The sequence below is a fragment of the Piliocolobus tephrosceles genome, chromosome 12 (genome assembly GCF_002776525.5).
Source record: "Piliocolobus tephrosceles isolate RC106 chromosome 12, ASM277652v3, whole genome shotgun sequence".
Lineage (NCBI taxonomy): Eukaryota > Metazoa > Chordata > Mammalia > Primates > Cercopithecidae > Piliocolobus > Piliocolobus tephrosceles.
Genome location: NC_045445.1, coordinates 105,400,529 through 105,472,617, shown reverse-complemented (window position 1 = coordinate 105,472,617; position 72,089 = coordinate 105,400,529). Strand labels below are relative to the sequence as shown.

Sequence of the window (72,089 nt, the reverse complement as noted above, 5' to 3'; positions counted from 1 at the left end):
CTTCATTTTTCAAGCAATTTGTGTGAGGAAGAAAACTAACCTGAAGGGGTCTGTGAGGCTCTGGCTGGGGCTACTCCCCAGTGAGTTCTCAAAACCCTCAGGTCTTGGGAATCCACCTCCAACCATCTGCAATGGGTATTTCACTCCCTTTACTCCTCCTCCCTCTTCTCTCTCTCTCTCTCTCTTCCTCTCTCTCTCTCTCTCTCCCTTGTGCAGCTCCAGTCTAAGAGGCCCTTTGCCAATTCCAACCAGGACATCCACCATCAGACACTAATCCAGCCAACTGGTAAGATCTGCCCTCCACTGGCTTTCTCTCAGTACTCAGGAAAGTCAGGTCTGCCATCCTGGTCCTCGGAGAACCAGTGGGACTAAGCTACAAGAAATCTTGGGGACACACTGTTTCTTCTCAGGTTGACCGTCCTCTTTAGAAAGAGGACTCCAGGTCTCCACCTTTTGTCTGGGTATGCCTAGAACAAAAACAGACACCCTCAGTTTCTTCTCACCAGTCCACATGGGTGCCAAACAATCCCACATTCCTACGTCCTCTACACTGGGTTGTCTTCTTCACAACCTTGCCAAACTTGACTTACAGGGAAGCATAAAGCCAAAGCGTTTAGTCCTTTATTGCAACACAGCCTGGCCTCAATACAAATTAGATAATGACAACCAATGGCCTGAAAATGGTACCTTTGACTTTCAAATTCTCAGGGACCTTGACAACTTTATAACCAGGAATGGCAAATGGCAAGAGGTTCTCTATATTCAGGCTTCTACCTTAGATCCTGACCCTCCCTATATCAAGCTTGCATCCCTCATGAAATCCTTCTTCTTAATGAAAACCCTCTCCATGTCTCTCCTTTCTCTGAAACCCCTTCCTCCAAAACCCCTTCCCTCAAAACCCCTTCCTTCAAAACCCCTTTTGACCTGGCAGATGAACCCCCTCTGTATTCTCATCCCCCTGCATCTGCTCCTTGTCTGTCTGAAACTTCTGCCCCCATGACCCCTCCTGCCCCCAAGCCTTTAGCCCCAAACCCTGCTCCTCATTGTTCTCCACCTGTTATCCATTCAATAACTACCAATCAAACCACCTCAGCCACTCTCCCTCTCTGGGAAGTGGCTGGGGCTGAAGGTATTTCTCATGTTTATGCCCCTTTCTCCATGTCTGATTTGTCGCAGATCGAACAGCATCTAGGGTCTTTCTCTGAAAATCCTTCTCACTATCTCAGGGAATTCCTGCATGTAACCCAATCCTTTAATTTAACTTGTCATGATATTTATATAATTCTAACCTCCACCCTCAGTCCTGATGAAAAAGAGCACATCGAGCATTCGGCTGAATCCCACACAGATGAACTCCATAACCAAGCTCCTATACAAAATCCAGTGGCCAATGATGCAATCCCCTGTAGAGATCCAGATTGGATTTACCAACATGGAGGCAATGGCATCAGGCAAAGGGACCACATGATTTCCTGTCTCCTCACGGCCATGGGCAAAAATGCCCATAAGGCAGTTAATTAAGAGAAACTTAGAGAAATTACACAGGAGCCCCAGGAGGATCCTGCCCTTTTCTTATCACTCCTCACTGAAGCTTTGCTAAAATATACCAATCTGGACCCAGAATCTAGAGAAAGGCAAACTTTTCTCCACCTCCAATTTATTTCCCAATCCTCCCTAGATATCTGGAAAAAATTACAAAAGTTAGAGGAGGGTCCCCAAATATCTCAGCAGGACCTCCTAAATGCAGCCTTCCATGTCTTTAATAGCAGAGATGAGGAACAAAAAATTTTAAAAAGACAGACATCTCCATTTAAAATACCAGATGCTTACCTCTGCTGTCCAAAAGTCAGTTACACAAAAGCCTCCCAATACCCCAAAGGGAAACTCCCTCACCTCTCCGGGAGTCTGTTTCTGAAGTGGCAACCCTGGACACTGGGCAAGGCTTGTCCTAACCCCCAGTGCCCCACCAAACTGTACCCAACTTGTGGTCTTTGGGGACACTGGAAAATGGACTGCCTCCAACAGGGACACCCTCCCCATTCAAGTGTGGCTCATAATGAGGCCCCCCAGGCATCACAGGAGGAAAGCTCTTCACTGCTGGCACTGACAACAGAAGACTGAGGGTGCTCAGGATCCTCCACCCCCATGAAAAGTGAGTCCACTGAACCCAGGGTAATTGGGATGGTATCCAGTAAGATTATTTCCTTTCTCCGGGATGCTGGGGCGAGTCTACCAGTATTAACTGAATATCAAGGCCCATTAGAACGTTCATCCATTTCTGTTGTTGGCATGAAGGGCATACAAGAAACCCCATACAAAATGCCACCTCTAAACTGCTCATTTCAGGGAGTCACCCTCACTCACTCTTTCTTGGTCATTCCTCATTGTCCCACTCCTTTACTAGGAAGGGACATCCCATACAAACTAGGGGGAATCATTCATTTATGGGCCCTACACCAAAGCCACAAAGCCACACTTATTATTATGTCAAGAACAAAACCCTTCCTCAGACACTCCACATCAAATAGACGTAAAACCCAAATTTCTCAACCAGGTAAATCCCATAGTATGGAACATTGACTCCCCCATAATAACTACCCACCATTCTCCAATTCAAATTTCACTGAAGGATCCTAAGTGCTATATAGTAGTCTCACAATATCCCCTCAATCCTAATGGATTACAGGGACCCAAGCCCATCATCTCCTGACTTTTGGCTCCCCATATTTTAATCCTCACCCATTTTCCCCAGAATACTCCTATTCTCCCAACCAAAAAACTAGATGGCTCCTATAGACTGGTTCAGGATTTGCAATAAATCAACTCTGTTATTGTTCCTGTTTATCCTGTTGTCCAAAACCCCTACACCCTCCTATTGAGAATTCCTCCCAACACTAGCTATTTCTCAGTATTGGACTTCAAGGATGCCTTTTGTACTATTCCTCTACATTCCTCCTGTCAAAAACTTTTTGCTTTCACTTGGACCGACTCTGACACGGGCTATACCCAACAACTCACCTGGACTGTCCTCCCCCAGAGGTTTAGAGACAGCCCTCACAATTTCAATCAGGCACTTCAATTGGACCGTTCCCAACTACCTCTACAACCTAGCATCCTGCTTCAGTACAAGGATGATGTACTTCTTTGCAGCCCCTCTCTAGACCATTTATTCAACACACCACCAGGCTTTTAAATTTTTTGGCTGAATGCGGGTACCGACTGTCCAAAAGGAAGGCCCAATTAACCTCTCCAAAAGTCTCATACCTAGGATTAATTGTAACTCCAAATACTTGAGAAATTCCACCAGCGTGAAAGCAAGGCATTCAACAAATCCCTTTTCCTGAAACAAAAAGGGACTTACTTTCTTTCCTCGGATTAGTGGGATATTTCCAATTATGGAGAGCAAATTTTGCCATTATTGCTAAACCCCTTTATGAACACACAAAAGGAAATCTTGACCAACCACTCACTCCCACTCCAGACCTTTATCATGCTTTCTCTCACCTAAAATATGCCTTATTACAAACCCCGGCTTTAGACCTTCCAAACCCCCTGAAACCTTTTCATCTATATTTACATAGTTCTCATAATCAGGCCCTTGGACTATTAGCCCAACCCATGGGAGATTCCCTCCAACCAGTGGCATATTTTTCAAGACAACTGGACTCCATTTGCAAAGGCTGACTCCCTTTGCTTAAAAATTTTGGCCACAGCTTCTCTGATTATCCCTGAGGCACAAAAACTCACGTTCTATGAACCCCTTCAGGTATTTTCTTCTCACAGTCTGCAAGATATGCTCAGCCATAAAGCACCCACCTCCATCTCATCCTCTTGCTTGTAAGCCTTACATTCAATTCTCCTCCAACCCTCTATCTCTCTTCATAGATGCTCCCCCCAATCCCGCCACTCTTTTGCCTTCAACACCAATTTTGGACCCCAATCAACACTCACGCTCTGATTTAATTGAAAGTTATCTCACCGTGTTTCACCACCTTACTTCCACTCACATAAAGAGAGCCCCAGATTGGTTTATAGATGGCAGCACATCAAAAAACCATCCCCTCCAAGCAGGATATATCACCACTGAGGGATATCATGATGATACTCACTTTCTCCCACCTACAAGAGTGAGTCGTAGAGGCTGCCCGCTTGCCTTTGGGCACATCCTCCAAACAAGCAGAATTAGTTGCCCTAATAAGAGCACAAACCCTAACAAAAAACACACAAGTTAATATATACACCTATTCTAAATATGCCTGTAACATCATCCATTCCAATACCCAAATTTGGAGTGAGCAGGGCTATCTCACAGCTAAGGGAGCTCCTATCATTAATGGAAAACTGGTCCATCATTTACTAAAGGCAGATTTACTTCCAGGAAAGGTTGCAGTTATCCATTGCAAAGGACATCAATCAGATGAAAGCCACATTTCTTTAAGAAACCGTGAGGCTGACTATTGGGCAAAACAAACCTCAACCAATCATCCAATCTCCCAATATCTATTTCCCCTCATGCAACATATCCCCTCCTTTTATCCAGAACACCAAATACAACAACTAGTAACAGTAAGGGCACAATTCAACCCCCCATAGTGGTTCATAGAAAACAAATTAGTCCTACCTGACCCTGAAAAAAACAACTCTTTTATGGGACATTCACAATCTCTTCTATGCCAGCCATTCCCCTCTACGACATTTCTTAAGTTCCCGTATACACATAACCCCAGATATAAAGGAACAGCTAAAAGCAATTTCCTATCAATGTTCTATTTGCCAAAAAGCTTCACCCCACTCCAATACTCCACCCCCTTCTTACCCATCAAGCCAGGGGACACCTTCCAGGACAGGATTAGCAAATTGATTTTACCCTTATGACCCCAGTTAAAAAGGTTCAATTTCTTATAGCATTGGTTGATACCTTTTTGGGATGCATCGAAGTTTTTCCCACAACCAATAAATGGGCTTCTACTGTAACCTCCAAATTAATAACAGAAATCATCCCCAGGTTCGGGGTGCCTCTTTCTTTTCAATCTGACAAAGGTCCTGCATTCATCTCTCAAATTACTCCAACACTTGCACAAGCTCTACAAATCACCTGGAAGCTACACATCCCCTATCGACCTCAATCTTCAGGAAAGGTTGAAAAATGAATGACATTCAAAAAACACCTCACCAGCTACTCACTCACGCCAAACACATAAAGACTGGGTTACACTTTTACCTTTGGTTACACTTTTACCTTTGGCCCCCCTAAAAATTTGGGCACTCCCATGTAAGCCCTTAATGCTCAGTCCCTTTGAGCTCATGTGTGAGAGACCACTCGCCCCCTTTGTTCCACCTCATGGCCAAGCACCACCTCAAACAACTCCTCCCATTTGCCCTCTTCTACATACTGTCCGCCATTTCATTTGGGAATATGCTGACAAATACCTGCCACAACCTGTAGCCAACTCCTCTAATCCTTTCCTACAGCTGGGAGATTGGGTCCTGGTAAAAGGTCCCAGCCCTACCCCTAATACCCGCCTCACACCTAAATAGAAGGGACCTTACCAGATCATCCTTACCACACCCATGGCAGCAAAACTGCAGGGACTCCCTAACTGAATTCATTATACTTCTCTCAAGAAAACTGACTTCCCTTCACCACATACCCAAACAACCAAATCTAAAACCCCTTCAGCCTTCTCTTGTGTCTCCTCAGGACCCATTTCCCTTCACCTTACCCGAATCCCAGAGGAAAAGGAAAAGAAATTCATGTAAACTGCTTATGTATCTTTCTAACATTTTTCTCCCCCAAACTTTCACCACTTCCTAACCAACCTTGCTACAGACCTTCAGTGGTACCCTTATGAAACTCCCATTATATATCTTGATCAGCTCCGTACTGTTCTATGGGACTTATGGCTTGAAGGAACTTTCCAGGACTTTACTCCTACCCAGGTAACCCTTTTCTCTTTTTGCTTTTTTTTTTTTTCAATATAAATTCCCTAAGTACATCAAACTCACCAATACAACCACTCCTCACTGCTCCCAAGCTCGAATGCTTTATAAACCTTACACAGTCCCTCTTGCTGCAAGCAAACTCTTCCTTTGCTCCAGAATGCTGGATGTGCTTATAGCTGTTTTCCTCAGCTTACTCAGTCCTTCCTGCACCCCTTCATGACCTTTTAACAGGGAGCATAACCCTAATTTATAAACTCCAAAAAGGAGCTTCCTTTTTTGAAAGAGCTGACACCCTGGTTGGCAATTATCCTACCTCCAGGGCCAATCCAGCTAACAAATTATTTCAAACTTATTACAACCCCCTACAACGCCTTAAGCCCCAAGGTCCTCCTGTTAAAGGGCCTATAACTAAACACACCCTCCTTTTACAACAAGCCTCACTTTGCTTTTCAGCCTCTGAGGGAAATCTCCCTCTGTGATCCTTAATGCCTAGCCAATGCAACTGCATTATCATTATTATACACCCCTCTGACCATCAGACTAACCAAGTTGACTACCAAGTATCACCTGAAGCAAACAAAGCATTTCTACATCTGGCTTGTTTTATGGTCTCTCCCTTGACCAATACCTCCAGCCTAACATGTGCTGCCTCTGGGGCCTACCTTTTTCCATGGCTCAATATCAATGGTGCAATGTCCAATCACATTAAATGTGTAAAAAATAACTCTTCCTATATCTCTACTTAGTAGGTGTCTCCCTGGCCTCCTCCTTGTTCATCTGGAGCAATGAACCACAGGAAAGAAAAAAACATACCATCTTTAATTCACTTACTCTCTTTCCATATTGCTGCCTGTATTTACAACAAAGGCCGGTTCTTTTTGTGTGGCACCAACACATATCTTTGTCTCCCCACTAACTGGACCAGAACCTGTACCCTAGTTTATCTATCTCCCTCCATTGGACTAGTTCTTCCTGATCAACCTTTGCCCATCCCATCCGTCCAATATGTTAGGAAAAGAAGGGCTATCCACGTCATTCCTTTAATGGCCACCTTGGGTATAACCTCTGGACTTGGATTGGGAGCGAGCAGATTAGCCACCTCCGTAACATACTTTAAGGCTCTTTCAACAGAACTACAGCACTCATTAGAAGATATAGCCCAAAGCTTTATAAGGGTCCAAGACCAACTAGACTCCTTGGCTGGTGTAGTCCTCCAAAGCAGATGGGTACTAGATCTTATAACAGCTGAAACAGGGAGCCTCTGCCTCTCATTAGGTGAGGAATGTTGTTTCTGTCTCAACCAATTTGGCTTAGTGAGAGACACTGTTGAAAAAACTTAAAGAAAGGGCTAAAAAACTAAGGAAAAACCAAAACAACCAAATAGATTCTTGGTTTAAAAACAAAATCATAGCATGGGTCATCCCATTCCTGGGCCTTCTCCTAATAATAAGCCTAGGACTAATGTTCTTACCCTGCCTAATTAACCTTTTTCAAAGATTTTTAACTGACAGGATCATGGTCATTTCACAGACAACTACCCCAAAACATCTACAAATGGTGTTACTCCTGCAATCAATCTGAGACCTGAAAACGCTCTGTCCCCTCATCAGCAGGGAGTAGCCAGAAAGAACACGCTGCCTCTCATCCTTTTTATAACTGCAGGGTCTGGATTGACAGAGCAAGAGCATCACCATCTTGAACAAGTACCATCATTTTAAGTTTCACCTTGATAAAAAACTGCTGAAATCTAAAGGGCATCAGCCTAATCGCTAAGGTCAGCATGATCATAAACCACAAATAACATCTCTGACCAGTAACATTCCAGACCCCTTCCCGACCAGAGATATGTCAGCCCTGAGATAACCTCCTCTCTGGCTGGAAAGATGTCAGCTCCAAGATAACCTCTCCACCACCCAAAGATATTCCAACCCTGCCATAACCCTCTCCCTGACACAGAAACATTCCAAGCTTGTGATAAGTCCTCTCACCCTAACACCAATATGTACTCTTAGTCTGTAAGAGAGAATGCTCCTGACCGACATCAGCCAGAAGCCCCTCTCAGGTTTATTTTGGAGAAATAAATCTGTCTTTGACTGTCGAGGCACTTTTTGTGTTCCTTTCCTCTTTTTTTAACTCTTACAGAATCTAGGTGGTGGATCACTGCATTCACTGCAAGGTCTAATTTTAGAGCAGTCAAATCTCAGTTCAGACATAAAGCCTGGCCTGAAATTTGAAGAATGTACTACTGTTCCCTGACCAAAACGAGGATGGGGTTGCTTATTCTCACAGTCCAATAATGAGATGCAGGTGAACTGGGAAAGAAGAGAGTTTATTTCTGTAACCAGGTACAGGGAGAAGGCTGAGAAAATATCGCCAGATCAACTCAAAATTACAAAGTTTTCCAGAGCTTATGTACCTTCTAAGTTATATGTCTATGTGTAGGTGTGCATTCATCTAAAGGCAAAAGTGATTAACTCCTTCTAATCTATAACTAAGGTCTGAGTTTTGAAAACCTTCCTCTGGAGCCTCAGTAAATTTACTGAATCTAGAAGGGTCCAGTTGCCAGTGTTATTACCCTTATCTTGTCTCCTGCTAAATCATGGAGGTTTGGGGAGTTCCTTTAGACCCCCCAATAAAACATTTTTGTGGAGGTTTGGGGAGTTTCTTCAGATCCCCAATAAAAATTTATTTAATCCTAAACAGGTCCTGTTAAGAATTCCTTTGTTGGCCGGGCACGGTGGCTCAAGCCTGTAATCCCAGCACTTTGGGAGGCCGAGACGGGTGGATCACAAGGTCAGGAGATCGAGACCCTCCTGGCTAACCCGGTGAAACCCCGTCTCTACTAAAAAATACAAAAAACTAGCCGGGCGAGGTGGCAGGCACCTATAGTCCCAGCTACTCGGGAGGCTGAGGCAGGAGAATGGCGTGAACCCTAAAGGCGGAGCTTGCAGTGAGCTGAGATCCAGCCACTGCACTCCAGTTTGGGTGACTGAGCGAGACTCCGTCTCAAAAAAAAAAAAAAAAAAAAAAGAATTCCTTTGTTATCTTGTCATTCTTCAAGGCCCAGAAAAGGCCTGGGCAAAACTCTTGGTGTGCTTTTGATACATTCCAGCCTTTGAATAAGGGTACTGGCTCTATCAGCTTTTAATAGTTAATGTCACCACTCAGTCAGTGCTGAAACAGTTATTATGGAGGCCTGGGCTAGTGAGACCTGGCCTGCCATACTACCCCCTGTCACGCATCCTGCCTATCTGTGAGAGGTAGAATTTGTCCTTGTTTAATATTAGGTTTAAAAGCAGAAAACGATCTGGCTTTGATAGATGCTACTGCCCCATACAGAGCTCCAAGATAGTGCTAACAAGAAGAATGTTTTTTTTTTTTTTTTTAAGAAGAATGTTAAATATAGTTAATATTGAATGGGTGTTTACCATGTGCCTGGTGTTGTTCTAAGCCCTCTCCATGTGTGACTTCATAAAATCCTCACTCCAACCCTATGAATAGGTAGTTTGGCATCTCACAGATGAGGAAGCTGAGGAGACAGAGACAGTGAGGGGACCATAAGTGCCTTCTCTTCTGTCACTCAGAGAAGATGAGGAATTCAGGGGTGGTGTGCTGTCCCAGGTACATCACTGATCTTTGGTATTCTCTTACATCATCTTACACTCAGGTGCTACCAGGGGAGCAAGGTGTACTCTATGCATCTTGAAAAGATAAAGTATCAGCCAGCAGATGTGTTGGGTGCTGGTCTGAGGCCAGGCTTTCTAAGAAACGTCATACTCTTTTGGAAGGCTTTTCTGAGTTCTAAATACAAGAACAGCCCCCAGACCAACTCGAAAACACACTTCAATCTGTTTTCAATCTAGGTTCCCTGTATATAAAGAGAGAGAGATCTTGTTGCTATATACAAATTTAGTCTCCCCTTGGCTTTATAAGCCCTGGGTGATAATTTCATCTCTGCTGCTAATGAGACAGAAAACCTTGCCTATAATGGGAAGCAGTTGGACTAAAGGGTCTTTAAGCTCTTTTCCAGCTCTAAAAGTTTTATGTTGCTATTAAAGTCAATAGTAATTAATAAAAGGAGTTCAGAAGGAAAAAAAGAATCAGAAACACTCTGCAAATATAAAAGTGTCACGTGCTACTATAAATAACTGAATGTGGTTCTTACCTGTGGTCTGGATTCACGAGACAAAATTAATTCCTTTCTTTTATAAACTTGGCTATGTCCTAGAAGTTTCAATGCATTTTAAAATTAAAATGGAGATTGGCTTTCCATCTAAATCCTGCCTGCTGTCCTCCCATTTCATCTCCTACTTTGCAGACTTAGTGATGATGAAAACACCAAGGACATCCTCAAAGAGAAGGTTATTTGAAGCAGCTGCCACTCAAGCCTTGCCCTTTGGGACTGTCATCTTTTCACTTTGTCTTCACCTGTGCCCCTCACAGCTCATGGAGCTAAAACTTGAGGAACCTCAGGGAACAAGCTGTATTTGAGTAGGTAAATTATAGAGGAATTATAGAACACAATCTGACAGGAGGAAAAACTGCTCAAGTGCAACCTCTCAGTTCTGTTCTACAACATCTGTTGAGTATAAGGCACTGTGCTTGGAGATGTCAGACACATAGGCACAGCTCCTATCTCCAAGAGGCCCTCAGTCCAGTGGGAAAAGAGAGATAGATTCAGAAATGTCACAGAAACGATTGGTTTAACAGATGTAGAGAAAATGTGTGCAGATGAGAAGAATAATAATAGCTGTCATTTACTGAGTACTTACCAAAAGCCATGTGTTTTACTAGCACTTTTTTATTTAATCATTTCAACAACCAGAAATGGAAGGTATTGTTATTATTATCCTCATTTGATTGTAAGGCAACAAGCTCAAAGAGGTGAAATGCTTTGCCTCAAGTGACTCAACTAATATATGGCAGAGCTTGAATTCAAATCCAGATCTTTTTGACTTCAAATCCTTCACTGTCATTTACTGTGCTTTTCTGCCTTCCCCAAGGCAGACACCCACTATTCTGACTTAGAAGTTTGCGGGATGAATTATGCTGAATGTGGAAGACTGATTGAGACATGCAATAAAAATAGGAAGACATATATTCTGGATAAAAGGAATAGCCCAAACAAAACTGAAGATATGGAAAAGTCCCAGGACTTCGTGGGTGGCAGTGGGAATGCCAACTATACCAGTGCTGGGAGGAGCACAGTATATAGCAAGGTGTGGAGGAGGGACTACAGAAAGGGTTACATTGGAGGGATAGGAACAGACTGAGTAGAACTGTGATTTCCATCTAGCAGCATACCTGTGAAAGTTTCTCAACAAATCTTTGTGCAGTTCTGACATTCAACGTAATGTATTTTTGCAAAATTGTATACACATCACACACACACACACACGCGCGCACGCACGCGCACACACATAAGAAGTGAGATCTGTCCCACAGAGTTGAGCTCGGCTAATTAGAAAGTTATATTGTAAAGCAGTGGTTCTCAAACTTGAACGTCAGTCAGGCATGGTGGCTCACGCCTGTAATCTCAGCACTTTGGGAGGCTGAGGTGGGTGGATCACCTGAGGTCAGGAGTTTGAGACCAGCCTGGTCAACATGGTGAAACCCCATCTCTACTAAAAATACAAAAATTAGCCAGGCATGGTGTCGCACGTCTGTAATCCCAGCCACTCCAGGGGCTGAGGTAGGAGAATCCCTTGAACCCGGGAGGCAGAGGTTGCAGTGAGCCGAGATGGCGCCATTGCACTCCAGCCTGGGTGACAGAGTGAGAATCCATCTGTAAGAAAAAAAAAAATTTGAAAGTCCAGAAAAATCCCCTGGAAAGCTTGTTAAAGCATAGAACGCTAGGCCTTAACCCTAGAGATGCTGAATCAGTAGGTCTGGGATGCAGTCTGAGAATTAGGACTTTTAAACAGCTTCTGGGTAACGCTTATGCAGCCAGTCTGGAGGCCACACTGCATGGAATTGATGTAGAGCAGGGTGTGACTCTACTGTGAGTGCAAGGTAAGAGGTTCAGCACTTGAAATTATAGCCATAAGCTTCCTGTAACCCAAGTCACACATTTGTGCTCCTCTCTCCATCTCTGTCCCTCTAGGCTGTTCCGTTTCAAGCCCTACCCTGCAGCGATAGTGGTCTTTCAAAAACATGAGTCTGATCATGTCACTATTCTGTTCAAAAATGTTGGTGGCTCCCATTGCCTTTGTATGGCATGTGAATCCTTTCATAGCCTTTCTTACCTCTTCAGTCCTATGCATTCTCCCATACAGATCACCTTGTAGCTCCCCAAAGGAACTACATCTCCTTACCTACATCTGGAATGCTAACTTCTATGAGTCTACCTCTCATCACTTGGTTAAATTTCATGTCTCTTCCAAGTCTTATCCTCTATATCAACTCCAAGTGAAGGCCTTTCAAGACCTTAAGTGATGTCCCTCGAAGACCTCTGTAAAGCACTCTTGCACAGTATAGAAATGACCGGGTGACGTGGCTGAGCCCTCCCATCCATAAACTGGTATCTCCTTGAAGGCAGGCATGGAGCCTTGGCACCTAGTATATAAACAATTTAATAAATTATAACATAATGTTATGTGAGATCTGGCAAAAATAAACCATTATATCTCTTCTTCCTAGAGCAAAGGATTGTGTGCTTTCTTAGAGCCTGAGCTACCATGATAAAAACTCGCTCACGAATAGCATGAGAACATGACAACATGCCATTAGTAACCCAGAAGAAGCTGTATGTGTTTTTTATTTTTTTCATCTGGGCTTTACAAACCACAAAAGCAACTGTTTTGCCTCCACAAAGAACATATTTTTAACAGCATACTTTCCCAAAAGAACACTCCTCCCTCTGTTGCATTTTGATCTATCCTGATTTAATTTAAAGTTTGAAGATGGGGTCTGACCTTATCTATCAATGGCTGAGCCGTTGTCTCATGGAAATGCAGTTTGAAACTCATTAATAGGGTAGCCTGTATATTATAACTTAGAAGCTCTGGGTTATCACTGATGCTTGCAATTGCTATGGAAACCGGGTTTATATGCACCTTTCAAAGAGTCTGCTTTAAAACAGGAAAAAAAAAAAAGATGAAGAAAAAGAAGGCTTCGTGAAAGAATAAGATATTTCGTACCCAGCATGCATAAGCAGGTTCAGTGATGCAAAAATGCTCTGCCTACACAATGATAAAAACAGTTTTTTATATTTTTCAGGAGCTAATAATGTATAGCCTTGTCTTAGAGAACTGTGTTTATACTGGTACAGAAGAATGCTCAAGGCAGCTTTTCCTGGTGCCCACACATAGACACACAAACACAGACACACACCCACGATTTTCGGTTTTCCCCAGACTTTTTGCAATCTGCATTCTTAAATCCTCCAAAGGCCTCTGTATATGCAGCTTTGGCTGCTAAAGCCCACCCAGTGTGGACTGACTGAGAGCTTAGTCTCTTCTGCTACCCCTTGAATATGTATTGAATGTTGCATCCTGTCTCGTGGGCTGAATTTTTCAATTATAAAACTATAGTGCTAATTTGATCAAGTTTCTTATTAAAAATTATTGGATGTATTCCTCCCCAAATTTGGGTTTTGGAGGCTTCATCCCTCATCTCCTTGCCCACATTTCTCCCTAATAACCTAAGTGTGGTACTGCGTTAGGTAAAAAATAGTGTATCATCTTGTGGAAAATGATTCTTTAGACACACCTCCCCCCCCATGTAGAACCGTGTGTTATTCCCTCCAATGTTTTCATCTGCTTATTTCCCCACTTGTGAGTCATCTATGATTTTCCCTTATCACTTCTGCAACCCCATTCCTCCCCTAACTCTAGCCAAATGTGAGCTGGGTTTCCTTCTCTTCTGAGCAAGAACAGGTCACGAGGGCTGAGCTTTCTGTCTTCACCTTCAGAGAGAAGAAACTTGAAAGAAGAACGCATCTGCAGGCAGCCGTTCACTCCGCAGGCATCTGGAAACCACTTCTTTGCATTCAAATAGTTATGTAACCCCACATGTTGGAAGGCTGAAGAGACCACAATACTCAAAATGGAAATGACACTGTTGCAACACATAGAATATCTGAGAGAAGAAAGGGTTTCTAATGTCTTCACTATCTATGATATTCCATAAAGTTAAGGGATTGGATATGCATGGGCTGGGAGGACTGAGGAACAAAGGATAGAGGTTAAGGTAGGTATGAAAAGGGACTAACTACTTTAGAATTTGAAAAAACTATTGATACCAAATTTACCCACCCTCTGTACAAAAAACAAAACAGACACTGGTGCAACTTTAACCTGATAATGCATGAAAAATGGCTAGTTTTTATGAGAAAAACTTCAATTATTTCCTTGTAAACACAAAGAAAATTAAGAGAAATTGTAAAGTTACTAAAAGAAAATTCAACAATAACTCTTATAATATATTCCCTCTCAATTAAACAGCAAATCACCCTAAAGAGTTTTTCAGCCTGAATATTTATCAGCCTAGATAATCTACTTTACCAATTATGTTTTGCATTTTTAACAAAACTTTTTCTACAAAAGTTAGTACAACTAGAAGTGAATATAAATTAGTCCTCTTTCAAGCCTTTAACATATTAAAAAGCTATAGAATATATACATTAATCCATAGTTTTATAAAAGGAATATGGTTTTATAAAATTAAAAGCAATATCAGGATCTGTATTTGTGTTAAATAATTACAATAACATCAAGCAGGCATTTCCCACTTAATCTATTACTCTCTAAGATTATCATTCAATTCTGCATTACAATTTAAGTAATTTAGTACTCGACGCATGCGCTACAGAAAACAAGAAGCAGTGTATTACAGTAACAAGGTTTGTATTTCACAAACAATTGCAACGGTGAAGCAGATATCTTCTAAGCGTTGCATATTCACAAACAATTGCAAGGGTGAAGCCAGTATTTTCTAAGGGTCGCATGACTGGATCTGCAGTCCACCGCTTAGAGGAGCTTCCTCTGATTCTTCCGCAGCAGTCTTCTCTTCATTCTTGGCTTGTGGCCTTTCTTCGTTTTCATCGTCTTCACTTTGTAGGTCGTTCCACATTAATTGTCTAGCTAATTTGATGTTCAATTCTTCGTTGTAGTGAAGCCTTCTTCTTATTTCGAACTGCCGCTTTTTCTCCTGTTTCTGGAGGAGGATTTTTCTCATGTAGGCCTCGTTGCTCTCTTGCTCCTTCACCTCACAGCTGTGGTCCATAGCATCAGGGGCGGCCATGGCTTCCTTTCCTTCGACACCACGCACTGAATCTTCTCCTTCGACATCGCGCACTGAATCTTCCTCATTTTCTTGCACATTCATGTAGGAAGTGCCGGGCTCATTTGCCTTCATTAAATCGTAATCTCTGTACGTTGCGCAGTGAGTCGCAAGGATGCTTGATTCGTCCCACTTCTGGGATTTCTTTCTCTTCACGTCTTGAATATTCCCTCCAGACTGCTGACCGGAAGTCGCCACCGAGGAACCCGACGAGCTTTTGTTTTTCAGGATCCCCTTGATGGGCCGGTGCGAGGACGTAGAGGCTGACATCTCGCGGAGAGAAGGGCTGCGAGAGAGTTGGGCCGCTGAGCAGCCGTCCGCCGCCCTCCAGTCTGAAACTGCAGCGCCGTCTGCCTGGGCAACAGGTCCCAAGGCCCTAGTTAAAGCACCAGGGCCCTGGCGTCACAAAGGGCGCTGTGTATGACGTCACGATGGTTGCCGCCTCCGCTACCGCCACCGTTACCGCTACCGGTACCGCTACCGTTGCCGTCACCGTTGCCGTTACCGCTGACGTCACCGCTACCGTTACAACTACCGTTGCTTTTGCCGTTGCTGCTGGCTTTCCCGCTGACGTTACCTCCTCGTGGCCCATGCTAACGTCATTTTTTTTCTCCCTTTTAACGGAAAATAAGGTAAGAAATACCCTTTGGTTGCACTTGGAAAGGGGAAGCATTGTTTTAGAAACTTCTATACACCCTGACTGCCCACAGGAAAGCTATGTTAAATATTTCTCACTGTGGGTCACTGTCAAAACTTTGAAAGCCACGACTTTGGTTGGAAAGATGAGAGAGGCCTCAGCTAGAAGGTGATGACCTTCTGCTCGTCCCTCCTGTGCCCATCCACACTCTCCCTCCACCACACATACGTTAGTCCTCCTCTCCTCTCCCTGTCTTGGTGAATGACCCCAACATAGAGCCAATTATATCAGCTGGGAATCTGCGTGTCCTCCTCAGCCCCTTCACGTTGCCCATTCTCCAATCCAGCACTCAGATGTGACCTAAATATTTCAAGAGGCTCATTTGATCTCTTCTGCCACCACCCTGTTTCAAATCACCATTTTCTCTTATGCAACTTCACTCACAGTCATTGAACTGGGCCCCCAATATCTCCTCCTGCTGCTGTCCAATCCCTTATCCACCCTCGAAACACCCATCAGATCTTCTTCTTCTCTCTTTCAAACCCTTCAATGGCTGCCCACTGTTCTTGACATAAAGACCCAAATTCAGAAGAGGCTGAAAAACAGCTGTTATGATCTGCTCAGTTTACTCAGGCATCTATCTGGAACCTTCTCCCCTTAAATTCTTCCCACTCTACCTCCAGCTTTCTATTCTGATCTTCCAATTATGGGAGCATTCATGAACCTTCCCGTCCAAGAATTTTTTTTTTCCAGGTTCTTCGTGCAGCCTGGAACACCCTTTCAGATTTCAGTTCAATCATCATTGACTTTCAGGGGCCATTTCCTGACCCCCAACAGCAAATAGACCTCCCTTTGCTTTCATGGCATCTCTTATTCTCTGTGACAGCATTTGGAGTCATTTGTAATTTCTTATCTGTGTATACTAAATGACAAACATCAAAAGTAAAAGGAAGTGACAAAGACTCTCTCCTTTGACCAAACTTTAATCAGGCTCCTCTAAGCCCTCTGCTCTACCAGGCCTAAACTTGGGCTTGTAGAATTCAGTTTGAGCAAGAATCTTACTAAGTTAATTTAGTGAAAATTCCCCACCACTGATATCTGACCTCCCTGAATAGCTGATCAAATTCCTCATGCCCAACACTAGATATCTTGTCACCCTGTTGAGTCAGTTTAGCAAGAATCCCCCTTAGCCCTGATGTTTCCTTTCAGTAATTTTCCATTCACTGAGTCTCTATTCTGCCTTTTACCTGTTCTTGCTGGAGTGGGAGTCAATGCCAATTTTATTCCCCTACTGCAAGACTGACCCCATTGCAGTGGTCCCTGTACCTACTGTGATAGTCCTTCATGGAACAGAGTCTTTCTTACCATCTTTAACAAGTGTCATGAATAATTTTTTTCACAGTTATGTTGGCTGTGACTCAGATAAGATCAGATTCACCATTGGACCCCTGGAGCTCTCATCCTGAAGTATGCACCTTTGAAACCTTTGTCTTCACTCTTGGCTGACTGATCAGGAATCCATTGGTAAGCCTAACTCTTGAGCCAGTGTTCCAGATGGCAGTCTGTTGAAGCAGGGTGAGGATACGTTTTGATTCTTGTGATTCTGAGTGTACTCTCTGAAGCTGGGTTAGAGTCCGAAGCTTTTTATGAAAGGCACCTGAGTTTCCTGCACTCCAGCCTGGGTGACAGGATGAGACTCTGTCTCAAAAAAAGAAGAAGAAAAAGAAAGAGAAAGAGAGAAAGAAGGCACCTGTTGGGCTGGAAGTCTTTCTTCCTGGCTCTTTGTTTGGAATGGAGTTACATATATTCTCTAATTCCTGGGCCTGGTCCTGACTAGAAAATTCTTCCTGTCTCCCACCCTTATTTAATTACTTCCTGGCTCCCTGGCCTGTAATATTTTCCTGACTCTTTTCTTTCAAGTGAGGATCCACTCCACAACTACTGGGCTGGAATTTTTTTTTTTTTTCTGGCTGTTTGTGAGGCCTCTCTTTATGGAAATTGTTCAGTTGTCTGCAACTCCTCCTCTTGAACCCCTGCTGAGGCCAGCTCTGTCTACTTCCTTTCTTATTGGCATGAGTTTGCTGGGGATTATTTGGAACTCCAGTGGCCTCTTTAAGGAACCTGAGATCTCCTCAAACTGGCTCCTCTATGGTCTCTTCCTTCCCATTGCTTCTTCCTCTTACCACCTTCGATCTTCCCTTCGGCTCCCTTGAATTCTTTGTTATGTTCCCCTCAAACCCCTGCCTCCTCCACTTCTCTGTCCACCCCTGCCAGACATTTTCCTTTTCACTCCAGCTCAAGTACCTCAGTCATTTGAACTTTAATCCTCCCACTCACATCGTGGCCTCTCAAGAGACTCAGAGATACCTGAAAGCCACTATCTGATGCTGAAAAAAAAAAAAAAAAAAGGCTGATTAGAAACAGACTGGATATTTTGTCTACTCAGATGGACTCTGGAATCATCTAGACATTTTCTTGATGTGCCCTCCGTCCTTGATCTCAAATTTAGTCGTCAGCCTTTATAGGATTACATATCAGGGCAAAAGAAAATCTTGGAGGTCCTTGGAGGTCTCCACAAAACTTCATAAAAAGCTTTAGCTCTTTTTTTTCTTCAGTCATTTACATTTTATTTATTCCTTTTAACATGTTCTTTCTTAAAACAGTTATGTATTTTATAACTGATACTTTATCATATTCTGTTTTTAACTTTCTTTTTCATTGTTTTTTTCTTTTAAGTTCTGGGGTACATGGGCAAGATGTGCAGGTTTGTTACGTAGGTAAACATGTGCCATGGTGGTTTGCTGCACCTATCAACCCATCACCTAGGTATTAAGCCCAGCATACATTAGCTATTTTCCCTAATCTTTAGCTCTTATTGAGTAGGTAACCTCAATTTGTCCCATTTTTGTCAGAAACACAATTCAGATAAAAATATAAGTGGAGATAAGCCAATGAGTTTTGTATTACTGTGTTGCCTGATTCATGGCTAAATTTTTAGAATGAAAGCTATAAGGTCTCTGTTTGCATCTATATGTTTATATATGCTTGTATGTATGCATGCGTATTACATAAATGATATTTCCCTACTTCCAGATGGTATTACCAAATTAATTTATAAAATCCCTCAAAGGATAAGTTCTATTCAAATTGGCTTACAAGATAAATGAGACATAGAAATTAAATATTCCTAAAACTCCCAGAAATATAGGAACTAACTCAAATGCTTTTCAATTTTATATGACTTGGGTAAATCTTTGGGAAATAAGATTACTTTAATATTGTTGGTTTAATTAAAAAAGGGTATGTCCTCTGAGTTATCAGCATTAAGTATAAGATGAGCATACATATTTATTCTACCTGGGTTTACCAGTATGTTATCTCTACTAAATGCTTAAAGTTATAAAAATTATAAATTTAACCTAAGAATGAATAAGTGCAGTATCCACTGCTTCATATATATCAAGCAGAGCAGTTAAACAAAAGACCATATATTTAACATTTTTAGGTTTTTGTTTTGTTGATGCTTGCCTAACATGCACACGCTATAAAATTAGTTAACAGAAAAATAACTTGAAATGATGTTTATCCTTGTATGATGTTATAATTATTATAACTTAAAAACAGTTTCCAAATATTTGGTGATGTGAAACCTTAAGAGTTATCCTAAGTTAAATTAGGTAATAGATATTAATTAAATAACTAGATCATTTCTAAGCAAGATAAACTATTAAAACACTACTAAATCTAAGTTTATGTCTCTATACTTTGGGTTCTTATTTTCATATGGAACATATGAAATATGTTTGGGCCTCTTAATAAACATGAAAAATTGTATTATAAAAAATAGCCTATACCTGTAAGAAATGTGGGATGGTATATTCATAAAATTTGCTAATGTGCTCATACAGAATCCTGGTATGTGACAGACTTCACAATTGTCCACTTCCCAGTTTTTTTCTGTAGAAGAAAGGTGAATGATGGCTAAAAAATATTATATACACCACTGGAAATAATAAGGCTGTGGGGAAGCAACTTTGTATGCAAAATATAGAAGGGTAGTAGGTTACGTTTTTAATAAAGTGTATAAAATATGAAAAATCCTTTTTCATTAAGGAAAGAAGAGTCATTTTATCCTAAAGTAAGATGAGTGATTGTTCAAAATGAGAAAGGGAAAAAGAGTAGGACTGAAGCTAAATACATATTTTTTAAAAGTTGCAGAAGTTGTGGAAAAGGAATTTTATGTGTAGTCAAGATGCTAATATTTTTATAAGGATTTTTTTTTAAGCACAATAATGTACTAATCCAAATCTATAATTTGGTTTTCACTCTGTTAAAAGGACAACGTTTTCTTAAATTATTGTAAAATATTTTTCTTTACCTGTTGAATAATTCATCTAGGAAGGAAAGATGCTATGTCTTATGTAGATAAAGTTCCTGTGCTTCATGTTGTCTTTATCACATATTTAATTACTTTTGAAAGCAAATCTTTTCAATATTAAAAAAGCTAGGGTTATTTTTCTCGAGTATGTTACTTTCTATATTTACCTCTGGAATCTTTTACTGCCACTTTGATTAAATGGATAACTAGGTATATTTCATAGAGATCTGTAATCCTATTTAATCAAGTGCTCAAACCTTTTGACATTTTTGACAAACTTCCCAAAATCAAATTCTAAATGATGTCTTTTTGACTTGGAACTAACTGATATTTGCCAGAGGGCTCTCTTATTAAAGAACTTGTTCTTTCACCTTGTAAAAGAGAGATATTAAAGTAATTAGGTTTATTTCATATGTTAAATTGTATGAAAAGCATTGTCAAATAAGAAGTGATGCTTAACCTTCTATAGATGATATGTGTATGAATATAACTTATTAATATGTGTTTCAGAAATTGTATGAAATTCCTAAAAATTTGTCAATGCCCTTACTGACCACATAATCAGTCATAATTGCAGTTATTATCCTAAAATGCTGTATGCCACAGAACTAACCAAATTTCTTGTCAAATGAACTCTCTTCCAATCTTTAATCATGATCATTTTAAGTCTTCTGTCACTCACAGACAGTTTTTGTTTTACTCTGATTCTTCTCTGAAAGCATCAACAATCAGCTACAAGCAAGAAATTTCCATGATGGCATCAATTGAATAACTTTGCAAACATGCTACTGGATTGAGTAAGAACTTCCAGACTTAATGAAGAAACTGATAGTCTTATAAAACTGCTAACCCTAAATCAAGGAAAACAAGGATTTGTGACATGGGACTGAATGAACTAATGAGAATGTTTATACTTTTGTATACTTTTGTTTTAAAACATTGCTGATTCTTTAATGTTAGTTTCCATATTCAAGGACCCTTTTCCTCTTTTCTCTTAAGCTATCTATAACTTATAACAATTTAGTAGATTACACTTTTTTTTTTTTTTTTTTTTTTTGAGACGGAGTCTGGCTCTGTCGCCCAGGCTGGAGCAGTGGCCGGATCTCAGCTCACTGCAAACTCCGCCTCCCAGGTTCACGCCATTCTCCTGCCTCAGCCTCCCGAGTAGCTGGGACTACAGGCGCCCACCACCTCACCCGGCTAGTTTTTTGTATTTTTTTTTTAGTAGAGACGGGGTTTCACCTTGTTAGCCAGGATGGTCTTGATCTCCTGACCTCATGATCCACCCGTCTCGGCCTCCCAAAGTGCTGGCATTACAGGCTTGAGCCACCGCGCCTGGCCTAGTAGATTATACTTTTGTGAACAAAAATGAATATTTATCTTTCTGCCTACCTTATCCCTCCCAGAATTTGGAACCTCTTATTGAATATTCTTATTTTCATGGCAATATAGTTATTTGCCTAAGTTCAGTAAGAATATGTTTTCCTTGTAACTAGACACAACTGGAGAAATTGGTTATATTACCAAGATTTTGACCAGAATGCCATATTAGGAAATAATGGGTATAGAATTAGTTTTAAGGAAATACAGTTGACTTTATAGAGCCAATGCTTACAAAACACTCTTGGAAAAACTGGCCTGGTACCTGCCTTACAGGGTTCCCAGCATTACAGGTGAGTGAGAGAGGTTACTTCCTGGCAGATTGTATAAGTCAGGGTTCTCTGGAGAAACAAAACCAACAAAAATATAGATAGATGGATAGGTAGGTAGATAGATAGATAGATAGATAGATAGATAGATAGATAGATAGATAGATAAAGAGATGTATCATGGGAATTAGCTTGCATGATTATGGATACCAAGAACCAGGAAAGCCAGTGGTGTAATTAAGTTTGAGTTTGAAGGCCTCAGAACCAGGGGAGGGATTGGTGTAACTCCCAATTTATGGCAGTAGGCCTGAGAACCAGAGGGATGCTGATGTAAATCATGGAGTCTGAAGGCTCAAGAACTAGGAGCTCTGCTGTCCAAAGGCAGAAGATGGATTTTCCAGCTCAAAAAAAGCGAGAGAATTTACCCTTCCCTGCCTTTTTGTTCTGTTCAGATGGGCCCTCAAAAGACTGGATGATGCCCACTCACACTGGGCAGGGCGGGTCTTCTTTACTCAGTTTACTGATTCAAATGCCATTCTCTTCCAAAAACACCCTCACAGACATACCTAGAAATAATGGTTTACCAGCATCCATTAACCCAGTCAAGTTGACACATAAAATTAACCATCATGCAGGCCCAGGAACCTCAGGGTACCTTGGGGACCTTGAGAAAAGAGGAATTCATCTAAATCCAAAGATACTACAGGCGAAATTTGGTAGGGAATTCTTGGCTTGGCTTCATAGCCTTGAGAAGGGTTTAAAAGTCTAGTTTGAGATTCCTTATGAAAAGTTCCAGCAAAGCAGACTCTAAAAGACCTATGTGGTTAATTACCATTCTTTTTGTATTTATGTAAATAGGCAGGCCGAAGCTAATGAGATCAGATTTATTTTACAAACAAGGGGGATGACTTTAGAAATAAATTTTGTTTCAGTGGAAAACTATAGTGCACCTGTTATCAGATTATAGTCCTGTTCATTGTGTTTGGTTTTATTTTCTTTCTGTAAACTGGACTGCATTTTAAACTTTTCTAGTTTTCTTTTTCTGGTTATAACTCTCCAAACGAATGCTTCCAATTTTTCTCCCACCCTCCTGACTTGGTATCACTGAGACCAAAAACTGCCCTTTCCATAAAGTCCTGCAAATTGAAGCTGGACTTCAAACAATATAAACCATAGCAGACGATCTGTAGGTAATGATCATAACTTCATACTTGCTGCTGTGTGGCCCACTTAGAAAGCTCACTGAAACACCTGATGTCATCAGCAAAGACATTAAAACTGCAAATCAAACCAAGAAATTTCTCATATTGCCACTGCTGTCCTCACTTCCCCATCTAAAAATGTTTTGAGCTTAAACCTAGAAATCTTCTTGACTATCTGCCTACTGGATTCAACAACTGTTTCCAGCCATAATCTTTGTTTTTATTTTGTTTTAATGAAAATTCCCATCATTAAATGCCTGACTTCTTGCACCATTCAGCAAATATCTGAATGTTTCTTCTTTCCTTGATCAAGAGAAGAATGACAAAAACTCTCTCCTTGACCTAACTTTAGTTAGGCTCCTCTGAGCTGTTATTGATTAGGCCCGAACTTGAACTTCCCTCTGTCCTTGTAGAATCTAGTTTGAACAAGAATCTTACTGTTCTCAGACCAAACCAAGGGTGGGGTTGCTTATTCTCGCTGCACAATGACAAGATGCAGGTGAACTGGGAAAGAAGAGAGTTTATTTCTGTAACCAGGTATGGGGAGAAGGGTGGGAAACTATCGCCAGACCAACTCAAAATTACAAAGTTTTCCAGAACTTATATACCTTCTAAGCTATATGTCTGTGTATAAGTGTGCATTCGTCTAAAGACATAAGTGATTAACTTCTTCTAATCTGTAACTAAAATCTGAGTTTTGAAGACCTTCCTCTGGAGCCTCAGTAAATTTACTTAATCTAGATGGGTCCAGGTGCTGGGGTGACTACCCTTATCTTGTCTCCTACTAAATCATGGAGCTTTGAGGAGTTCCTTTAGACCCCCAATAAACATTTTGTGGAGGTCTGGGGAGTTTCTTCAGACCCCCAGTAAAAACTTGCTTAATTCTAAACGGGCCCTGTTAAGAATTCCATCGTTACCTTGTCGTGCTTCAAGGCCTAGGAAAGGCCTGGGAAAAACTCTTGATGTGCTTTTGTTACCTTCCAGCCTTTGTATAAGGGCACTGGCTCTCTCAGCTTTTAATATTTAACTTCACCACTCAGTCAGTGATGAAATAGTTGTTTTGGAGTCCTGCCTGTTCAGCTGTTAGTGAGATATGGCCTGTCATACTATTAAGTTAATTTAGTGAGAATTATCCACCATTGGTACCTGACTACCCTGAACAGCTGATCAAATTCCTCATACCCCATTCTCCATATCTTGTCACTCTGGCCTGCCTTCAGCAAGAATCCTGTTGAGTCAGTCAGTGAAGACTTCTCCTTACCCCTGATGTTTACTGTTACTGATTTTCCATCCACTCACCCCCGACATTGCTCCTTGGCTATAAATCCACACTTGTTCTTGTTGGATTGGGAGACAAGCCTCAGTTCTCTGCCTTACTGTGAGACCTCACTGCAATTTTTCCTCTACATACTATGATAGTCCCCTATTGACTAGTCTCCCTTGCTGTCTTTGATGAGTGTCATATTTTTTAAACACTTTTTTTAGCAGAAGGTTTCTGTTTTGCTCACTACTATTTTGATCTTTGTATTTCCGTGACATGATGCTGTACCTGGCACATAGTAGGTATTACAAAAATATTTCTTAAGTGAATGATAAGTGATACATGATAAAGTATTGGGAGAATGAGATTTTTGAGTGGAGGAAAAGGAGCTCCAGAGCCCTTATAGTCAGTCAGAATTTGTCCAGTCACTCACATGGACATATGTGGAATTCGGAGATTGTTACGAAAAGTGACTTTGGCACATTTTCTGTCCTTCATAGGCCTCATTTTTCACAGGCAGAAATATCCTTTGAAAAACAAAACAAAAAAAAATTAAGATCCAGTTTCACATTTTCCCCTCCAGGTAGCACTCACGAGAATTTTTTTCCTTCTGATAACATTTTGCTTCCTCTTCTCTCCCTCAAGGTCTTTCTGCGTTTTAGAACACAAAAGCAAAAGCATGAAAGAATCATAAAACTTTTACAAGGGCCTTAAGCACCTTAAGTTCAAGTTGTCGTGTATTCTCTAAAGTCCTGCTAATTTCAGGAACTCTGCAATCACTTTAAAACTGTTATTAATTCCAGAAAAAAAAATGTACTGCTAACATACTCTTTGAAAAAAACTGTATTGTGTGATGAGGGTTTTCAGGGATTGAAAAGCTGATATTCAAGGCTATAGGAAAACCCTCTGGTATGTCAGGACAAACAAACAAACCTTCATTATTCAGAAATACTTTGGGCTCCTCTTAAAAAGCCTAACTGAAAGGCATCAGAGACCAACACACACAAGACTTGTCCTCCTTGCTAGTGGACACAATGGACTTGTACATGTTAAGCCGTAAACAGGATGTTTAGGGAGACACCAATGCCAGTGCATTGGAAGTTTGCCCTTGTGTGTACACAGCACCCAGCCCCACATACTGTGATGTGAATATACAAGCTGCTCAATATATAATGAGTCAGCCATCCTGGAGTTCTTGCATTTTCTGAAACTCATCATTCAGTAGCACAGTGGTAATTCAGGCTAGTGCAGGAGCATTGTGATTTGTGACCTATTACGTGGGTCACAAACAAAATCATTTAACGAAAAAAATTAGGCATTGCAAATTTAAGTTGCACATTACTTTTAAATATTTCTTTTTCATTTACCATTGGCTAACTTTCTCCTTAATGAAAGTCACTCTGAGAAAAACCCAAATTTTGTGTTCTTGTCATCCAACTAAAAATTCTAAATCTAGTCAACACTGAAGGATATGTGTCACTATTGTAAGCCTAAGAGTTAGAAAACATTAGCCATCTTTCCAGCATACCTCTTTACACAATTTACTGTTATTGCCCTGCTACAAGGGATGAGAAGCTATCTGAAGTTCCATGGTGCCACATCTCTCTGCTCCCCCTCCCAACACGCTGGGGTAAACTACACCCATCCTACTCAGTGACACATTATATGCAATTTAGATACTGGCCTAGAAATTTCTATTTTCAACAGATATTTAGTAGTCCTCTGTATTAGTCCATTTTCATGCTGCTGATAAAGACATACCCAAGACTGGGAAGAAAAAGAGGTTTAATTGGCCTTACAGTTCCACATGGCTGGGGAGGCCTCAGAATCATGGCAGGAGGTGAAAGGCACTTTGAACATGGCAGCGGCAAGAGAAAATGAGAAAGATGCAAAAGTGGAAACCCCTAATAAACCTGATCTCGTGAGACTTATTCAATACCACAGGAACAATAAGGGGGAAAGCCCCCCCATGATTCAAATTATCTCCCACTGGGTCCCTCTCACAACATGTGGGAATTATGGGAGGACAATTCAAGATGAGATTTGGGTGGGGACACAGAGACAAACCATATTGCCATCCACTATATTTCTAGTGGGAGAACCTTTGTTGTAGAAAAACTGCCTTCTTGTCACACAACCAAGAAAAGTTAGGCATACAGACACTTTGAAGGGTGAGTGGGAATGGAATTTATTGGGCGAAAAGGGGAAAAAAAACTCTCAGCAAATTGAGAGGGGTTCCTGTTAACAGGCCCCCATCTCACAGATTTAATCCCAGGTTACAACAGAGGAACAGGAGAGGCCAGGCTCCTCTGCACTGCAGATGGCACAAATTTCCTGAGGCTACACCCTGTCCTCCCAGTGCACAGCCTGGTTGGAGTTTCTCTGGGAACCCCTTCCCACCTGGCTGTCTCATTCCCCCCTCTAAAGAAGTACATCTAACTGCCATTAGGATAAGGATAAGGACGAAGACCAATTTTAACTGCTTTCTGCTGACAGGGGTGCTGATTTGGGGGAAACGGCAGTGAGAGTTCCCTCAGAGGCCTATCTAAGGTTTCCCAGCAGAAGGAGCCATCATCAGAGGCTCCGATTACATGACTCTTTGGAGTTTGATGGCCTGAGGGCAAGAACAGACAAACCGGGTTATTAAAATTCATGTATCAAAATGAAACAAGGGGAGTGGTAAGGATGGCTCAAAAATCCCAAGGCCTTTTACTGGTTTGCACAGGGAGAGGTAGGCCAAAAGCCCGACTGGTAGTAAATTACCCTTTTGCCGGCATGTTGGGCTTCCGGGTTCCCTTCCCCTGAGCCCAACCCTAAGCCAACCAGTGTAAGATCTGGCAAATTAATTTTTCCCATTTTGGAGGATGCATCTCAGGGGAGTGTCTTGTAGTACAGAGACACAATTACCTATCAATGAAGAGAGGACAGAGAAGGAAAAATGAAAGAAAGAAGTTTTTTTTCAGAGAAGTCCCAGGGGTTCAGGATACATTTGAAAGGGGTACAGACTGAAGATGAATTGCTACTCATCTAGAAAGAGGGGCGCAGGTATCTCTGGTTCCTTTCTCTTCCTGGCAAATACTTGGGGTATGTGAGGGAGCGAAAGTGAGTTGTTCCTCTTTCTTTCCTCCATCCTTGTATCCTCTAGTCCTGGCAACCATGACAGGCTGCTACCCATGGGTGTTAAAGCGGTTTTCACCCATGTTAACAGGAGAGCCTAGGGGGTGGGAGTATCTGCTCTTACCCACATACACCCTATCTCCCCCCGCTGTCAGTAGCCTTGAATTACCTCGACCTCAATTATGCCATGGATACTAGTTTGACCTTTATCCTTGAAACAGGAAGCTTGGCTGAATCGGCAGGAATTAGCCCTGTTCACTTGCATTGTGCTTTTTAACTTCCATTATCATCTGCCTCCAGATCCCTCAGATGCAGTTTTTTTTTCCTAGGACTTTGACCAGAAGCTTGAAATTGAGTTTGGGACAAAAATGTACCTCCAGGAGGTTGCATGGACTCCTTATCATAAGCCAAATGCTAAGGTGAAGCTGTGGAATTGAATCCTCCTCCAACAATGGAGAGAAAAGGATGTATTGTGAAATGCTCAGATAACTGGTGGCTATAGTTATGCTTGCTAAGATTTGGGTGCATGGTGCTTGGCTTTGGTTAATTCCCTTGGTCTTAGTCTCCCAAAAAAAGAGACCTCTGGGTGATGGGCAACCTATTTAGTCCCATCACCTGGCAGGATTTGCAGGATAATTGCTCAGAACTAGAATATTGATCCAGATTTCTACATTACTCATCTCTTTTCTTCTTTCTGAGCTGCAGCCAGAGTTTGCTGGTTGGTTCACAGGAATAAGCAAGGTTAGTCTAAAATGTAGGTGAAATCTTAAAAATGACTAATGAGTTTAGAATTTAGTGACAAATGTATGGTAAGTTTTGAAGCATAATTTCTCTCTCTCCAGTCCTCATTTTTGTTTAAAAAACAAACCATGACAAATAGGACTAAGTTTTTTGCAAAATAGACTTTAGCGTTATAGTTGACATCATTACGTGAATAAAATGCAGCAAGAATAACTATTTTTACATACTTGAGATTCCACAAGGAATCTCAGATAAGACCTTTTAAAGTGGTGCCCAGCCATGGGTTTGTATCCTTAAATACCTGTGAGTTGGGTGACCCTCTCCTCTTAAGGTCCCAAGACAAACTTGGAGCTCCTGGGCCTGTTAGAAAGTGACATCCTTTACTGACCACAGGTCAGGAACCCTATACAGGAACTGTGTAGGCAAGGGTATGAGGCCAGTTTTCCCAAGGGGCTTTTATTAGCTCTACAAGTTGAACTTGACTCCTTAAAGGGAAGCATATTCTTCCAGTCAAAGCCTTGGTAAAACAACAAGTTTCTTCAACTGTGTCCTGTTGCAAAAGAAAATGGATTCTTATTGCACTGATGCAAACAACTATATTGCCATAAGTTAAGAATACTCACAGTTTCCAAATTCTAAAAGAACCAGGCAGAGAGAAACAAACATGCTCCGAATTTTGTTCAGAGTATGCCTCACTCAATTATTAAAGGCCATAAATAGTTCAAAATAAGTTTCCTTGACTCTGAAAAACAAAACAATGATCAGCAATATTCCAAGCAAAGGTCAGAAAGATTGCTCCAGTTTTCTGAGTTCAGTCCATTTAGTTGACTTTTGTTTTGCTTGATATTCATGAACATTTGAGCTCTTCATGAATCCTATATATTTTTCCATTATTCCAATGTCACAGTCTCCAAAGTTATCAAAAACCTATACTTGAGAGCACCTGTCAGAATCCTATAGCTTATTATAAACCCTCTTTTGAAAAGGATTAAAACAAAATAGCAATTGTTTGTAAAGAACAAAGTGTCCAAGGTAGTAACAGATAGAAACCCAATTGACAAAGAAGTTTGGTTTATAATCACTTAACGTAATAACCTTAATTATGATCATAGCATATACTTTAGACATCATAGTTGAGAAATCCCATACAATTTTGGAATATATATTAGTATTGTTCACCAAAATATAACCTAAAGAAGATTGAACACCATTTTGGCAATCCCACATACCTAAACATGTCAAATAATCCTGTTTACCTCTCTTTTGGATACTCCAGGGGCCCTCTGAAGCACCCAAAAGTCAGACATTAGGAAAGACAATTTTGAAACTGAAATCTAATTTCGAGAAGCCTGTTAAGTGTTAGAAATGTAGAACACTTGATGTTATGAAATAGAATTCCAGATTACCATGAATTACTTATTTTGCCAAAATGATGACTCGCAAATTTTAAAAAAGCAAAAACCTTTTATAACCCTTTACCAATTTTGCTAAAGACCAGATTAGTGCCTTAAGAGTACCTTGCCGTGTTTTTATTTCAATGTTCAATTTACAGAAAAACCATATAATACACTTTGAATTCAGTCAATGTGTTCACACACAGAATTTTTGCAAGAATAATTTTTACAATCCTTCCACCACTTGTTTGAACTTTTAGCTTTATCTTATTTAATTTAAAACAATTATTTACCCCTGTGCAAGAATTTACATTTCCATGCCCTTTTAATAATCTTTTACTAAATACACATTTTACTGTTCTTATACACCTCACATGTAAATCTATTTCCAGTAGTTTCAATTACATGTTATAATGGTAATGCCTAGCAATTTTTAACTTAAATGTAAAACAGGGTAAGTTGTTTTAATTATGTGCTAGGTGCAGCCAAGGTTTGACTCCTTCCAGCTTAATTAAAGGTGTGGTTCATTCCATATGTCCCCAGGCCTTACCAATTTTGAAGCAAGCAAGTCAAGTAGTTCACAAAATCCCAAAAGCAGTTTCTAACCTTAAAATATTTAGCAAAGCTAGCATCTGACCTGCATAATTTAGTCCACCTATTTATATTTTGATGACACCTGATTTTTACCAATAATCTTTAAGGCTGTTTTTATTTCTCAAAGATTAAAGTCATGTGAACTGAAAGGTACCACAGCTTTTATCTTCCCTTTAAAAAATGTTTGATTCAAGAGCTTATCTTCCTTTAGGTCAATTAATTAGAGCTCTTTTTATAGGCATCACACACAGCACATATATAACTACACAGACAGGAAGAAGAAAACCCAGTTACCATAAAATGTTTTGTTTGCCAATCTCCTAATTGGATTATTGACCTCTGGGTGGAGCCCTTTAAGAGACAGGGCTAGGAAAACATGCAGCTTCTAAGGCCTAATAAATAGGCATAGATGGAGCAAACACAGATTTTGAGAGAGATCTATTTGCTTTTAATTCCTGAGGTTCCATGAGGAAAACTGAGGTCTCTCCCCTCTGATGTGTGCATTGAGAGTGGCAAGGCAAAATGGAGAAAAATAATTCAGTCGATTGAGGAAAAAAACCTTTTTCCAGCAAAACAAAATCAAAGAAAAAGAAAACATAAAGGCCTTTTAAATATATTTATAACTTGGATATCCACTTTTAATTAAGCTGAACACTCTTTAAGAAAGTCCTTTTGGCCAGGCACAGTGGCTCACGCCTGTAATCCCAGCACTTTGGGAGGCCAAGGCAGGTGGATCACAAGGTCAGGAGATCGAGACCATCCTGGCTAACACAGTGAAACCCCATCTCTACTAAAAATACAAAAAATTAGTCGAGCATGGTGGCAGGTGCCTGTAGTCCCAGCTACTCGGGAGGCTGAGTCAGGAGAATGGCGTGAACCTGGGAGGCAGAGCTTGCAATGAGGCGAGATTGCGCCACTGCACTCCAGCCTGGGTGTCAGAGTGTGACTCCATCTCACAAGAAAAAAAAAAAAAAAAAAAAAAAGTCCTTTTAACTCCCTTATTACCTGACTTTAGTCACACCAAGTGGCCAATATTTCTGGCTTTCAAACGTTACTAAAGGCTCAGAGAAAGAAAAATCCAAGGCAGTTTATGGAGGGGAAGAGAATCAACAGATAGCAAAGGTCACACAGATATCAAACCAGAAAGGACTCACTCCCTAAGCCAAGACTGAACCCTGGGCTGCCATTATAAAATGGCAGAGGACAAAAGAAAGGCATTGCCACATGGTTACAGGCCATACTCCCAAGGATATAAAGCAAGATGGAGGCCAGCCACAAAGTTTGCTACAGAACATGCAGAAGACACACAAACCACACCAGATTGGCTACAACTCAAGACCAACTTCACAAATCTTTTTTCATAATTAAAACTTTACAGGGAATATAAACAGTGATCGCCATCATTTCTGGCCCAGCAAAACATCTTCCAAAGGGGAAAGAAAAACAACCTCCTTTAAAAGTAAACTGCTGGCCAGGTGCAGTGGCTCATGCCTATAATCCCAGCACTCTGAGAGACCAAGGCAGGTGGATCACCTAAGGTCAGGAGTTCGAGACCAGCCTGGCCAACATGGTGAAAACCCATCTTTGTTAAAAATACAAAAAATAAGCCTGGCATGGTGGCAGGTGCCTGTAATCCCAGCTATTTGGGAGGCTGAAGCAGGAGAATTGCTTGAACCCTGGTGGTGGAGGTTGCAATGAGCCGAGATTGTGCCATTGCACTCCAGCCTGGGCAACAGGACAAGACTCTGTCTCAAAAACAAAAACAAAAACAAAAAAAAAAGTCAACTGCTGACAGGGTAGAAAAAAGAAAAAGATTCCTGGGGAAGAACCTCTTATTCTTATGCAAATAGATTCCTACACCAGGGAGAGAAACTTAATTGCTGCCCAAAAGAGTTGGACCCCTTGGCCAGGGGAGGGGAAGACTCCCTCGCCGTGCATCCCAACCCTGGCCAGGAGGAGAGTGGGAGAGGCACCATTCACTGGTCCATCCTATAGGCACCTGCAGCCGTTGGTGTGCACAGTTTCCTCTACCCTCAGAAGAGGTCCAAGGAAACAAAGGCTTAGAAGTGAAAGGAAAAAAGATTTTTTGGTTTGCATAGTACTCACCCTTCCTCAAGCCCCATGTCTGGATGCCAAAAATGTTGTAGAAAAAAACTGGGTTCTTGTCACACAACCAGGGAAAGTTAGGCACACAGACACTGTGAAGGATAAGGGGAAACAGAATGTATTGGACAAAAGGGGAAAAATCCTCTCAACAACGTGAGAGGGATTCCTGTTAACAGACTCCCATCTCACAGATTGAGTCCCAGGTGACCACACAGGAACGGGAAAGGCCAGGCTCCTACCTCCTGCAAACAGTGGGAAATTCCCGAGGCTCCACCCTGTCCTCCCAGAGCACAGGTCAGTCAGATGTTCTCTGGGCATCTCTTTTTTACTCGGCTGTCTCACCTTCATCTGAAAGCCACAAAACAATGGAGTTATGCTTCAGTAGCCTTCATTGTGTTAATATTTGGTAAATACATCTAAAGATGCATTTTGTTCTGTCATGACAGCTTTTTAAATAAATAAAAACACATATCACTGATGTGTAAAATGTAATTTTAACTCTCAACTGTTTGCACAGGAGCCATGTATTTGGCAGAACGCTATTGTTAATCATGGCAGTAGATCACTCCCATGGCTTTGTTTCTTCTCTGAGAATCACATCTCTTCTTCTATGGAGACATTCCCCAAATGCCATGTATAAGAGTTCTCTCAGAAGGAGAACCCAGCTAGAAACAAAAAATTTCTCAATCAAAGGTGGGAACACCTATGAAACCAAGAGGAAACGACCAAGAGGAAACAAGGAAAGCATCCTAGATGTCCCACTGGGCGCCATTAGTGAGAGGTTAGTAAAACACTGAGAAGGCAGTGGACTCTTCCGGGAGCAATCATGCTGCCAGATGTGGAGATTAATACTCATTCAACCATGTGGTATCTGAAGTCATGCATCAGTACATCCAAGAATTGTATACAATACTTGGAGAATGATGTTATATACTGCATAGTATCAAAACCAAAGTGCTATTTGGTTTTACATCTACGTTTCTTGCCCAGACTCTTTGTCATACTGCAAACACAAGTTTCTGATATTCTACCAAATAGATCTCTCTTAGACGCATACTCTGAACAAGGACTCCAATGCAAGTAGTTTACTTGGGAGGAGGCTTGCAGAAAACACAGGTAGGGGAGTGGAGAAGTAAGACAGGGAAGGGAAAAGGCAAAGAGTATCTTATCAAAGCAGTTACTACTGTGGGTACCTAGAGCTTAATCCTGTTGGTAAGCTCCAGGAGTCAGTGTAGGAGAGTTACCTTCATGGCCCCATCTCGACCCACAAGTGAGGGAACTAGAGTATATTTATATGTCAGTTGTTGCCATCTTTACATAAGGGCTGCTGGGAGAGGAGATGGGCATTAATTAAAGTATTACTTTGGCTAAGAAGGAAATCCTAAAAGCCATGTCATACAAACTCCTTATTGCCTAGCTGAGAAGGCTGAGGACCAGAGACATATGGTGACTTGCCCAGGGTCACACTGGTGCTTACTGGCACAGCAGCCTTCAAGTCAAGGTCCTTAGGGACTGCCATGGCAGTGCATTTTTCTATTCCTTCCACATCCCCTCAAGAAGTGGTGGGAACCAAGGGTCCTAGCACTTGTCTCATATTCAAATCAAATACCTACACTAGTTTAGATAAAATCCCCTTCGCATCTCTGCCTCCTTCACCTGCACTATTCATCAGTAGTACCAGCACAACTGAAGTAGCAAAACCACCCCTTTCAGAAGATTTAAAAACCTGAACCTCATGTTCTCTGAATAGCAAGTTAAAATGAAGTGTAATAGCAAGTTAAAATAACAGGTTCAACTTGAGCAAGTTCAGCTTAAGGCACAAGTGGAAAAGTTTCCCAGGCAAAGGATCAATAGGTCAGCTGATCGAGTTTTCTGTTCTGGCTGAGCCATAGTCAAATTAGGAAAACAATTATGCGATCCAGAGCAGCAAAATTCAATTTTACCAACAACACTGAAATTCCTCGAGGCAGCCCTTTAAAGATGACATTAGAGACAAGATTATTTCCCATGTGTATAAATATGGCTGGGAAGAATAACACACACACGGAGATATAAGCTGATGTGTGATTCATTCTATTCTGAAAACAAATTTTCTTGTTATTATATATCTATATTTTTTAGAAAGAGCATTATAAAAACAGCAAGAGAGTGCAATAGAAAAAGAAATGAGAAGCCGCAAGTCTTTTTTATGATGTTTCACACACAAGAAGAAAAATAACTCAGAGAATCGTCAGATTTCTTAGAAGATGCAGTAAACATATTGTTAGCATCCCCATGACTCACTAACAAGACGTTGTCTGCAGGGAGGTGGGGCCAGAAAGCTGTTGCCAAATTCCAGTCAATGATTTACAGTATTTGTGACTACCACATGCAAAGAGTGTCAGCTGGCAATTTATTCTGGCTGATGTAGTTCAACAGAGTTTTCTTCTTTTCTGACAACCAGTCCAGTAAGTGAGGTTAACACATTTCACCTCTAATAATCAGAGGTAAACCTAGCAATGGAGTTTGGTTCTGTCTTAGTCATGCCTATGTGTTGGTTGTGTTTAAACAGATCCAGCAAAACAGTTCATGGCAGCCATTCAGACATTCAGACACTGAGACAGAAAGGAGGGAGTCAAAGGGAGTAGAACAATGGTTGTCAAACTTCAAGGTACATCACAATCCTCTGGAGGACATGTGAAAACACAGATGGCTGGCTTCGCCCCCAGAGTGGCTGACTCAGTAGGTCTGAAGTAGGCCGGAGAATTTTCATTTCTAATGAGTTCCCAGGTGATGCTGCTGCTGGTGGTCCAGGGCCACATTGAGAACCACTGGAGTGGATTCTGGTCCTATCCCATCTGGCGGGTGACACAGACAAATGGAGGTCCACAGCTGGAGCCAATACTCTTTACTCTCTGGAAAGTTGAGTGAGTGCAGAAGTACGAGAGAGAGGAATTCATTCTGCCATAGGTACCAGGAGGGATATATATATATATATACACACACATATATCGAATTTTGAACTAGGCACTGAGGTGGAGAAAAATTCCTCCACAGGGAGAACAGCCAGGGAAGGGGACTTCAGGCAGAGGATGGGTGAAGGCAAATGGTCTTTGGGATTGATCCTAAGATGCTGGAGTAATAGAATGGCTACTCCTTTTATAACTATCTACATGAAAGGGCCCATAAGTCTGTTTAATCAAACATTCACATTAACTACCTGAGGTGATTGCACATGTAGAAAAAACAGTAAAAGAAGTTGACAGGGAGGGCGTCCTGGTATTCACTCAAACTGATTCTCCATTGTTGTCTGCACTTTCTCAATGCAAACGAGAGTTGCATGAATATTTTTCTTCAAAGGCAGAATAAATTTCTTTTAGCTGAGAGGACTTGATTGTGCAGGGAAGCTTGGTTGTCCTCTTTTAAAATGATCAGAGTCCAGCAGTGGCTTATAGGCAGCTTCAATAGTGCCAAATAAGCAACAAACACATGTTGATTGGATCCATGTCCAAGCTGAATTACCTTAAGCAACAGTCATAACCTCCCTGAACCTTAGTTTACTCATCTATAAAATGGAATAATAATATCTCACCCCTAACATATGTTACCTGGGACAAAATAAGAAAGGCAATCATGAACTGTAAAATGCTAAGACAGTGATTATCAGAATGTGCTCTTGGATGGCTTTCAGCCTTTGATGTTCAAAGATTTAGAAAATCTGTTTGAGTGATAGTTGTGATTATAATTGCTGACTTTACCATAGAAGACTATAAAAAAGAACATGGAATAAATGGCTTGCTGTAAATTTGTTCATCTGAAAACAAAAATATTCATATATGTGCTTTAATTTAGTATAGAGAGACTGTTAATTTCCCCCCACTCTTCACCATCCCCTCTCCATGCAGCAGAATCCGAATTTATGGCTGTGTGTATTGCTATCCAGAAAAAATGATTGCATGTTCAAGTCTTCTTTGCATCTAGGTGTGACCATGACACTAAGTTCTAGCCAGAAAATGTCTCATCTGGGTCTTTTGAGAATTGTTTTTACAGGGAACTAACTTAGTCAAGAAAGATGCTCTTTTGTCATCCTTTCATTTGCCTGATGCTCACCAGGAGTGTGGATGTAATGGCTGGAGCTCCAACAGCCTTCTTGGATTATCACACAACAAAAAACATGGGAACCACAAGATAAGATGACAGGAAAGAATGAAGAGCCTTTGTCCCTTATGACAGTGTGGGGCTGCTGTTCCAACTCTCTTTTGCTTAGCTCTAGACTTCTTTTAAGTGAAAATAACAACAAAAACAAAAAACAGCTTTTATCTGACATATTCAACCATTATTATTTTCCTATATTTGTGGCTGAACTTTATCTTACTCAATACACGTGACTTAAATTACCTGTTGCTATTGGTTGCAGGACTTCATTATCGCTGCACTGTCGCATCACTACATGTGTGACAGTTGGTCTCCTCTAATGCTATTGGCATCTCAATTCACATTCTCCAGATGCATTAAAAAACATTCGTGATCCAAGAACTGTTCCATCTAGGTGCTGAGGGTCAGGTTTAACTTGACTCCCTTCCTAGTATTTTACCTGCTAGTAGACTTTGATGGTAGATATTAATAATATATCCTGATACCGAATTCAAGGCCTTTTTTTTTGAGATGGAGTTTAAATCTTGTTGCGATCTCGGCTTACTGCAACCTCCACCTCCAAGCTTCAAGTGATTCTCCTGCCTCAGCCTCCCGAGTAGCTGGGATTACAGGCATACACCACCATGTCAGGCTAATTTTGTATTTTTAGTACAGAAGGGTTTTCTCCATGTTGGTCAGGCTAGTCTCAAACTCCCGACCTCAGATGACCCACCCGCCTTGGCCTCCCAAAGTGCTGTAATCACAGGTGTGAGCCACCACACCCAGCCGACCTTTTTATTTTTTATTTTTTGAGATGGACTCTGTCTCTGTTGCCCAGGCTGGAATGCAGTGGCGTGATGTCAGCTCACTGCAACCTCTGCCTCTTGGGTTCAAGCGATCTTCCTGCCTCAGCCTCTCAAGTAGCTGGGACTACAGCCGCCTACCACCGCACCTGGCTAGTTTGTGTGTTTTTAGTAGAGATGGTGTTTTCGCCATGTTGGCCAGGCTGGTCTGAAACTCCTGATCTCAACTGATCTATCTGTCTTGGCCTCCCAGAGTGCTGGGATTACAAGCATGAACCATCATGCCTGACCTCAAGACCTTTTTCTTTCCTTCCTTCTTGTGTCCTAAAGATTTATTGAGAGACCCCGTGTCCTGATGTTTCCACCTTCTTCCCTTCACATGCTGTTTGAAGAGAAGATGCTGATGTATTCCTAATTATGTTAATACTGCTCAGTGTGATCATTTTCCCTAGGGAGTTGTCATGGCAATAGGTGGTCTATACGTACTCAGTGTAACATTGGGGTGGTGGTATTTTAGGCACTTGATAGTGGTTGTGGGATATATTCTTTCGGACAGTGTAATTTTCCTGGTACCCATGAAATCTCATCTCATAGATGGTCCCCTGAAGGTAAGGCTGGTCGTATTTGTCCAAGAATGTTTCATTCAACAGCCAATCTCAGTGGCTCTAATGGCCCAATTTTCCCAGACTCCAATTAGCACTAGATGAAAAGTACCTCATATGTGGAGATCATGTTTCTGATGTCCTTTGTTTCTCCCTAGCTCCTGATGCACACGGTAGGGACTTGATAAATACTCTCATTAGTGAATATCAGAGATCAATACAGGTGCATCCATCAGGCAGTGATTGTTTGGGGTTGTTACAGCAGATGAGTGCCTTAGCCCTAATAGAAAATCCTCCTGCAGTGGATGGACACTACGTTTCAAGGAGATCAGCCCCTATCTCAATGGAAAATGGTTTCTTTAGAAAATTGTGCTCAAAATGGTATATTTTATCTGGCTTTTTGAGAAATATGCACTTAAAAGGAACAAAACAGAATATTACTTCATGGCTCAGGCAATATATCTCTGTCTCTATTGTTTGGTTAAGTCTTATTAGGATCAGTCATGCCATGAATTAGTCCATTTCCCATTTCTCCCTGCCATTATACTTCCAAGTATTTCAGAAATAAAGCCAATTTTTTTTCATTTTACTTTTTTATGGGAAAGTGAAAGTATTGAGTATGACAAGGCCTGTCATCAACTAATGAGAAATGGCTCTTGGGGCACTTATGACTATTATTAAGATGTTTTCCCTTCTGAGTATGAGCAAGAAACTGAGATGCATGGACTGTAAACCAAAACAATGAAGGACTATAGAGAACACAGTAGCCACAAAAATTGGGTTTATAAATTTAGGCTTGGGTTGCTAACATTTTCAAAGGCATCTTGAAAAATTTCCTTTAAAGAAAAACAGAGAAAAGCAAAGAGACATGAGGGAAGTGAGATTCAGTATATCATGAGGTGTATTACTTTTCAGTAGGCTTCTTGCATTAGTGACACAATCTTTCCACAAAGAAAACATTTCCTCTCATTGTTTCTTTATCAAGGAATCTGTAGAAAAGTCATTTCCAGATTAGTTGCCAAGGACAAGATGAAAATCATTAGCATGATATGCACGCATAAGTAATGCATTGCTGCAAACTGAGACTGGGTATCACACTGCAGACATGGGGTGATGTACTAGAAAGCCACTATAAAGTATTGAACACTTAAAAGCACCATTTTCGTTTTTCTTTTTTTGACAACATAATGAAAAGTTTCGAAGCACTGTTATCTTTCAGATTATAGTACCAGTTTATTTTTATAATTTCTTTTCCCAATAGATCTTTAGGTATATGCCGAAAGTTATGGGGATTAGAATGGGTATGAGCATAAAAATTCAAAATCAAAACTGTCACAACTAATGCTTGGAATCTTGAAAGTTAGAGCAGATCCTGAGTTACGAATTGCAATTTTGTGTGGAAACAATCTATCAGCAACTGAATGCTGAGTAGCAACTGATGTCCAGAAAATAGCTTGCCTCCTTTGGTATAGCTATACTTACAGGATGAAAGGTCATCCAGAATTGTGGAGGCATGGAAGCAGGGATATATGGTTGGGCTTTATTGCAGATGCTGACATCATATCTGGTCCTGTCATTTGTACGTACATTTCCATTTAGAAGGAATTCAACATTTATCTAGGCCACTGCTTCTCAAACTTTGATATGGTTATGAATCATTTGGAGATCTTGTTAAAATGTAGATTCTGACTCAGCAGGTCTGGAGTGGGTGCTGAGATTCTGCAGGTCTAACAAGCTCCCAGGTAAGGCCTCTCCTGCTGGTCTGTAGAAGACATTTTGAGTAGTAGCAAGGTATAAGATCAGTTTTGGTATTTTTGCCTATAGTTTTTAGATATCCTAGTTTTTGTGATTAATTATGTCACAGGTAAATTGTTGGCAATACTAGTTAAATAACCAAGATTTCCTGCCAGTCTATTTCTATGATAGCTGTATCTATGGTACACTTCTATGTGTATTTCTATGCCTGTTTTATCTATATCTTTCAATTGAAATAATTCAAGGTTATCCCCTTAATAATGTTACTATCCTTCACATCTAGCTTCTGATATGCTATTCTTAGTGAAAGAAAAAAAAAAAAAAAAAAGGTAGATTCCTGCCAGAGAACTACACATAGGTCTGGTTACGCCACTTGGAATGTATTACACATGTGAATGTCATCTTCCATAAGTGTAGAAAATATTGGGAATTGCTAATCTAGTTCAGTATTTCAACTGAAGCTTTTATTTCCATGCCCATTGCTTAATCTTGACTTGACAGTCCCAGTGACGGGCAACTCCACATTCTACGTCACCATATTACATCTTTGAAGAGCTCTAAGGATTAGAAATCCTTCTTTATATTGAACAATCATTTTATTGTCTTGTAGCCTCTATCTATTAGTTGTAATCCTATTATTTAAAAAGGAAAGGAGAAAATCTACATTTCTTTATGAGAGGTTATCAATTATCAGCCATCAAACCTGCCCTAGGTTTCTTGTCTCCAAGTTGGAGACACTTCAGGTACTTCAACTCCATTACAAATGCATGATGTGAATACTCAGAGTGGGCATATGGGATAAAATATGGCTTTTGTTTCTGGTCCATATCCCCCATTTCCAGATGTTCCTGTGTCTCCTCTCAAACATACTTTCAGGAAAGGCTGTGAAAAGGTTTTCTGCCAGCTCGGTTTCTCAGCCATCTATTTCCCCTCCCTGAGTAGCACATTAATCCTATGTGTCTCTGTGTGTATTTCTTTTCAACATAAATGCGTATTAGTGCATAAAACGTTTCTTAGGGGGTGACATTTACAGTGCATTTAATTGATTAAATGTACTTTAATTCATGTAAGCAGTCCTTATAAAAGACATGTGGACTATTTTCAATATTTTACTCTTAAAACATTCTACATGAATACTTGGAATTGCTTAGTCAATTGCTGTATTCATTTTTAATTTCGACAGATATTGACAAATTGCCTTATGTAGAGTTCTAACAAACTTAACTCCTAACAACACTGAATGAGAGTGTCTGTTTTCCACAAGTTGCTACCACAGTTTGTTATAAAGGTTTTAGTTTTTGTCAAACTGGAGGATAAAAAAATGTTGATATTGTAGTGGCCAAAAGAAACCTTCCCCTTCACTCTCTGAATGTTCACTGAAAATCAACTGACAAAATGAAGATTAATAGGAGAAAAGACTTACAAAATGTATTAACATGCACATATGTACATGAGAAACATATAAAATATGAAAGCTCAAAGAAAGGGCCAGATGGTAGACTCTATTATACCATCTTGAGGTTACAGAAGAATAGGAGCTTGGAGCATAGGGAGATAAGTTAAGGGAGGGAGAGAGAAAGAAAGGCAAGGAGTAAAGGCAGCCTTGTTATGTAGATGAAGACTCACAGGTAGCAGCTCTCAGAAAAAATAAGTGGCAGCCTGTGGTCCAGCTAATCATTACCAGATCTGGATAAAGGGGAGGACCTCTGAAAAAGTCTGGCTGTTTATTTCACTAATGTAGATTTTTCTCTACAGATGCAAATCTACTCCACAAAAGACAGCTTTTCAGGGCTATTCCTGTCTGCAGGCCCTCTGAATAGCCATCCCAAAATATGTCAAAAAAGTATATTTTGGGGTAAAATATTTTTGGTTTTTTCAGTCCCCCATTTAAAACTTTATTTTTAGAAAGTTTCACATATTAAAGCCCAAGTGAGTAGTTTTAGAGAGATTCAGATAAGAAATGTGAGATTGGCAATCTGGGAAGGACAACACAGATTGGAACAAGCAGCCCATATCTTCTCAAATCAGTCTTAGTCCTGCGAATAGGTCAGTTCTGTTAAACAGCTGTGTCTCATTTCAGAAGGTGATATTGCAGATGAACTCTCACAGGGAGGCCTCTATTTATAATGCAGACAAACAGATCTTCAATAAGAGATATTTCTGTGGAAACAGAAGAAAAACAAAGATTGATGTCTAGAGTAGTCTATAAACTAGTTTTTTCTGGAGTTTCTGAAAGATCCTGAGTTGAAGTGGGCAAGTAGTAGCAATATGACAGATTTTCCTGGATAGTACTTCAAATCAAGTGTTTCCGTGAACTTTGGAGTAGTTGACGCATCAGTGGGAATTAAATCTGTTTATATGTAGGTTGCTGTGGTGATCTCTCCCTAAGTTTATATAAACTTGTCTAACTTCAGTTTATAGGAGTTAAAGAAAAGAACAATTTTAATTTCTAGTGATTTTAAGTCAGAAAAGTGGGAGAAAATTGGGAAACATTAGTCTGGAGATTCATAGCCAGATACTAGAGGGAAATAAAATTTAGGATTTAGTCCAGATTACAGATAAATAATAATTATGGCAGAGAACGTATACCAAGGCATATCAGAATTATAGGAATCTCATATAATGTTGGAACACATTATATTAATAACACATTTATACAAATATATCTCAAGGAAAGTTAAGCATAATTTCCTATTTGACAATGCTTCCTGTATAATTTACCATATCAAATAAGCCTGTTTATTATTCAAAAAGTAAACCAAAGTATCTTATTGTTTCTTATTAATACTATATGAAAATCTTATTCAAAAAGAAAAACCAAATTCTATTTGCGTATTAGTGTATTTTTGATATTACAGCTCAATATAAAAACACTTAAAATACACATATTTAATTTTAGTCAGTTTAACCACATAAGATTTTGAAAATTTTCCCCAATTTTTGATATTCATTTAGTTTTAGCTATATCTTTTTTCTTCATTTTGAAACAACCTTTAAACGACCTCTAAAATAAACAGAATTATTTTTTTCTCAACAAGCAGAAATCCTCATGCCTTTATAACTTTTCTTACCAAAAACATAACTTGCTTTTCTTGTACATTTTACATAGAGTTATTTCTCTCATTTTAATAGCTTTAATCACATATATCAATTTAGATTTTAGCCATATAAAAATAATATGTCAAAGGATATAAGCCTAAACTTATATTTAATCAATGTTTCTGTATGTTAACTTACTTAGAAATGATTATCTATTACTTAGTTACATATTAAGTAATTACTAATGATTATCTATTACTTAGTTACATATTAAGTAATTACATGTTAATAACATTGACTTGAAGATCTTAAATCAGTTACTGAACAAAATTTTGAAATGATGACAGTTACCCTTCCTAGTGTCTGCCCCGGTTGTGCTGGGTCCTGAATACCCATGTAGCACCTAGGATAGCTATGAAGGGCAGGGCTTATCTGGATCTTGAATTTGCACACCAGGTGTAATGCTCAGGAGAGGAAACAGAGATGTGAAGAGGATGTATTCAAGATCTGACCCCTCCCAGCATGTCCAGGAGGTACATCTGGGCCAGGGAGGATGGGACTATATTGAGCTTAGCTCTGCCCTGTAGCTGGTGGTCCAGGCACTGAGGACATGCATACGTCCTCAGGCCTTACCATGGAGGCTTAAAACCAAAGATATAAGCTCACAGTAAGATGTGTACCAGGCTTTGTGGAAGCACAGCAGCCGGCCCTTATAGCTTTAGCTTATAGACACATTAAGTAAGTATCAAAAATATTACAGAACGAGCAGTTTTATGACATTAAAAAATGTGGTAGAGACAGATAAGCCTGTCTGACAGTAGACACAGGTAAAAATGTCTGAATTATATTTGATACTGACAATTATGAAGAAATTCTTATTTTGTCAACAATTTTAAAACTAGCTTTATTTATCAAAGATTATCTCAGATTACATAGAAATATCACATACACATAACACACATAGATATACAGACATCCAGACACAGCCAGAAGCAGATCTTGTAGTGTTCATTAAGATTCTTTATTTGGCCGGGCGCGGTGGCTCAAGCTTGTAATCCCAGCACTTTGGGAGGCCGAGACGGGCGGATCACGAGGTCAGGAGATCGAGACCATCCTGGCTAACCCGGTGAAACCCCGTCTCTACTAAAAAATACAAAAAACTAGCCGGGCGAGGTGGCGGGCGCCTGTAGTCCCAACTTGGGAGGCTGAGGCAGGAGAATGGCGTAAACCCGGGAGGCGGAGCTTGCAGTGAGCTGAGATGGTGCCACTGCACTCCAGCCTGGGCGACAGAGCGAGACTCCGTCTCAAAAAAAAAAAAAAAAAAAAAAAAGATTCTTTATTTGCCAGCTTCTTTCTTGCCCTAAGCAATTGGTAACTTGGAAACCCTAAATTTGCACTTCTAAAAGGATGGTTTTTGGATAAAACAAGATAGGAAATTCATATATGAAAGACGTCAAACTTAGACCTAAACATTATTATTTGCCAAGACAAAGAAGGGTATAGTTAAAGGCCCAGTTAAGGCAAGATAGCTAGGAAAAGTACCTTAAACAAAGGTAAGGTTTATTATGTAAAGTTTAAGTCAATGCCTTTCTCATAGTAAAAGCTTCTAGTGGTTGAGCTACAGAGAGGGCGATTCTCTTGCACATGAAAATTTTTTTATATATGTAAATTTATTTGACAAACAGTTCAAAAATAGCCACCCAGATGTCAGAAGGTTGTGCTTTCAAGATCAATTTAGTTGGATAGGTGGATTTTTAATTTAGTTTCTGTATCTTAATGGTATTACTGAATTCAGGGCAAAGCCTATTAATAAGTAAAGCTGAAACCACTCACAACTTTAGGTCTCCATGAGGAAGACAGGTGACACACAAAAGGTTCGGTGGCACTTTGGCTGTGTTCCTCAAGGAGTCTCAGAACCTCCAGAAGTCTCTTTTAGATTCCTTTATGTGATAACCAGAACTCTTATATGTCCTTTCAGTAATTTTCCATCCATTGACTGAAGAAATAGAGACTTGAAGGGGGAACATATCAATGACTAAAGGAAAGTGTACAAAAGATCAAAGTTGGCAAAAGAAGGAGCCAAGGCAAATAAATGAATGTAGTCCTGGAGAAGCCAGTCTGGAAAGCTTCCTAAAAAGGCCAATGAAATTTTACATTTTTTGTTTGTTTAGAGCGACAATTATGCCAACAAGAAAGGAAGCAAACAGAGGGACTGAACACTCAATTAAAAAGAGGTTTCAGGCCAGGTGAAGTAGCTCATGCCTATAATCCCACCAGTTTGGGAGGCCAAGGTGGGTGGATCATTTGAGGTCAGGAGTTCGAGACCAGCCTGGCCAACATGGTGAAACCCCATCTCTACTATAAATACAAAAATTAGCCAGATGTGGTGGTGCACACATGTAATCCCAGCTATTCGGGAGGGTGAGGCACGAGAATCACTTGAACCCCAGAGGCGGAAGGTTGCAGTGAGCCAAGATTGTGCCACTGCACTTGAGCCTGGGCAATAGAACCAGACTCTGTCTAAGAAGAATACAAAAATAAAAATAAATAAAAAGAGGTTTCAGTCAATTTAAAAAAATTTCCATGGGAGAAGTAGTAACCAAAAGAGTACAGAGAGGTATATACATATGTGTGTGTGAGAATATATAGTCTGAATATCAGCTTTTCATTAGGCCAGTTTGTGAACATAGAGCTCTTAAAAAATATTTTCAAATCTCTCATGATCAGATTTTAGTTGGGACAAACAGCCAATATTCCTGGCTTTTGAACGTGTTTTTTCTTCTTTCTTTTAAACCAATGATATTTACCAAGTGACTCAAAACCAAAATCAATTAGCCTTTTATGACTTAACCAAGACACATGAGACATCTCCAAAGAAGTACAAAGAGCGGTTTTTTTTTTTTTTAAACAAATACAGAGCCCCTGCAAAGACACCTAGAAGAAAAAAGAGACTTATAGACAACCAGAAAAACAAAAGCTATCCGTAGAAAGGGAAAGGATCAGTAACAACTGGGTACTGCCAAAAGCTAAGAGTCACACAAATATAAATTCAAAACAAATCATTCAAATTAATTCTTATAAATGTTTTTTTTTTTTTCTCCCAGCTTAAAAGATTCACATCTCCAAGAGACTGATTCCCTGACAGAGAATTGAAACCCAGGCCACAGCAGTGAAAGATTGGAATCCTAGCCACTAGATTACAGGCTGGAGTGCTTTTTATGTAACTCTACCAGGGGATTCAAAGCAGGCAGTTAGAGCATACAGTGGATTTTAAACTTCATTTTAAATGTAATTTTTGCCTTTTTGTGATATTGCCAAGGGATTTTCTAAAGGCTGTATTCCTTTTGTATCTTTTCACAGCTACCTATAAGATAGCTGTTTAAAACAATAGCACTCAAAAAAAATTTTTTTAATATAGCTGATTTATTTATTCCATAAGTGACTTAAGTCAATGAGTGTTCTTAATGGAAAGTCCCAGAGGTAATTTCTCTGGTTTAGAATACCATGGACATAAGTGGTATTTTTAAAATGGCACAGAAGATGCAACCCCCCATGATCCCAAAGAAAAATTTACTGCCAGGTATAAGTTAAGAGAGCAAAAGAATCTTGTTGTTATAGATGGTTAAGGATGGTGTCTTCAGTATTTCACAAGTTCGTAGGGGGCTGCCAGTCATGAACCCATTAATCCATGACATCAGGTAGGCCTTCCTGGGATTGGACTTTGCCAGGACTAATCAGGCATCAAAGGTTGAGACAACAAAAGCCCCTTTTGGATTGGACTTCCTATTATGACAGACTTTCCTGAGAGCTTACCACTTTCAGAACAAAGAGTGTGCTCCTTAATATCTTACGTGTCTTGGGGTCTTAGTCATTTCAGACTGGCAACTGGATGTTACCCAAAAATCACACCCTCTGATGGAAGGAACCAAGAGAATGTTCCCTCTTGGTCACACGTCAAGCTTTCAGCGACATAAAAGAAGATGAAAGGGCCTCTATGACGAATGACACAGAAAGACAGTGACAAAGGGAAAAGTAAAGACTACTTCTGAGAGGAAAAGGATCAGACAATATAAATGTTCATACCAAAAAATATACCTCAGTTGCTACAACTAAGACTAGTCTGTATAAACGTTTTTCTCACTTTAATCTTAATTTTAGAAAAGGAGAAATACACAGTTATTTTTACCATTAGCTTGACCAGATTCTACAGATAGACTTTCAGGAATCTGACTGGTAAGAAATTCTTACCCTTCTGCTGGCTTGTCAGATACTGGCTTCCCTGGACTGTGGCTTCCAGAAGAACAGAGCAGTTTCACTTACTCTGCTCATAGTGCCAATACTGTAGGGGCCGAGAGAAATCTGTCCTTTTGTCCTCTGAACATTCAATGAAAGTCAACTGACAAAAGGCAAAAGAAGAAGAAAAGGCATACAAAATTTATTAACATGCACATGTGCATAAGGGTCATACAACATATAAAAATTCAAAGAAAGGGCCAGATGGGGCCAGGCATGGTGGCTCACACCTGTAATCCCAGCACTTTGGGAGGCCGAGGCAGGCGAATCACGAGATCAGGAGATCGAGATCATCCTGACTAACACAGTGAAACCCTGTCTCTACTAAAAATACAAAAAATTAGTCGAGCATGGTGATGGGCACCTGTAGGCCCAGCTAAGGCTAAGGCAGGACAATGGCGTGAACCTGGGAGGCGGAGCTTGCAGTGAGCCAAAAAACAAACAAACAAAAAACAAACGAAAGGACCAGATGGTTGATGATTTGTTTTATTTTTTAAATTATACTTTACGTTCTGGAGTACATGTGCTTGTAACGTGCAGTTTTGTTAGGTATTTCTCCTAATGCTATCCCTCCCGCAGCCCCCCACCCCCCAACAGACCCAGGTGTGTGATGTTCCCCTCCCTGTGTCCATGTGTTCTCATTGTTCAACTCCCACTTATGAGTGAGAACATGCAGTGTTTGGTTTTCTGTCCTTGTGATAGTTTGCTGAAAATAATGGTTTCCAGCTTCATCCATGTCCCTGCAAAGGACATGAACTCATCCTTTTTTACATCTGCATGGTATTCCATGGTGTATATGTGCCACATTTTCTTTATCCAGTCTATTATTGATGGACATTTGGGTTGGTTCCAAGTCTTTGCTATTATGAATGGTGCCGCAGTAAACATACGTGTGCATGTGTCTTTATAGTAGCATGATTTACAATCCTTTGGGTATATACCCAATAATGGGATGGCTGGGTCAAATGGTGTTTCTAGTTCTAGCTCCTTGAGGAATCACCACACTCTCTTCCATAATGGTTGAACTAATTTACTCCCACCAACAGTGTAAAAGTGTTCCTATTTCTCCACATCCTCTCCAGCATTTGTGGTTTCCTGACTTTTTAATGATTGCCATTCTAACTGGCATGAGATGGTATCTCATTGTGGTTTTGATTTGCATTTCTCTAATGACCAGTGATGATAAGCATTTTTTCATATGTCTCTTGGCTGCATAAATGTCTTCTTTTGAAAAGTGTCTATTCATATCCTTTGCCCACTTTTTGATGGTGTTTTTATCTTGTAAATTTGTTTAAGTTATTTGTAGATTCTGCATATTAGCCCTTAGTCAGATGGGTAGATTGCAAAGATTTTCTCCCGTTCTGTATGTTGCCTGTTCATTCTGATGATAGTTTCTTTTGCTGTGCAGAAGCTCTTTAGTTTAATCTGATCCCATTTGTCTATTTTGGCTTTTGTTGCCATTGCTTTTGGTGTTTTAGCCATGAAGTCTTTGCCCATGCCTTGTTCTGAATGGTATTGCCGAGGTTTTCTTCTAGGGTTATTATGGTTTTAGGTGTTACATTTAAGTCTTTAATGCATCTTAAGTTAATTTTTGTATAAGCTGTGAGGAAGGGATCCAGTTTCAGCTTTCTACATATGGCTAGCCAGTTTTCCCAGCACCATTTATTAAATAGGGAATCCTTTACCCATTGCTTGCTTTTGTCAGATTGGTCAAAGGTCAGATGGTTGTGGATGTGTGGTGTTATTTCTGCGGGCTCTGTTCTGTTCCATTGGTCTGTATATCTGTTTTGGTACCAGTACCATGCTGTTTTGGTTACTATAGCCTTGTAGTATAGTTTGAAGTCAGGTAGTGTGATGCCTCCAGCTTTGTTCTTTTTGCTTACGATTGTCTTGGCTATGAGGGCTCTTTTTTGGTTCCATATGAAATTTAAAGTAGTTTTTTCCAATTCTGTAAGAAAGTCAATGATAGCTTGATGGGGATAGCATTGAATCTATAAATTACTTTGGGCAGTATGGCCATTTTCACAATATTGATTCTTCCTGTCCATGAGCATGGAATGTTCTTATGGAATGTTCTTCCATTTGTTTGTGTCCTCTTTTATTTCATTGAGCACTGGTTTCTAGTTCTCCTTGAAGAGGTTCTTCACATCCCTTGTAAGTTGGATTACTAGGTATTTTATTCTCTTTGTAGCAATTGTGAATGGGAGTTCACTCATGATTTGGCTCTGTTTGTCTATTATTGGTGTATAGGAATGCTTGTGATTTTTGTACATTACTTTTGTATCCTGAGACTTTGCTGAAGTTGCTTATCAGCTTAAGAAGATTTTGGGCTGAGATGATGGGGTTTTCTAAATATACAATCATGTCACCTGCAAACAGAAACAGTTTGACTTCCTCTTTTCCAAATTGAATACCCTTTATTTCTTTCTCTTGCCTGATTTCCCTGACCAGAACTTCCAGTACTGTGTTGAATAGGAGTGGTGAGAGAGGGCATCCTTGTCTTGTGCTGGTTTTCGGTGAGAATGCTTCCAGTTTTTGCCCATTCAATATGATATTGGCTGTGGGTTTGTCATAAATAGCTTTTATTATTTTGAGATAAATTGCATCAATACCTAGTTTATTGAGAGTTTTCAGCATGAAGGGCTGTTGAATTTTGTTGAAGGCCTTTTCTTGTTTTCTTTTTTTTTTTTTTATGATACTTTATGTTCTAGGGTACATGTGCACAATGTACAGGTTTGTTACATATGTATACACGTGCCATGTTGGTGTGCTGTACCCATTAACTTGTCATTTACGTTAGATATATCTCCTAATGCTATCCCTCCCTCCTTCCCCCACCCCACAACAGGCCCTGCTGTGTGATGATCCCCTTCCTGTGTCCAAGTGTTCTCATTGTTCAGTTCCCACATATGAGTAAGAACATGTGGTGTTTGGTTTTCTGTTGTTGCAACAGTTTGCTGAGAATGATGGTTTCCAGCTGCATCCATGTCCCTACAAAGGACATGAACTCATTCTTTTTTATGGCTGCACAGTATTCCGTGGTGTATATGTGCCACATTTTTTTAATCCAGTCTGTCATTGATGGACATTTGGGTTGGTTCTAAGTCTTTACTATTGTGAATGGTGCCTCAATAAACATATGTGTGCATGTGTCTTTATAGCAGCATGATTTATAATCCTTTGGGTGTATACCCAGTAATGTGATGGCTGAGTCAAATGGTGTTTCTAGTTCTAAATCCTTGAGGAATCACCACACTGTCTTCTACAATGGTTGAACTAGTTTACAGTCCCACCAACAGTATAAAAGTGTTCCTATTTCTTCACATCCTCTGCAGCACCAGTTGTTTCCTGACTTTTTAATGATTGCCATTCTAACTGGTGTGAGATGGTATCTCATTGTGGTTTTGATTTGCATTTCTCTGATGGCTAGTGATGATGAGCATTTTTTCATGTGTCCGTTGGCTGCATAAATGTCTTCTTTTAAGAATTGGCTGTTCATATCCTTTGCCCACTTTTTGATGTCGTTTGTTTTTTTCTTGTAAATTTGTTTGAGTTCTTTGCAGGTTCTGGATATTAGCCCTTTGTCAGATGAGTAGATTGCAAAAATTTTCTCCCATTCTGTAGGTTGCCTGTTCACTCTGATGGTAGTTTCTTTTGCTGTGTAGAAGCTCTTTAGTTTAATTAGACCCCATTTGTCAATTTTGGCTTTCGTTGCCATTGCTTTTGGTGTTTTAGACATGAAGTCCTTGCCCATGCCTATGTCCTGAATGGTATTGCCTAGGGTTTCTTCTAGGGTTTTTATGATTTTAGGTCCAACATTTAAGTCTCTAATCCATCTTGAATTAATTTTTGTATAAGGTGTAAGGAAGGGATCCAGTTTCAGCTTTCTACTTATGCCTAGGCAGTTTTCCCAGTACCATTTATTAAATAGGAAATCCTTTCCCTATGTCTTGTTTTTGTCAGATTTGTCAAAGATCAGATGGTTGTAAATGTGTGGTATTATTTCTGAGGGCTCTATTCTGTTCCATTGGTCTATATCTCTGTTTAGGTACCAGTACTATGCTGTTTTGGTTACTGTTGCCATGTAGTATAGTTTGAAGTCAGGTAGTGTGATGCCTCCAGCTTTGTTCTTTTGGCTTAGGATTGTCTTGGAAATGAGGGCTCTCTTTTTTGGTTCCATATGAACATTAAAGCAGTTTTTTCCAATTCTGTGAAGAAAGTCATTGGTGGCTTAATGGGGAGGGCATTGAATCTATAAAGTACCTTAGTCGGTATGGCTATTTTCACAATACTGATTCTTCCTGTCCATGAGTATAGAATGTTCTTCCATTTGTTTATGTCCTTTTTTATTTCATTGAACAGTGGTTTGTGGTTCTCCTTGAAGAGGTCCTTCACATCCCTTGTAAGTTGGATTCCTAGGTATTTTATTCTCTTTGAAGCAATTGTGAATGGGAGTTCATTCATGATTTGGCTCTCTGTTTGTCTGTTATTGGTGTATAAGAATGCTTGTGATTTTTGCACATTGATTGTGTATCCTGAGACTTTGCTGAAGTTGCTTATCAGCTTAAGGAGATTTTGGGCTGAGACAATGGGGTTTTCTAAATATACAATCATGTCATCTGCAAACAGGGACAATTTGACTTCTTCTTTTCCTTAATTGAATACCCTTTATTTCTTTCTCTTGCCTGATTGCCCTGGCCAGAAATTCCAAAACTATGTTGGATAGGAGTGGTGAGAGAGGGCATCCCTGTCTTGCACCAGTTTTCAAGGGGAATGCTTCCAGTTTTTGCCCATTCAGTATGCTATTGGCTGTGGGTTTGTCATAAATAGCTCTTATTATTTTGAGGTACGTTCCATCAATACCGAATTTATTGAGAGTTTTTAGCATGAAGGGCTGTTGAATTTTGTCAAAAGCCTTTTCTGCATCTATTGAGATAATCATGTGGTTCTTGTCTTTGGTTCTGTTCATATGCTGGATTCTGTTTATTGATTTGCATATATCGAACCAGCCTTGCATCCCAGGGATGAAGCCCACTTGATCATGGTGGATAAGCTTTTTGATGTGCTGCTGGATTTGGTTTGCCAGTATTTTATTGAGGATTTTTGCATTGATGTTCATCAGGGATATTGGTCTAAAATTCTCTTTTTTTTTCTTGTGTCTCTGCCAGGCTTTGGTATCAGGATGATGTTGGCCTCATAAAATGAGTCAGGAAGGATTCCCTCTTTTTCTATTGATTGGAATAGTTTCAGGAGGAATGGTACCAGCTCCTCCTTGTAACTCTGGTAGAATTCAGCTGTGAATCCGTCTGGTCCTGGACTTTTTTTGGTCGGTAGACTATTAATTATGGCCTCAATTTCAGAGCCTGTTATTGGTCTATTCAGGGATTCAGCTTCTTCCTGGTTTAGTCTTGGGAGAGTGTATGTGTCCAGGAATTTATCCATTACTGCTAGGTTTTCTAGTTTATTTGCGTAGAGGTGTTTTTAGTATTCTCTGATGGTAGTTTGTATTTCTGTGGGGTCGGTGGTGATATCCCCTTTATCATTTTCTATTGCATCTATTTGATTCTTCTCTCTTTTCTTCTTTATTAGTCTTGCTAGTGGTCTGTCAATTTTGTTGATCTTTACAAAAAACCAGCTCCTGGATTCATTGATATTTTGAAGGGTTTTTTGTTTCTCTTTCTCCTTCAGTTCTGCTCTGATTTTAGTTATTTGTTGCTTTCTGCCAGCTTTTGAATGTGTTTGCTCTTGCTTCTCTAGTTCTTTTAATTGTGATGTTAAGGTGTTAATTTTAGATCTTTCCTGCTTTCTCTTGTGGACATTTAATGCTATAAATTTCCCTCTACACACTGCTTTAAATGTGTCCCAGAGATTCTGGTATGTTGTATCTTTGTTCTCATTGGTTTCAAAGAACATCTTTATTTCTGCCTTCATTTTGTTATGTACCCAGTAGTCATTCAGGAGCAGGTTGTTCAGTTTCCATGTAGTTGAGCGATTTTGATTGAGTTTCTTAATCCTGAATTTTAGTTTAATTGCCCTGTGGTCTGAGAGACAGTTTGTTATAATTTCTGTTCTTTTACATTTGCTGAGGAGTGCTTTACTTCCAACTATGTGGTCAATTTTGGAATAAGTGTGATGTGGTGCTGAGAAGAATGTATATTCTGTTGATTTGGGGTGGAGAGTTCTGTAGCTGTCTATTAGGTCTGCTTGGTGCAGAGTTGAGTTCAATTCCTGGATATCCTTGTTAACTTTCTGTCTTGTTGATCTATCTAATGTTGACCGTGGGGTGTTAAAGTCTCCCATTATTATTGTATGGGAGTCTAAGTCTCTTTGTAAGTCTCTAAGGACTTGCTCTATGAATCTGGGTGCTCCTGTGTTGGTTGCATATATATTTAGGATAGTTAGCTCTTCTTCTTGAATTGATCCCTTTACCATTATGTAATGGCCTTCTTTGTCTCTTTTGATCTTTGATGGTTTAAAGTCTGTTTTAACAGAGACTAGGATTGCAACCCCTGCCTTTTTTTTGTTTTCCATTTTCTTGGTAGATCTTCCTCCATCCCTTTACTTTGAGCCTTTGTGTGTCTCTGCATGTGAGATGGGTCTCCTGAATACAGCAAACTGATGGGTGTTGAGTCTTTATCCAATTTGCCAGTCTGTCTTTTAATTGGAGAATTTAGCCCATTTACATTTAAGGTTAATATTGTTATGTGTGAACTTGATCCTGTCATTATGATGTTAGCTGGGCTGGTACCAGATGTTCCTTTCCATCTTTAGTGCTTCCTTCAGGAGCTCTTGTAGGGCAGGCTGGGTGGTGACAAAATCTGTCATTATTTCCTTGTCTGTAAAGGATTTTATTTCTCCTTCACTTATGAAACTTAGTTTGGCTGGGTATGAAATTCTGGGTTGAAAATTCTTTTCTTTAAGAATGTTGAATATCGGCCCCCACTCTCTTCTGGCTTGTAGAGTTTCTGCTGAGAGATCCACTGTTAGTCTGATGGGCTTCCCTTTGTGGGTAACCCGACCTTTCTCTCTGGCTGCCCTTAACATTTTTTCCTTCAGTTCAACTTTGGTGAATCTGACAATTATGTGTCTTGGAGTTGCTCTTCTTGAAGAATATCTTTGTGGTGTTCTCTGTATTTCCTGAATTTGAAAGTTGGCCTGCCTTGCTAGGTTGGGAAATTTCTCCTAGATAATATCCTGAAGAGTGTTTTCTAACTTGGGTCCATTCTCCCTGTCACTTTCAGGTACACCAATCAAACGTAGATTTGGTCTTTTCACATAGTCCCATATTTTTTGGAGGCTTTGCTCATTACTTTTCATTCTTTTTTTTCTCTAACCTTGTCCTCTCTCTTTATTTCATTCATTTGATCTTCAATCACTGATACCCTTTCTTCCAGTTGATCGAGTCAGTTACTGAAGCTTGTGCATTTGGCACGTAGTTCTTGTGTCATGGTGTTCAGTTCTTTCAGGTCATTTAAGGACTTCTCTACATTGTTTATTCTGGTTAGCCATTCATCAAGTCTTTTTTCAAGATTTTTAGCTTCTTTGTGATGGGTTCGAACTTCCTCTAACTCAGAGAAGTTTGATCATCTGAAGCCTTCTTCTCTCAACTCATCAAAGTCATTCTCCATCCAGCTTTGTTCCATTGCTGGCGAGGAGCTGCATTCCTTTGGATGAGGAGAGATGCTCTGATTTTTAGAATTTTCTGCTTTTCTGCACTGCTTTTTCCCCATCTTTGTGGTTTTATCTACCTTTGGTCTTTGATGATGGTGACATACAGATGGGATTTTGGTGCGGATGTCCTTTCTGTTTGTTAGTTTTCCTTCTAACATCAGGACTCTCAGCTGCAGGTCTGTTGGAGTTTGCTCGAGGTCCACTCCAAACCCTGTTTGCCTGGGTATCAACAGGAGAGGCTGCAGAAGAGTGAATATTGCTGAACAGCAAATGTTGCTGCCTGATCGATCCTCTGGAAGCTTTGTCTCAGAAGGCCATGTGAGATGTGAGGTGTCAGTCTGCCCCTAGTGGGGGGTGTATCCCAGTTAGGCTACTCAGGGGTCAGGGACCCACTTGAGCAGACAGTCTGTCCATTCTCAGATCTCAAACTCCATGCTGGGAGAACCACTACTCTCTTCAAAGCTGTCAGACAGGGACATTTAAATATCTCGAAGGTCTTTTCTGCATCTGTTGAAATAATTGTGTGGTTTTTGTCATTGGTTCTGTTTATGTGATGGATTATTTGTGCATGTTGAACCAGCCTTGCATCCCTGGGATGAAGGCAACTTCATTGTGGTGGATAAGCTTTTTGATGTGCTGCTGGATTCGATTTGCTAGTATTTTATTTGGAATTTTTGCATTGATGTTCATCAGGGATATTGGTCTAAAATTCTCTTTTTCTGTTTTGTGCCTGCCAGGCTTTGGTATCAGGCTGATGCTGGCCTAGTAAAATGAGTTAGGAAGGATTCCCTCTTTTTCTATTGATTGGAATAGTTTCAGAAGGAATGGTACCCGCTCTTTGTACCTCTGGTATAATTTGGCTGTGAATCTGTCTGGTCCTGGACTTTTTTTGGTTGGTAGCTGTTAGCTATTGCCTCAATTTCAGAACCTGTTATTGGTCTACTCAGACATTCGACTTCTTCCTGGTTTAGTCTTGGGAGGGTGTATGTGTCCAGGAATTTATGCATTTCGTCTAGATTTTCTAATTTGTTTGCATCGAGGTGTTTATAGTATTCTCTGATGGTAGTTTGTTTTTCTGTGGAATTGGTGGTGATACCCCCTTTATCATTTTCTATTGCATCTATTTGATTCTTCTCTCTTTTCTTTTTTCTTAGTCTTGCTAGCAGTCCGTCTATTTTATTGATCTTTTCAAAAAACCAGCTCCTGGATTCATGGATTTTTTTGAAGGGTTTTTTTTGTGTCTCCATCTCCTTCAGTTCTGGTCTGATGTTAGTTATTTCTTGTCTTCTGTTAGCTTTTGAATTTGTTTGCTCTTGCTTCTCTAGTTCTTTTAATTGTGATGTCAGGGTGTCAATTTTAGATCTTTCCTGATTTCTCTTGTGGACATTTAGTGCTATAAATTTCCCTCTACACACTGCTTTAAATGTGTCCCAGAGATTCTGGTACACTGTGTTGTTCTTTTCATTGGTTTCATGGAACATCTTTATTTCCATCTTCATTTTGTTATTTACCCAGTAGACATTCAGGACTAGGTTGTTCAGTTTCCATGTAGTTGTGCAGTTTAGAGTGAGTTTCTTAGTCCTGAGTTCTAGTTTGATTGCACTGTGGTCTGAGAGATAGTTTGTTATAATTTCTGTTCTTTTACATTTGCTGAGGAGTGCTTTACTTCCAACTATGTGGTCAATTTTGGAATAAGTGTGATGTGGTGCCATGAAGAATGTATATTCTGTTGATCTGGGGTGGAGAGTTCTGTAGATGTCTATTAGGTCTGCTTGGTCCAGAGCTGAGTTCAAGTCCTGGATATCCTTTTTAATTTTCTGTCTCCTTTATATGTCTAACATTGACAGTGGGGTGTTACAGTATCCAATTATTATTGTGTGGCAGTCTAAGTCTCTTTGTAGGTCTCTAAGAACTTGCTTTATGATTCTGGGTGCTCCTGTGTTGGTTGCATATATATTTAGGATAGTTAGCTCTTCTTGTTGAATTGATCCCATTACCATTTTGTAATGGCCTTCTTTGTCTCTTTTGATCTTTGTTGGTTTAAAGTCTGTTTTATCAGAGACTAGGTATGCAACCCTTGCTTTTTTTTCGCTTTCCATTTGATTGGTAGATCTTCTTCTATCACTTTCTTTTGAGTCTATGTGTGTCTTTGCACGTAAGATGGGTCTCCTGAATATAGCACGCCAATGGGTCTTGACTCTTTATCCAATTTGCCAGTCTGTGTCTTTGAACTGGGGCATTTAGCCCATTTACTTTTAAGGTTAATATTGTTATGTGTGAATTTGATCCTGTCATTATGATGCTAGCTGGTTATTTTGCCCGTTAGTTGATGCAGTTTCTTCATAGCATTGATGGTCTTTATAATTTGGCATGTTTTTGCAGTGGCTGGTACCAGTTGTTCCTTTCCATGTTTAGTTCTTTCTTCAGGAGCTCTTGTAAGACAGGCCTGGTGGTAGCAAAATCTCTCAGCATTTGCTTGTCTGTAAAGGATTTTATTTCTCCTTCACTTATGAAGCTTAGTTTAGCTGGATATGAAATTTTGCATTGAAAATTTTTTCTTTAAGAATGTTGAATATTGGCCCCCACTCTCTTCTGGCTTGTAGGGTTTCTGCCAAGAGATCTGCTGTTAAGTCTGATGGGCTTTTCTTTGTGGATAACCCGACCTTTCTCTCTGGCTGCCCTTAACATTTTTTCCTTCATTTCAGTCTTGGTGTATCTGACAATTATGTTTCTTCAGGTTGCTCTTCTTGAGGAATATCTTTGTGGTGTTCTCTGTATTTCCTGGATTTGAATGTTGGCCTGCATTGCTAGGTTGGGGAAGTTCTCTTGGATAATATCCTGAAGAGTGTTTTCTAACTTGGTTTCATTCTCTCTGTCACTTTCAGGTACACCAATCAAATGTATATTTGGTCTTTTCACATAGTCCCATATTTCTTGGAGGCTTTTTATCTTTTCACTCTTTTTTTCTCTAATCTTGTCTTCACACTTTATTTCATTAAGTTGGTCTTCAATCACTGATATCCTTTCTTCAGCTTGATCAAATTGGCTATTGAAGCTTGTGTATGCTTCATGAAGTTCTTGTGCTGTGTTTTTCAGCTCCATCAGGTCATTTATGTTCTTCTCTATGCTAGTTATTCTAGTTAGCCATTCCTCTAACCTTTTTTCAAGGTATTTAGCTTCCTTGTGATGGGTTAGAACATGCTCCTTTAGCTTGGAGAAGTTTGTTATTACCCACCTTCTGAAGCCTACTTCTATCAACTCATCAAACTCATTATCTGTCCAGTTTTGTTCGCTTGCTGGCAAGGAGTTGTAATCCTTTGGAGGAGAAGAGGCTTTTTGGTTTTTGGAATTTTCAGCCCTCCTGCTGTGGTTTCTCCCCATCTTTATGATTTTATCTACCATTGGTCTTTGATGTTGGTGACCTATGGATGAGGTTTTGGTGTGGATGTCTTTTTTGTTGATGTTGATGCTATTCCTTTCTGTTTGTTAGTTTTCCTTCTAACAGTCACGACCCTCAGCTGCAGGTCTGTTGGAGTTTGTTGGAGGTCCATTCCAGACCTTGTTTTCCTGTGTATCACCAGTGTAGGCTGCAGAAAAGCAAATATTGCTGCATGATCCTTCCTCTGGAAGCTTCGTCCCAGAGGGGCACCTGCCAGATGCCAGCCAGAGCTCTCCTGTATGACATGTCTGTCAGCCCCTACTGGGAGGTGTCTCCCAGTCAGGCTACATGGGAGTCAGGGACCCACTTGAGGAGGCAGTCTGTCCATTATCAGAGCTTGAACGCTGTACTGGGAGAACCACTGCTCTCTTCAGAGCTGTTAGGCAGGGACATTTAAGTCTGCAGAAGCTGTGTCCAAAGCTGTCCCTACCCCCAGGGGCTCTGCCCCAGAGAGATGAGGGTTTTATCTGTAAGTCCCTGAATGGGGCTGCTGCCTTTTGTTCAGATATGCCCTGCCCACAGAGGTGGAATTTAGAGATGCAGTGGGCCTCGGTGGGCTCTGCCCAGTTCGAGCTTCCTGGCAGCTTTGTTTACACTATGAGCATAAAACCGCCTATTCAAGTCTCAGCAATGGCAGACACCCCTCTCCCCACCAAGCTCCAGTGTTCCAGGTCGGTTTCAGACTGTTGTGCTAGCAGTGAGAATTTCAAGCCAATAGATCTTAACTTGCTGGGCTCTGTGGGCATGTGGACTCTGTGGACCCACCAAGCCAGGCCCTGAAGGGAATCTCCTGGTCTACTAGTTGTGAAGACCATAGGAAACGTGCAGTATTCGGGCAGGGGTGTATCATTCCTCCCAGTACAGTCTCTCACGGCTTCCCTTGGCTAGGAAAGGGAAATCCCCTGACCCTTTGCACTTCCTGAGTGAGGCAATGCCCTGCTCTGCTGTGGCTTGCTCTCTGTGGGCTGTACTCACTGTCCAACCAGTCTCAAAGAGATGAACCAGGTACTTCAGTTGCAAATGCAGAACTCACCCATCTTTTGTGTCAATCTCACTGGGAGCTGCGGACCGGAGCTGTTCCTATTCGGCCATCTTGGAAGAGAGACCAGTTGATGCTTTTATTACATCTTGAGGTTGCAGGAAGAATAAGGGCTTGTTGCATGGCAAGACAGGTTATGGGAGAGACAGAAAGAGAGAAAGGCATAAGGGCTTTATTATACAGTTGAAAACTCACAAGTAACAGCTCTCAGAAAGAATAGATGCAAACCTATGTTTAGTTCAGCTCTCCTAGATCTGCTAAGATAAGTGGAAGAGGCTCAGAGAAAACCTGGCTGTTTATTTCATTAATATAAACTTTTCTCTACAGATGGAAATCTACTCCACAAAAGGCAACTTTGCAGGGCTATTTCTGTCTGTATGCCCTCAAAATATGTCACAAAAGTATATTTTGGGGTGAAATATACTTTAATATGATTATTAATATAACCTAATATATTAATACAATTCCTTTAATATAATTTTAATTATATTAATATAATTCCTTTAATATAATTTCAATCTTGTAAGGGAGGCTGAACATCTTATTTATTTAAATGTTATTTTATTGTAGTGAACTACCTGTTTATATCCGCTGCTAATTTTATTAAGTTATTTATCTGTATTTTATTGATTTGAGGAAACTATTTATTAGGCTGATATTGATATATTATTAGGTCTTTGTCTGTGATGTGAATTGCAAGAAATTTTCCCTAGTTGTCTTTTTAAAAAATGGTTTTCTATTTCAATTTTTAAAATGTAGTCTATTAATTATTATCAATTGGTAATTATTTTGTAGTAATTTATTTATTTGATCTATTTTGAATTTATTCTGATGCATTTGTAATGTATGTATTTAACTTTTAAAACATTTCAAGATGTCATCCGATTGTTAAAATTTTTAAAATGAATTATGTTTTCTCTAATTAAGTCAAAATGCCACAATTTTTTTCTCTATATTTACACTATATGGACATTCCATTCTGTTGCATTGAACTGTCTCTCACATGCCAATATTGATAGCAACAAAATATAATGTACATGAGAATAAACTTGAAAAGGAATATGTAGGAATCATGTAAAATAACTTTAAAATACTCTTAAGAAATCCAAATGAAAATTTCAACAAATGGAAAAGTATACTATGTTCTTGGATAAGGACACTCAATATCATCAAGATGTCAATTCTTCTTAATTAATTTAACATAATAAAAACATTAACAGATTTTTGGAAGGATAACCAGAGAAGCTGATCCTAAAGTTTATGCTGAAAAATAAGCAAGTGAAAGTGACCCAGGATTTTTTCTCAGTCACTTGTTAGCTGGAGACCTCCAACCAGACCTTACTTGGACTCAGGTTCACCGCAGGAGACACCCCATCCACTCAGCCCACCAATCCACACCTGCCCACGCTCTGGTGCAGATCCTGTAACTGCTGCAACTATGCACTCAGATCCTGGTGGGAGGGGATGTGTAAGTGAGCGAGTATGGGGTCTGTCCTGTCATTTCAAACACCAGTACAGAAGCAGGCTCTGTGCAGTGCTTGAGGCTGGGCCAGGCATATCACAAGCCACTCCTGTGGTGGACTCCAGTATCCAGACAAGGGAATGTGGTACCCAGGAAGGGGTACCCAGGACCCCAAAGCCCCAGAGGGGGTGTTGCAGCATGCTAATTGACTCTTTTAGTCCTGCTCTCCACAGCCCAACAGACAGAGGCTTGTTAACAGCTTTGTCAGCCCCTTGCCCTGCTCCAGTCCATGGCTCTAGGGCTGGCTCAGCCCCACTGCTGCTTCTGTCTTATGGGGTGGCTGCCCTCCACCAGCAGAGGGCAGAGGGCCATGGTGTTACAGCTTTCTCTGTACCCACGTTCAGTGGGTCCCAGGCTCTTGTCCCATGTCCAAGAAGAATGAAAATATGCTAAAAGTTGAAGGGTGAGGAGAATGGAGAAGAATTTTATTGAGTGATGAAACAGCTGTCAGTGTGAGGGTGGTCCCCCACCTGAAGTTGGGTGGTTTCTCCCCCAGTATGAATGGGTCTGGGCCTTTTATGGGCTCAGAATGGGGAGTGTGTGCTGATTGGTTTGTGAGTATGCTAAAAAGGTTAAAATAAAGGTGGGCACAACAATGTAAAAAGCCAATTAGGAAAGGGTAAGTATGTGTAAAATAGGTGAAGGGTGGGGATCAATTAGAGGAAAGCATGCCAAATGGGAAGAAAGGTTCTCAATCCAGTCTGATAATTTACCCAGGACTTGTAGCTTATCTTTAAGGCTTTAAACTGTCTTTGGCCTGAGGGTCAGGTTTTACTGGCGACCTGTCCCTGTCTGCCTAGGATTTGTCTGCCTTCTGTAGCTATCCAAAGCAGTCAGGAAAATTCTGATAAGAAAGTGTGATGAGAGGAGACTAATACTACCAAATACTTGAATATATCACCAATCTACAATACATACAAAGTATTATATTGGTGCATGTGTATACACTTTGATGTGTATTTCAATCAGTATGTCACCAGCATTTGATTTTAAACTTTTTTTTAAAATTACGGGTTTAGCTGTGTTCTTTTTTCAATGATTTTCAAATGCGGGGTATAGAAGAAGGATAGTTTTAGGTAGGGCGGGAGGCTGAGGTGAGACCAGTAATGCACATAAAAAGTACTGTCATCTTATGGACTATTGCTTTTTGAGTACATCTTGACTACATGGTGCTTTTACTAAAATTGAACCATGATTTGCTTCTGAAGGACATTTAAATGACCTATATTATTTTAACTGACTTTTCTAGAAGTATCTTCACATTTGAAAAAAAAAAAAATCTTCACTGTCTCTTTTTCTCATTTTAAATTCCTTTTCTGTTTCCTGTCATACATATATCATCCAGTGAGATATAGACCATAACAAAGAGAATTGCTGAATGTCCTAGTCCTACAAATTCTATCTTTCAGAAACACATATTCTAAGAGTACTTTTACTTTCATATCCTCTGGAAAGTGCAAATAGAACCAAGACAAATAAACACACTAACAAAAAGGAATGAACCACATGATATGAACGTAGGTCAAATTAAGCCTTAAATAAATATGTATTGGATTTTTAAAAATTTACAGAAATAATACATTATCAGTCAACAAATTTAAGCAAAAACTATCTGTGCAAAGAAAAAAGTGATCAATTCTATGTATTCCCTTCAATCCTGTGTTTAGTGTATGTACTTCTTGATGGAGTTTTTTTTTTAATTGTTTGAAACAATTTTTAAACAAAATATATCTATTGCTCTGCAATTTTTTAAAAAAAAATATTTTGTGGGCAACTATAGAAGGTCTATTTGAAAAATACTATCAAGTGATTTTTATTTAATATTTAAATCAGCTTAAAAATAATTTCCTTGGGCTTTCATTCCACTTTTATGATTCACAAACTACTTTTGTTAAGAGGAAGATGAACACAAATCAAAGTGTGTTCTCAGGGCACTAAAATGAAAGTTTCAATGAAAGTCAAGGTCTTTGTCTGTATCAGATGTATACCAAGATCCTATAATGGTGCCTGATACGTAATAAGTGCCTATAAATATTTATTTAATGAATCAACTTCAGCCAGTCAGTGTCAGAACAAGTGGGGATTGGGTGAGAAAATCAGGACAGATTGTCAAGGGAAGGGCTAAGGCATGCCACACATTTGTTAAATGTTTGCTCTTGACATCTTCTGGTAAGAATGAACATATTAGTTAGGGGAATTGTGTCTGTGCCTAAATTTTTGTTTGATTTTGATGACTGATCTTGTAGCAAAATGGTTCTTATTGATGCTAGCAATGTCATAAAATGGATACATGTATTATTTGCCTTTTTAATGTACTAAGATTATCCTTGGGAGATTAATTTAAAAAAAATAACTGGAAAACACTCTATAACACTCTATAACCAATTCCTTTTTTTTCTTTTTCTTTTTTTTTTTTTTGAGATAGGGTCTTGCTCTGTTGCCCAGGCTGGAGCACAGTGGCATGATCTCAGCTCACTGCAACCTCTGCCTTCCCGGGTTCAAGTGATTCTCCTGCCTTAGCCTCCTGAGTAGCTGGGCTTACAGGTGCCGGCCACCATGACCAGCTAATTTTTGTATTTTTGGTAGAGACGTGTTTTCACCATGTTGGCCAGGCTGGTCTGGAACTCCCAACCTCAAGGGAACCGCCTGCCTCAGCCTCCCAAAGTGCTGGAATTACTGGCATGAGCCACCTCACGCAGCCTAATTAATTAAATTATGTCATGTGATTTATTCTCTCCTCTGATATAAAGAGGTGAAGGAAACCAGAATATTTCACCACAAAATATACCTCTTTGGCATATTTTGAGATGGTTGTTCAGAGGAGTTGCAAACACAACAATAGCTCTGAAAAAGCTGTCTTTTGTGGTGGAGATTTACATCTGTAGAGAAAAATCTACATTAGTGAAGTAAACAGGTAGGCTTTCTCTGAGGCCCTCCTTATCTGGATCTAGGAAAGATGAACTCGTAGGGAAAGGGGACTAAAGTCTGACACTTTTAAGGTTTGACAGATAAACTTTACCACGGCTACCACCATCTATTTTTTCTGAGAGCAGCTCTGAGAGTACCTGAGAGGTCTTTATCTGCATTCTAAGACCTTTATCTGCATTCCAAGACAACCTTGGCTTTCTGTGCTTTCCATCTTTCACTCTCCCATAGCTTGTGAAGCCACCCACCCCATGCCTGATGCCACCCCCCAACCCCCTCACAAGCCCACTCCTGTATTCTTTCTGTAACCTTAAGATAGTATAGAAACTTCAACCATCTGACAACTCAGTGTCAGGACCAGGATCTAGTACCCTGTTTTAGTACCAGGATCTAGGGGACATGTATATAGATCTTGGCAGTAATAGTGTAACTGCCCAATGGGTTCACCTTGCCCCCTGCCTAGACAGAGCTGATTTATCAAGACAGGGGAATTGTAATAGAGAAAGAGTAAGCCACATAGCTGGCTGCGTGGGAGACCAGTTTTACTGTTACTCAAATCAGTCTCCCCAGCACTTGGGGACCAGAGGTTTTAAGGATAATGTGGTGGGTGGGGGGTGCCACCAGTGAGTCAGAAGTGATGATTGGTTGGTTCGGAGGTGAAATCATAGTGAGTCCAAGCTGTCCTCTTGCGCAGAGTCAGTTCCTGGGTAGCAGCACAGGATCAAATGAGCAAGTTTATCTATCTGGGCGGTGCCAGCTGATCCTTCAAGTGCAGGGTCTGCAAAATATCTCAAGCACTGATCTTAGGCTTTATAATAGTGATGTTATCCCCAGGAGAAATTTGGGAAGCGTCTGAATCTTGTAGCCTCCAACTGCATGACTCCTAAACCATAATTTCTAATCTTTTGGCTAATTTGTTAGTCCTACAAGGGCAGTCTAGTCCCCAGGCAAGAAGGGAGTTTCTTTTGGGAAAGGGTTGTTATCATCTTTGTTTCAAACTATAAACTAAGTTCCTTCCCAAGGTAGTTTGGCCTACGCCCAGGAATAAGCCAGAACAGCTTGGAGGTTAGAAGCAAGATAGAGTTAGTTAGGTCAGGTCTCTTTCATTGTCACACACACACACACACGCACGCGCACACACACACACACACACTGTGAGGACACTTATCCTTAGTGCAGTACTATCCCCTGGAAGTAGGAGGAATCTGGGTATTCATTTTGTGAATCAGGAGAGAAAGACACTTGGTCATATTTTGTGCTACTGCACTGTTGACCCTTATGTGAACTCTTCCACGGCCTTTGTCTCTCTCTGGGGACAAAAATCATCAAGTAATGTGATTTTCAGATGATCTAGGACATCTAGAATTTTGAAGTTGTTACACAAAGCAGGAGAACAAAGACTTCTTTGCTTCAGGGGAATTAGTTACAAAGATTCACTCAAGCTTTGAACTTGTTTGTATGCAATTCTACACCTTTTAAGATGCAAATCATTTTGAAAAATACTGTGGACTTTGGCAGTTAAATAAAAGGCCTATTTTCAAAACATTGCCTTATGTGTGTGGGTCATATCAGGTGATCTCATTTTGATACTACTTGGAGTTAATGAAGGGGCAATAACTTCTAGCATGAATCTAATGAAGAAAACAGTAAGGATGGAAAAGACCAGGTTCTGTCCTCTTTTCTGTGACTAGGAATCTTTATGAACCCAGATAAATTACTTAACTACTTTGAGCCTTGGTTTCCCCATGTAGAAAAATAATAAATGCTAATGTCTTCCTGATAGAGCTGTGGAAAATATCAACTGAAATAATGTGCGGAACACTAGCTCAGCACCTGGCACATAGGAATTGGTGAACAAGGTTGACTAGTATTATTACTTGCAATAATAAAATATATATTCTCAGCATGAAAGTATTTATGTTAGAATGTTTTACTATAAATTCTTTACACTCCTCTATTGAAGAGAAGTTTAAGCAACCTGTGGAGTCAATTTTTCTGCTCTCATTTGGCCAGTACTATAGTTTGCTTTTAAACTCTTATTTTGGCTAGAACTTCAGTGCCAGAAAGCTTGATGGAGAAGAATATAGAAGAGAGGATATTGATTAACAATTGCATTTTCTTGCAATCTAGCCTTGAATCTATTTGGCCAGATCAGTCCAGAGTGGTGGATGAAGACATCTTTTGCACTCTCATTGGCCCAAGAAGAGCTGTTAAGAATTGATTTTCTGTTTCATTTTAACGAGCTCATTTTGAGTCATTATAGTTTCCATAGTTAAGTACTTCTGAAACATATATTTTTTAATTGACAGATGATTTCAACTTTGTCATTGCCATTGCCATCTATTATGCTGAGTGATCTTAGTATTCAACTGTCATTAAATTAATATGTATGTATGTAGTAGAAACTGATATGAAGAAAAGTTACTGAACAGAGGCTTATTTATGTCAGAAAAGCAAACATTTCAAATCTGTCACAGTGTGATTGTGTGGTTGTAAGGCATGCATTTTTTATGTATAATTTAGTAGTCATAACTTAGCCTCTCTCTAAAATAACATGAATTTTTAGTCGTGTTATTGTCCTCTAAACATTTATTCGTCCTTCATTACTATAGATTGTAAGATATCAATAAACTTGGCCTTTAGCTCATTCTCTCTAGTCTTTCCAGTTAGGTCTGTACACAAACCTGAAATAAACAAATAAAGAAACCAGTTAGGTGTGTACACAAACCTGAAATAAACAATCAAAGAAACTAACAAACAAATAAAACCATAAACCGTAAAAATCAGATTGCTACTGTTCCTTCCAGCACCCATTCTTCACCTGTGTGTTTCTTGAACCAATTGACAGTTTTTGGAAACTTTTTCAAAGCTCAACAATGGGCTCTCCTCTCTTTTCCTCTTTACTCTGCTCCTAGGTCATCCCATCCATGCTCAAGGCTCTATAACCCACCTATATAGCCTCTTATTTTACATCTGTACTTTCATGTTTTAAAGATTTTCAAAGTTAACAATTCCAAAGCCAAATTCTGGATAACTCCTTCCTGGTCTTTTTACATTGTGCTGTATTTCAGTGAATGTCATCATAGTCCTTCTAGTGGTACAAAATCAAGCAAAATAAATAAAACAAACAACAAAGCTTGGAGTCACCCTTGATAACCTTCCTCTTCCTCATCCCCATACTCTATCAACTCTTGCGATCATTAAATCCTTTAGATTTTTACCTCCAAAATATAATGAGTTTGTCTATCATCTCCATTTCTACCACGGTCTGTCTGTCCAGTCCAAGCTATCACATCTCCAACTTATACAGCCTCCTAACTGATCTCCTTGCATTCATGTTTCCCTTCTAATTAGTTATCCATCAAAGAGTCTGAGTGTGACTTTTAAAATGCAAGTCTGATCATGTTAGCCAAGTCTCCTCTTCCCCAACTACCTCAAACAGTAGAAGTGTTCCAGGACTGAACCACGTCCAGCTGCATGTTCTCATGGCCCAATAATGAGATGCAGATGGACTGGGAAAGAAGAGAGTTTATTTCTGTAACCAAATACAGAGAAAATGTTGGCGATAATTAGCCAGACTAACTCAGGGTGCTGAAGTTTTTTCCAGTGCTTATATATGTTTAGATTATACGCCTTTGTGCAGTACCATATTTGCCTAAGTCTATAGGTGATTAATTTTGTTTTAAGTAGAAGGTCAGAAGCTAGGAATGTTCTCTAAATCTACTTAATCCATGAGGGCCCCGGTACCAGGGTAATTAAGAAATGTCTCCTAAATCTACTTAATGCGGGCCCTAGTACCAGGTGATTACTTCTATTTTACCTACGTTTTGAGTCCAGAGAGTTGCTTCAAACCCCCAGTAAATTTATTCTACCCAAGATGGGTCTTGGTACAAGGAATGTAGGGCTGTCTTTGTTATCTTGACTTATTCCAGGTTTCGTAGACCCGAGACGGGTCCTGGTACAAGGAATGTAAGGCTGTCTCCATTACCTTGAGTTGCCCCAGGTTTCAGGAGAAGCCAGAGCAAGGCTCTTATGGAACATATGTTTCATTTCTGGCTTTGATGTCCAGGCATCGATTTCCCTAGGTTTAATTATTAACGTGATGTTAAGGCAAGCACTGTGGAAGTTTGCCTGTATAACTGGAGTGCTATGGAGGCTTGTCTGTGTGACTGTCAGGGAGAACTGGCCTGCCACAGAAGGGTTCGACAATTCATAAGATGAAGACCACAATCCTCACAGGGTCTACACAGCCTTGTATGGCCTGGCCCATGGCTTTCCTTTCTTGTCATGTTCATGCTGCTCTTGGAGTTCCCCTGTTCTAACCACACTGGCTTTGTTTCTGATCCATCAGCTGGCTGTATTTCCTCCTGCCTTACCCTTAGGGTAGATGATTTTCATTCCTCCCTCAAATCCCAGCTTAGTCTCACTTCCTCAGGGAAACATTCTCCAGTTCCCCTAACAACCTCAGGTCCCCATGGTATATGTGTCATGATGTCATGCATTTTCCTTTCAATTTAGAGTGGATATTTGTCTTTTTTTTTTTTTTTTTTCCTTTTTGCATGCCACTAACCATTCTTCTTATTTGAGAAATTCCCTACTGTGGATATTCTGGAGTCAACATATTTGGGAACAAACACAGTTGGACTCATGGTAAGCATATAGTTCAACATGTGGGGAAAAACATACAGTGTGCCATAGGCACCTGTCAGCACATTGAACAGTGGGAGCAGAGATCACTACCAGACATCTATGGTGGTGAATTTATACTGCTATAATAAGTGATCACCAACTTGATGTCTCAAAATAACACAAATTTGTTCTTTCATAGTTCTGGACATCAAAGGTCTGAACTGTCACTGGGCTGAAATCAAGGTGCCGCAGGGCTGTACTCTCTGTAGAGACTCCAGAGGAAATCCTGTTTCCCTGCCTTCTATTCTAGAACTTTCATTTCTTGGTTCATGGTCCATTCCTCCATCTTTAGAGCTAGCAGTGTAGAATCTTGCTTCAGTTATCACATTGTGTTCTTGTTCTCTAGAAGTATTTCTCTCTACCTTACTCTTACAGGACACATGCATTTACATTGAGTTCACCCAGAGAATGCAGGATAATCTATCTGAAAATCTTTAACTTAATCACATCTGCAAAGTCCCTTTGTCATGTAAAGTAACACAGGCACAGGTTCCAGAGATTAAGACTTGGACATTTTGGGGCTATTATTCAGCCTATCCGTCTCTCTCTTGTATTAGATTTTCAGCTCTTGGAAGGCAAGGCATGCATCTATTTTTGTTTTGCTCTGCTTTGCAGACTCTTTGACCCATAGTAGACATTTAGAAAAAATTTCTAATGAACGAACATATTTTAATGTATCATTTTGGAGGGTTGTCAGCCATATGTGGCTCACTTAAAAATTTTTTTAAAAATTATTTATGTGTTGGAATTAGAGCGTATTAAATTTCTCATTTATTGATTCTTAATTACTTAATGTCAGCACTAAGATTATTGAGCAGGTATTCAACAAATAAAATATAAAAATTTAGAGCTATGAGATAATTTGTTCCAAACTTTATTTCACAGAAGAGAAAGCAGATCTAGGAAACAGAAATGACTGGCTTAAGAGTAGACTGTGAAAGAGAGGCCCAGTTAGTATTTGAATTGAGATCATGCTTGTATTAGTCAGCTTGGGCCACCATAAAAGAATACTACAGACTAAGTGGCTTAAACAACAGAAATGTATTTGTCAAGGTTCTGGAGGCTGGAAGTCCAAGATCAAGTTTCTGGCAAAGCCTCTCTTCCTGGCTTGCAAATGTCTGCCTTCTTGCTGTGGACTTACATGGCCTTTTCTCTGCAAGCACGTGGAGAGCTCTCTCCTCTTTATATAAGGACACCAATCTTATGGATTAGAACCCCGCCTTCATGACCTCATTTAACCTTAACTACCTCCTTAAAGGCCCTACCTCCAAATTCAGTTACACTGGAGGTTAAGGTGTCAACATATGAATTTTGAGAAAACACAGTTCCGCCTATAACAATGCTGATTGAACCAAATGAGGTCATGTGAATATAGTGAGGTTGTTTCCACCACTTACAAGTTGTGACAGTAGGGGAAAGTTAGTTTTTATTTCTGTGCTTTAGTTATCTCTTCTGTACCTTTAATATTTGTACTAAGGATTAAATACACACTGCATGTAAGTAAATCTAAGACTACAATACATGTTAGTGACTAGCCATTTCCTTAAATAATCAATGAAATATTTAGGCATCTGAATGCATTTATTTATTTGTGACTTTCCTTTAAGAGCAATCTCTAAACATAGAAAAAAATTCTACAAAAGAGACTATGCAAGAAAGATACAATGCAAGGAGGATTATGGATACTCCGAAATTCTTTAGAATAGATGTTTAGAACCTAAATGTTGACCAATTCATAGTTGTAATGGCTACAACAGCTAATTTATCCTGATAGCCCACATTGCCAAATAACTCAAAGCTAACAGACACAAAAGGTAAAGATTTAGCAGCTTGATTTTAAACTTTAAGTATTTGTCGCAAAAAGAATCTCAGGGAGTTTAGTCCTAGCTTTGTCCCCTGAGATAGAAAATCATAATTCCATAGCACTGGGTAAATGTCTCCCTGCAGAAATAAATCATAAAAATGAGAGTTTAGAGATTTCTGTCAGAGGGCACTTTAATCTTACTCATCACAACACAGAAGGAAAGAGAAGATGATGAGAAGGGAACCCTGTGTAACATAACAAAGTTTCCACATTCCCTGAAAGCTAAAATAGGGAAACAACGAGGTCTTGAGAATGTTTATGGTGATCAAAGAAAAAAATAGAGAGCAATGTATGTTTTGCAGAAAGGTAGAGCCTCAGGCACTACGAGTCTGGTATAATTATGATCACTGTAGCATTGTTTATCCAAAACAAACAAACAAACAAACCAAAAAACAAACACTGGAAAGAGTCTAGCTCTCCACTAATAAATGAGTGATTAAGTAAGTCGTAGTGCGTTTGTGCTCTGGAATATGACATAGCAGTAGAAACAATGATGTGGGTTCCTAGGAATATACATAGAAAAAATATAGATATGCTGTTAAGTTGAAAAGCCAAAGTGCTATTTATGTTAAAAATAAAACAAAACAAAACTGAATATTATTTATTTATACTTTATAGAGAAAAAAACTAGAAGCATGCACACCATAATGACAGAAGATTTTTTTTTTTTTTTTTTTTGGTTTTAGGGGGAGGTAGTTCTGTGATTGGATGCAGTAGACAAGAAATATTTCAGCATTATGTATTTTACATGATTTTTTAAATTTTAAAATTTATGTTAGTTATTAACTATTATATTATGATGATTTGGCTGGAATAGAATTCTAGGTGAAAACCATTTTTTTAAAAAAATTTTTTTTGAGACAGAATCTTGCTCTATTGCTCAGGCTGGAATGCAGTGGTGCAATCATGGCTCACTGCAGCCTCGACCTCCTGGGCTCAAGCAATCCTTCTACCTCCATCTCCCGAGTAGCTAGGACAATAGGCATGTGCCACCACGCCTGGCTAATGTTTAATTTTTTTTGTAGAGACGAAGTCTCACTATGATGCCCAGGCTGATCTACAACTCCTGGGCTAAACAATCTTCCTGACCTAGTCTTTCAAGTTGCTAGAACAGGCGTGAGCCACTGCCTGTAATTATTAAGAAAATAATTTCTTAGTGATACTTAGAAAGATTGTTCCATTGTCTTCTGACAGTAAATTTAGATGACTATGTTAGGTTTAAGTTAATTCTGACTCCTCATTTTCTGTATCTCTAATATTTTCTTTCATAATTTTATTCACTTTGCCTTTTGGGGTGAATATTCTGGGAAATTTTCTGAACTTTATGTGCCAACTTTTTTTTGAACTTGATATTCCAGTAATCATATTTTTAATTCCAAAGAGATCTTTATTGATCTTGGATCATTTCTTTATCATTGCATTGTCTTATTTTATGTATACAGTATCACCACAAAACTCTGTGCACTGTGCTTTAGAGTTTTCATCTGCTCCTAAAATTATCTCTCTCTAGAAGCTAGTTCTTGAGCTTAATCTTTTTCATTCATGATTAGATTTCCTTTCTAATGTCTGAAGATTCTTGGCTTTTATTTCAAATACAAGAATTAACATTTACAGGAAGGCTGACTGCAATGTTAATTTTATGTATCAGTCACCTGACTGGGTTATGAGGTGCTTGGACATTTGGTCAGACATTCTGAGTGTGTCTGTGAGGGTGGTTGTGGATGAGATTAACATTTGAATTGGAGTGAGTAAAGCAGATTGCCCTCCCTAATGTGGGTGGGCCCCACCTGATCAATTGAAAAGCTGAATAGAATGAAAAGGCTGAGCAAGAGAGAACACCTCCTGCTTTACTACTTGAGCTGTACATTGATTTTTTTTTTTTTTTTTTCAGTCTTTAGACTTGGTCTGAAACATCAGCTCTTGTGCCTTGAGCCTGATGACTTTTGGACTAGAATTTACACTATTGACTCTCTTGGTTCTGGCCTTCAGACTCACTGGAACTACACCAGTAGTTCTGGGTCTCCGGCTTGC

The 72,089-nt window shown here is 39.9% G+C and overlaps 1 protein-coding gene and 1 long non-coding RNA gene across 2 annotated transcripts; both read right to left on the bottom strand.

Moving 5' to 3' along the window:
• Positions 1-14,772: 14,772 nt before the first annotated feature.
• On the bottom strand, positions 14,773-32,339 carry PPP1R2C (PPP1R2C family member C). The gene is made up of 3 exons (XM_023202824.1): positions 32,305-32,339; positions 17,338-17,560; positions 14,773-15,839 (listed from the first exon to the last, which is right to left on the bottom strand). Exon 3 carries the CDS (start codon positions 15,493-15,495, stop codon positions 14,878-14,880), a length of 618 nt encoding a protein of 205 aa, XP_023058592.1. The 5' UTR covers positions 15,496-15,839; positions 17,338-17,560; positions 32,305-32,339; the 3' UTR covers positions 14,773-14,877.
• Positions 32,340-38,790: 6,451 nt separating this feature from the next.
• LOC111536441 lies at positions 38,791-63,036 on the bottom strand. Its single transcript, XR_002729731.3, has 3 exons — positions 59,053-63,036; positions 46,865-47,012; positions 38,791-41,737 (listed from the first exon to the last, which is right to left on the bottom strand). It is a non-coding gene; the product is annotated as an uncharacterized LOC111536441 (long non-coding RNA).
• Positions 63,037-72,089: the final 9,053 nt, after the last annotated feature.

Coding starts and splice junctions, on each gene's coding strand:
- PPP1R2C (XM_023202824.1), bottom strand. CDS start 15,495: ATGTCAGCCTCTACGTCCTCGCACCGGCCCATCAAGGGGATCCTGAAA.